The sequence below is a fragment of the Spodoptera frugiperda genome, chromosome 8 (assembly GCF_023101765.2).
Source record: "Spodoptera frugiperda isolate SF20-4 chromosome 8, AGI-APGP_CSIRO_Sfru_2.0, whole genome shotgun sequence".
Classification (NCBI taxonomy): domain Eukaryota; kingdom Metazoa; phylum Arthropoda; class Insecta; order Lepidoptera; family Noctuidae; genus Spodoptera; species Spodoptera frugiperda.
The window spans coordinates 4,084,975-4,157,063 of NC_064219.1; the positions used below are offsets into that span (position 1 = coordinate 4,084,975).

General features: G+C 35.4%; 2 protein-coding genes across 2 annotated transcripts; both read left to right on the forward strand.

Annotated features, from left to right (window-relative positions):
* The first annotated feature begins 9,552 nt into the window (after positions 1-9,552).
* Positions 9,553-11,420, forward strand: LOC126910935 (uncharacterized). The gene has a single exon (XM_050695382.1). It carries the CDS (start codon positions 9,951-9,953, stop codon positions 10,881-10,883), a length of 933 nt encoding a protein of 310 aa, XP_050551339.1. The 5' UTR covers positions 9,553-9,950; the 3' UTR covers positions 10,884-11,420.
* Positions 11,421-11,978: 558 nt separating this feature from the next.
* On the forward strand, positions 11,979-14,166 carry LOC126910934 (uncharacterized). Its single transcript, XM_050695375.1, has one exon. The coding sequence runs from the start codon at positions 12,032-12,034 to the stop codon at positions 13,985-13,987; it is 1,956 nt and encodes a 651-aa protein (XP_050551332.1). The 5' UTR covers positions 11,979-12,031; the 3' UTR covers positions 13,988-14,166.
* Positions 14,167-72,089: the final 57,923 nt, after the last annotated feature.

Below are 72,089 nucleotides of genomic sequence, written 5' to 3' on the forward strand. Positions count from 1 at the left end.
ACACACATGTAATTGATGGCATCGGTCGTATGTCGTACGTTCATGTTAATTTACTACCTACTTTAGCCAGAAACAGTCACTAAAATATGACTTTGTACTCTATAGGTCTAAATTTACGGATGGTTTTTGATTGGAGGTTGGTTTTGTAAGTTTTGTATGGGTTGGTATTAAATTTGTATCCGTTTTTGGACACTATTTAAGTGGGTTGGAAGACTGTTATAAATGTCACAATTTTAGTCTCGTCTTTTAATATAGACCTTGTTTGTATTAAGCTTAAGATCTATATTAGTTTCTTGGAAACATAACAGCCTGTAGTTAATAGGACTTCCTATAGGAGTTAAATATACTAAACACGAAAAACATCGTCATACCTATTTTATATACAAAAATCGTTCACACATAATTTGTTTTTCCTGCGAATTTGCGTATAAAAAAAAACTATTACAGCACAATAAATAAACAATCTATTATGTACACGAAAACTTGGAGCATTTACAAGAAAAAAATTATAGATAAATACTTGTATAAATACTCGTAAACATTTGTTATGTATGCAAGCACTAAGCGTTGAAAAACATTGAATATCAATTCATTTCGTACTAAATAGATGTGACAATATGAAAATTGTGGCCGACTGGTTGGCCAATAAGTGAGATCAAACATAAAAGTGGACGTGCGACTTCTAATAATTATGTTTGCTGAAATCGTTAGAGTTGAGCGGCCATTTTGTATAATTCATGGACAAAACTCAATGGAAAATCACAGATAAAATTAAATTACGTAGTTATTGTGGACGGGTGTTAGGCTGTGTATGTACTGTTTTTTATTTTATTGGCAGTTTTACTTATATTTATTGTGTATTTTTTATAGGTTAAAGGGTGTTTTGTCGGGTTTCAATGAATTTCAATATTAAAGGCAAGTTGCTTGCCGTATTTTGAAGATACATTGTAGACTTTTTACTATAGAATGAAACTCAGATGCAAATACAGTTTTTTACGTCTAAATATTTTATAATTGCGTAGAAAAGTATTATTTTTTTAAGCATTTAGCCTCTTGTATGCCGTTATTTAAGACACAATAGAAAATACATTGTCTCACGTCGATTCACGTTTCGGCACACGACGGGTTAATAGTTTTGACTGGATTTAATATGATATTCATCAAATTTCAATTAAAAGTCGTCCACTACTGAAAATAAAACAAGTGTCCAATGATACCTGGAACCGTCTAGTAAAATCCAGTAATAGGTACTATCTAATTATAATTAATACCAACAAACATACACGCAAATTAAACATATTCTTTTATTATAACTAAATCAAATAACTAGGTCGTCTATAAACATGTCTTTATTGTATAAATTAAGCCAATCAAAGTCTTAACACAACACGTGAGCATCTCCTGATAGTAATGCATATAATAAATATTTGTATCAACTAATATTATCATACTGTTACTGTATTGGTTTTAATTATCTGTGCCTACTCAAACTCAATTCTGGCAACATTATAAATTAATTTGTCTTCTGACTTACGTATTATTTTGCTTGTAAACATTGAATTCTCGTTTATTGGTGTAAATATTTAATATTTGATCCATATAATGTCTCATAATTTGTTATGTTTTTGTGTTTTTCTTTTTTAAAGAGTTTTCTAATGTTTGTCGTGTTTAAATATTGTTGTCGTTGGTTTGGTTTGGGTTGGCGGGAAGTTTTGACGTCATTTGTTGACTAAGTAGTATCTAATAATTCATTAAGGTGTAGGAAAATCAAATAAAAGAATTGATGCAAATAATTTCTCATATTTATAGCGATTGGATCTCGATTCACTTATTTTTTATACATATTTAGGGTACCCTAATGTTGTTTTAAATGCAGGGATATTTCATCCTATTATGATTAAACAAAAATACAAAAAAATTAACTATGAAAGACATGAGCAAAATCAACTCATAATAAATTGATTTCATTACGCAATAGTGATGATTTTCAATTTTTTTTCTAGTTATCACATAAGAGTCAATATTGCGTACACAACTACGCTAAATTTTCCAAATCACCCTGTAACCTCGTGAAAAAAGAAAAAAAGAAAAAAAACATCACACCGCAACCCTGTCAAACTTTTATTAACAATTTCATCACAATTTTTATTTATCAAACATCATCTATACGTGCCTGACACCTATTTACACAGACCACTGAAGTTATCTAGATGCGACAGATGGCTCAACTTATACAGCGTGTAACAAAATACCCATATACATCAAGAAGCACTGAAGAATACAGGTTGAATAGAATATCTACACAAAGTTTCAGCTTAAAATACGTTGACAAAAAAATTGGTACCAAATTCTAGGTGTCGCATGGTTCTTGATTTTAAATCAACATACAAACGTGTCACAACACTACAGGGATCACTCGCGAGTATTACGAAACATTTCTTCTGTCAATCTGATCGCCTAGTACTGGTACTACTTAATTTTGATGTTTGGTTTTTGGATTTTTTTGGAAAAATCCATAACTTCGTTCCATGAAAACATGAGTTTACAAAAACCCTTCCCGTATCGTTTGCTATATCTAGAAACCGTGCACTTGATATGTATACCCCCTTTTTGTTACACCGTGTATATGAGTAATTAAAAGAAATTTTCCACGAACATTTCAGCATCATACGACGGTGATAAGGCGGCTGTCAGGCTGTATTTACTTTGGTGACTGACGGTGCAATGAATTCTTTGTCTAATATAATCCCTGATAAGGCACAATTTCCTATGTTTGCTCAGAAAGAGTGGTAGAAGATTAAATAGATGACACCTCTGATTGTTCTAGGTGTTTGGTTCATTATTATTTATAGAATCTGTTTGTCTTAAAGGGTGTGTGCCGTGTGCTGTTTTTGGGATGCTTTTACAAATCGGTTGAGATAAAAATAATGGTTTCGTGTCGTGTGCATATAATTATGTAGTATATCTACTTGTTTGTTTTGAATTTCGTACTTCGCCAAAATATGTTGTTTTGTAATTTGACACTACAATTTTTTGTCAAAATACGTGTCTAATATTTTAAAACAAACTCTAAGACGGACATTATAATAAAAAATTACATCTATCCTATTACCATAATATTTTTCTTACATAAAAAGTATTGGCCACAGAGAGCTCTGCATAGAGACGAGTGGAAGGAGTAGTGGCACGACCATGGCTGAAAATAAATAAAAACATGAAAAGTAAAATTTACTAAAAGGCCCTGAACTTAAAAATGAATTGCTTTTATTTTAGAAAGCATTTGTTTTGCTACGGAACCCGACAAAGAATAATATCTAGTTCTAACCCGATCTGTATTTTACTTGTATTGCGTGATGTTTATACACTAAAGTATTATTTAGAATACTGATATCATTTAAGAATACTGCAATCTTAACACAAATTCAGCTGTTCCGTTGTCAAATAAACTCACTCTTTGAAAACGTGAGTTTTGTCACTAGTTGTTGACACGTGGAAATGATGTAATTACAATTTTCATTTATTGTCAAATCTTCGTCATATTCCTGCCATTAATTGACTATGAGTCTTCTCTACCTAAGTTAGTCACAATCTCCTGGCTTGCTGCTAATTTCAATAACCGATCTTAATCTAAAATTTTTAGATCGATCGATCGATTTTGGATTGAGATCAGTTATTGAAATCGGCAGTTAGTCGTGTGGGTTAGAAATCGCAGTTTAAAAGACTTTGCTGGTATATTAGAGAGCGCTGCTAGGTCTCTATCAAAACAAATAATATGTAATTAATCCCTAAATCAGCTCTAAGGATATTTATGGGAAGATTAGAAATGGAGACCAATACATTCCAGTTTTTAAACCAATTATCATTTTTTTTACAAACCTTTCGAATAATTAACCCACCATTACTTTATGTTCCAAAACCTTGAACTCAGAACTAAATACACCCACGTACAAGAGACAAAAATGGCAAAATCTTTGACATTTCCTCGTCCGAAGGTCAGTAATTCTTGCCAAATGACCACAAACGTTTCTCACATGCTTCCCACCCACTGAGAGGTTCAAATTCCGCATTAGTACACACGAAATACTAGTTTAAAGCCAACGAGGACAATATTTGATTAACACTAATTAGCTCGAACCGGCTTTACCTCATCCGCCGGCGACGCAAAGAAAGCGCTAAGCACCAAACAAAGATACAACAAACTTCACACACAACCTTATGACCCTTAAAATAAATGCCAAAATACGTTTTCAAAAACGCAAAGTTTAATTTTGTAAACGAAACCCAATTTGTGAAATGGAGAAAGTAACTTTCTACGAGTCCGTGTAGTCTGTCATAATTTTGAAATAATTTATTGCAAGACGTTTTATTTTTGATTGTTTTTTGGTGATGATTAAGTAATCGTTTTGATGATTTGCTGTCTAAATCTATTTAAATTATAATAAATTTAAGTGTGGGAGAGCCTTGCTTCGGCACGAATGGGTCGGCTCGACGGGAGTGATACCGACGCGACGTGAAACAATTCTTGCGTTCTGTTTTATTGTGTGAGTGAGGTTACCGGATGCCCAATTACCCCCTTCCCCAACAACCTTTAAATTCCTACCGGGTGGTAGGTGGTGGTAAAAAACCGGTAACGCACTTGTAACGCCTCTGGTGTTTCGGGTGTCCATGGGCGGCGGCGATTGCTTACCGTGAGGTGATACGTCTGCTCGTTTAAATAACTACCACACAATGTCGGTCTGTACCGCATACTTATAGTAGAGTACTTAACAATATTTAACATTCAATTTTGCAACAAGGATAAACTGTATCTGTTAAGACGATCGGTGAACAGGAAAAATGCGAGAAGATCTGGGTGTGGCTATGCAGTAGTAGCAGTTAATATTTGCACCTAGCTTTTAGATATTCTTATTTAACGCATTAATTATTGTAATTTTATTGATTTTGCGGTTACAGACACGCCCTAGTCAGTAAAAGTTGTTACCACCGTCGTCGTTTTTTGGTAGATAGAACCTACTCGTGTGTTATGGCTGAGTAATTTCTATTTGAATTTCTTCTTCATTATGGTAAAATATGTGCTGAGAGATATTAAAGGTAAAACTTTCGATGGCTTTAAGATAACTGAGTATTCAAGAAGTATTCATCACCTTTTGGAAATTGTATTTGGACCGTCGCTTCTCGCTAAACATTCAGAGAATACTATGCAACGCAGTTCTATAATTTATCGTTCATAAATAATTAGCTTTTCGTTAGTCTCACTAAAATTCGAGAACGGCTAGAAGTTCAGGAAAGAAAATAATGTTTGAGGCGGTACTAAAACCCGGGTCAGCTAGTTTTTAATAATTCTCTTATGTTCTCTGGATATGCTATAATATTATATACTCATACAAATATACATACATGCAAGATACGCGCGAAAAACAATACCCTTCCTACAGTTGGCTTAAAATATAATGCACTCAATCATACTAAATACACAAAATACATTGCAAATTCACTACAAACGACACCCGCCTCAACAATTAGTAAAACCATCAAACATTCAGCAACACGGAAGATTCCCACCGTCCACACACTGTAGCCATACATCTCGACCGATTTCACGGACAATCCCACACAAAAGGTACAAGTCAAACGGTGACAAAGCCCATTCATTTAAAACGGGACCCCTAACAACATTATACCGATGTAATACATATTTCATTATTAATTTCCACCTTTTATGGCCCTTAATTTTATTGCTGCGGCAACCCCGGACGTATTTTTTTTATAAGGCCACGGCACGATGCTACAATGCCAGCCCGTTTACAATAGGGGGCGTTGTATTGTTGTACAATACTTTTTTTGTTGATAGATAGTTTTATAATCATGTAGGTATGGTTAGGATAAGCAGTTTAGGAATATTTTTATTTGTTTCTTGCGCATTTAAAAGTTTTCTGTAGGTTACCTATAACTTAACCACGTAATGGTAGACTAGGTAAGAATAAGACCCCCTGCTATAAAACATAAAGAAAAACAAACGTTTAGAAAATCTACCAAGCCTCGTAGATCCATCCAAAATTACAAAGCATGCGCTACCTATCCATCTTCAAATTGAGAAGCCATTCTCTCAATTCAAAAAGTTACTTAAATACATCCAATTCTTTTGCCGACGCTACGAGACCTGATGTATCCACATCGTCCAATAGTTCCTGAACGCGATCAAGCTCGCCCCATTCATAAGGAGACACCGACGTTCGCTTCCGGTTGTCCTTTCATTGTGCAAGTCGGATCGCGCGCCGCCGGCCATGCCAACAAAAGGCCGAATTCAAAAATCGAATTCGCGATTCAAAAGCGCATCGTTGAGGTTTATTGGCTTATCGCTTGATTGATTGTGCGAACGCCGACGCAATTTTCGCAATTCTCGATAATGTATTTTGATTTGGGCGTGTCGAATTCGCGATTCCCTTTGTCGGTTATAGAACAGGAAGTTTTAAGGAACTTTATAAGTCCTGTACAAGTAACAGGTACATTTTGTATGGAATGTATGGGCCTAGTACACTTGTGTTTGCGTTACGCCTATTAGGGCTCCCATTCGAAGTAAAGAGGCAGGTATTGTGGACGCTTACTGTGCTGAAATGGTTAATATTTTGTAAATAAATGTTCAATGTTGATTCGCTACTGTTGCTTGTTCCTTTGCATAGTTATTGTCATACGGAAATTGTTGTAAGTACGATAATTGCTTACGAATGAATTGGTTGTAAAAGAATTGTATTTCTTTACAAATATGGCTGTGAAATCATATACAGAAAGATCTCATTTAGGCTGTTTTTCCACAAGAGATGTGCTATGCTACGTTGCTGTGGATGTATTTGTCTCCCACAAATCATATTGGTAGGTACACATAGCTTAGCACAGGTGGAAACAGACTTAGCTAAAATATTTTTTTTTATATGGAAAGTAGCGTGCTATAGATGGCAACTATCGATACATCGCATACTCGAGCTGCGTATCTTCCTTACACAGGTACTTTGCGGCGGCGCATCTTCATAGCACATCTTACTCACATAGTTACTGAAGAAAGCCATTATTCCGGAACTTTATTCCTTGTTTGACTATCTTTTATATTTGAATGAATCTCCTAGCTAAAAGAAGAACAACTAAACATAGTAACATACCACTTTAATCCCTCGACCAGACCTCAGAATATTTTATATTAAAACCAGATTCACATTAAGAAATCTCATCACATATAAATAGAAGTTATTATTTAGCAATTGCTTCAAGAGAAGAGAGTGACGTCACAGTATCGCGTCCTACAAATTATCCACATCTCATTAGTCACAACTTACTCAAACGGATACGTCTACCCTTGAACTGAAACATCCAAGAAACTATCTTAGTCAACGGGGTTTTCCATAAAAAATACAATATTTTATTATAACAACACACTATTAGCATAACTATCTAAAAGACAATACATTTTGTTCTCAAGTTTTCAACTCACGCGCAGAGTTCCTATTGGGCAACCAACACCACAGATCCGCGTACTGAGAACCACAAACTTAATGTTACAATCCTCTAACTATACAGATGCACTTATGTTCTAAGCAATAAGGTGCATTTTTGAACAGATATGTCAATGTATGGCTGTGTTTTTGCCGTTGTCGGTCAAAGTACCGTGTCGTATTTATGCCACCGTGGATAAACGGGCACACAGACAATACATTGAATATGCACAGCGATAAAATACACAATCAGATGAAATGTATTTTTTTTATCTCGCTGCTGTCCTATTTCTGTGAGCTTATAGCTGCCGTGATGAATAATAACTAATTAAAATAAAGGTTTTGTTTGATTGGTAAGAGTAGTTTTAATTTTGATATAAGTTTTTGATACAAATAATGTGTCTGTTATAATGTTTTCAATTGGGCAAGAAGTTAGGATTGAACCGAACTATCACTGTGGTAAAACTTGAGAGACATAATGTTTTTAAATTGATACATGTACCTATAATGTTATTTATTTATATTCATTTTTATTGTGAGGAGGAGATCTTCTAATGGCTTCTCCCGCCTTGGGCGAGGCGAGAGGGAGTGTCAGACTTCAACTGACTAAAACTCACACCGTTTCTACTCCTACTTTTCGAGTCGGAATCCCGGTAACCCACTAGGTAGTCCGCAGCTCATACCTATACTAAAGGGAACATCCTACTTCATAAACAATGTGAGATTTTGTCTATATCCACTTGATACTTTAACTGATTATTTTCAAAAATGAATTGCGTACTGGGTTCAGACTAACCCTACTAGTGGATAAGTCGATGAACAATCTATAAAAGTAGACAAGTCCGTCTAGACAAGTAATAAAGAAAGTTAAATTCATGAATTTAACATTGGTACACAAACCAACACAAATAACGAAAGTATTTCACCGGCAAACTGTCCATTCATCAAAAAGGCCATTAGATAACTATTATGAATGTTATTTTACGTATGACAACACTCAACAATAGTATTTACATTCGATGTCAGTTTGTTTTACATCCGAAATACACATTGAATAAACGCGTAACATATTTCTTCTAACATTCTCAGTTCTTTTATGCTTTGAACATAATGACACGCATTACAAGAGGGCCATAGTTCCGTGGACTAGCATTGTTCGTACAAAGAAAGGTGAATGAAGACCTGAATAATAATAACACATGTTGGCCGGTAGGAAAAAAGTTTTGAGATATGACAACACCGCCACGTGTTTAGAACACAATAGAATTTGAAAAGATTCCAAAATTTTCAAAACGTTCTATTTGACGTTTGTTGTTTTTTTTATCGTCTTTTAGTTACCTAATGTCATTAATAAACTGGCCGTGTATAAAAATTAAATGTAAAGACTATAAAAAGTTTGTACGCGCGTAATTCGCGTTATCATAGGCGATATATCAAAAGGGCGTTGTGTTTTTAAGCGCGCGTGACATGTGATAATTTACGTATAATATGTACGTATATGCTCAGTGGGCTCATAAATTCGCAAGCCTGTGATTTATATGGGGATTAGAGCGCGTTATCATTACATAACTGTGTGGTGGCTTAAAGTTACACATATTACAGGTATCTAAGTATAATAATCATTTGTTATATGATACACATTTAAGCCTTTGGTTTGGTAATGCTACAATTTGCACGTATAACCAGTCATATAAAGTACTAAACTGGGTTATAAATGTGTTCTACATGCGAATGAATAAATAAGATTTAAAACGACATACGAAAACTAAATTCATATTTTATTAAACACAAAATTGATAATAAAGTTAATTATCACTACAAAGTATAAAACAAAGTCGCTTTCTCTGTCCCTTTGTATGCTTAAATATTTAAAACTATGCAACGGATTTTGATGCGGTTTTTTTAATAGATAGAGTGATTCAAGAGGAAGGTCTTGTATAATACATGCATAAAATATCACTAATGCACCCATGCGAAGCTGGTAGCTCGCTAGTATGTAATAAAAAATGTTTAATAATGTCAACTGTTTTATAAAATCCATGCATCAAGAAGGCCTACATCAAAGTCGAGTCCGTCATCAAAGTTGAGTCCGCATCGCGCCGCGCTAACGAGTGGATGTGTACAATAATTTTTAATTTTTGTGTTATATTATGAATAAAACTATACACGTGACTTTAGCCACTAATTATGAATACTAATAAGAACTACAGTTGAGTGAAAGTGACGTGAATTTACCCGCTAGAATCGTACTATACGTGGGCCGAGGTAACCCCCCCGCTACACCTCGACGGAAAGAGACGGGCTGCGGTTAGATAATTCGTCTCGCTTGCACAACAACTCAACTTTCCTGGAACTACACCTTGCTGCACCTCGATAGAAAGAGACGGACTGCGACTAGATAATTCATCTCGCTTGCACAACAACTCAACTTACTTCGAGCTACTGGTACCTTTTATTGTAGTTATTATGGAATGCCAAAAGTGCAAAAAAAGCCTATCTAAAAAAGGATCCCATTTCATTTGTCAAGGACCTTGCCAAGGAACTTTCCACCGGAACTGTGTGAAGGGATTAGCCGCTGATATGAAAGCGGGTAAAAACAGAATTTACTGCAATAATTGTGAGGAGGAGGAGGGAAGTGATGATGATGAACCAGATGCAGAAGAGGATACTTGTGACCTTCAAAAAATGTTGAAAGACATACAAAAAAAGGTTGGCGCCATACCTGAACTAAAAGTACATCTAGATGTAATCAAGCACAGCATAAGTTTACTGTCTGATAAGTACGACTCCCTTATAAAGGAGCACGAACAAGCTAAGGATAAAATTGCTAAGCTTGAGAAGTCATCATTAAACACTACCAATAGATGTGTATACTTAGAGAAGTGCAACTTAGCTCTCGAACAAAAACTGAACGAATATGAGCAATCATCGCGCAAACTTAACATTGAAATCGTAGGAGTAGAATACCTACCTAATGAAAATGTGAAAGATATAGTAACTAAAATAGGTGATGAAATAGGAGTGAGTAGTCACAACATCGAGTGGGTGAAGCGTAGTCGACCAGCAAAACAAGGGGCAAAACCATCTCCTATAATCATAGGATTCAAGGCATCAGGAGTGGAATGCAGAAATAAATGGTTGGAGAAGCGCCGCCAGATGTTTGAAAAATCCATAACCAGTAACATGATTATTCCCGGCGGATCGGTAAACAACAGAATATATATTAATGAAGATCTCATACCCACAACAAGAGCCTTGTTATGGAACGCGAAAAAACAACTCCATGGTGTCTGCAAATATATTTGGGTAACAAACGGAAAAATCCTGGTGAAAAAAGCGGAAGGCGAAAAAACCATATGGTTAAGGTCTCAAAGTGATATAAGTGATTTAATGAAATGAATGTTGAAACTATGGACGTTCTAGATTGCAGGTACCTACTTTTTATTTATATTATTACCATATGTTTTACCTATGTCTACCTAAATTAAGTAAAATTCGCAGATTTCAATGATATTAATATAATAAACGAAAATATTGTAAACTATAACTCTGTTGATGATATTAATGTTTGGTTAAAACCATTAAAACCATTCGCAAACACAAAAACACTAAGTGTATTACATATAAATATACGTTCTATAGTTAAACACTTTAGTGAATTGTTAGTAACAATAGGCAATTGCCTCGATTTGTTAGATATAATAGTTTTAACAGAGTCTAATATAAATTACTCATTATTATCATTTTATAATATTAAAGGGTACAACCTAAACAGTTATGTTAGAACGGGTCGTAGCGGTGGTGGCGTGTTGGTGTATACGCGCGCTGAGTTGTGTGCATGTGTGTGTGACCTAGCAACACCCGCAAATTGTGCTCGGGCGGCGGAGTACGTTTCCATTACACTTGATTATAATAATGAACAGATACACCTTTTATCAATCTACAGGCCTCCTAAAATTAATAAACAAGATAAAATAAAACAGTTTCTAATTGAATTGCGAAGTATCCTAGAAACTTTACCACCAAATAAAAAAGTAATTATATGTGGCGATATTAATATTAACCTTTTAAATAGTTCTGACCAATATGTTAACTCGTATGAAAATTTACTTTCTGAATACGGTTTTACTAAATGTATAAATGACGTCACGCGTAAGGAAATTTTACTAGGTAAAATTGTGCAATCTTGTTTAGACCACATATACATAAGAGCGAATAATATATCTATTAACTCGGCAGTTATAAAATATAAAATCTCTGATCACTTTTTTGTGTCAGCCGTGGTGGAATGGAAACAAACTCCGACGCCGCGCGCGCGCGATTCTCGTGCACATGCGCCTAGCAAACGGGTACTTGACAATAAAATTGTAAAACAAAAATTGGAAAATGTCGATTTCGATAGTTTATTGTCAATTGAATGTCCATGTGAATTGTATAGTAAATTTTGTGGAATATTTACTGACATTTATAATGAAAGTTATAAAATTGTATGTACAAAAAACAGTGAGAGAAATAATAAACCATGGATAGATAACAATTTGAAAGCTATGATAGAGGAAAAAGATAGATTATTTAACGTATGGTGTAACGAACCAAAGAATATGCTAAAACGCCTTAATTATACTAGATATAGAAACAGATGCCAAAAAGCTATAAATAAAAGTAAAAATATATATGATACAAATAGTATAATAGATTGTAAAAATAATATTAAGAAGCTATGGGAAAAAATAAATAGTTTAATAGGAAATACAAAACCGTCCTTAGATAGTTTAATTATTTCTAATATGGACAGCTCAATATCTATTTCCGAAGTATGTAATAAATTTGCAATAACATTTACAGAAGAAATAGAAAAAATCAAGCATCAATGTAATGAAACATGGATAAACAGAAAGGAATATGTGGCACTCACGGACAGGTCTATGAGATGGCAACCGGTGACCGCTAGCGATATAAACAATGTCATTAAAACCATGAGTACTAACAAATCACCGGGAACTGATTTAGTTCGTATGTCCGATATAAAAATAATTTCGAAAAAGTTGTGTCCTATACTGGCCAAACTCGTAAACCTGTCAGTTGCTACAGGTACTTTCCCAAATAAATTAAAAGAAGCAATTGTACGTCCTATACACAAAAAAGGAAATTTTAAAGATGTTTCAAATTATCGACCGATAGCCATATTGTCAAGCGTAGATAAAATTATGGAAAAATGTGTGGTCAATCAACTAGGAAAATATTTACAACAGAATAATATTGTCAATAAGTGTCAACACGGGTTCTTAAAGGGTAAAAGTACAAGTACACTGTTATCTGAATTTACTGACGAAATTAATAATTATTTAGAGGATAAAAAAATTGTAATATCCATATTTTTTGACTATAAGAAAGCATTTGATACATTGCAAAAAGATACCCTTATTAACGCTATGAAGGAGTGCGGTGTGGGACAACCACTAAACCAGTGGTTTAGTGATTACCTCACAGGGCGCTCTTACCGGGTAAAGGTGGGTGATACTCTCAGTGACAGGGTGGCGGTACGGAGCGGAGTGCCTCAAGGATCAGGATGTGGTCCTATCTGCTACCTCATGCACGTGAACAGCTTATGCGGAGTGTTGCGTCATTGCTCGTCATACATGTACGCAGACGATCTATGTGTGCTCCGCGCCGGAACCGACATCAATGACATCTGTCCGTTAATCCAGCAAGACATAGACGCAGTAGTTAAATGGTCCCATGACAATGGGATTATTCTAAATGCTGATAAAACCAAACTTCTTGTCATCAGATCACCATATTCACACCTATCCATTTCTACTCCTAAATTGATAACACACGAATACTCATGTTTTCATAATCATTTAATAAATTGTAATTGTAAACCTGTTGAAGCTGTTAATTCTGTTACTTATCTTGGTGTCAAAATAGATGAAAGTTTTTCATGGTCCTGTCATGTAGATTACATTTGTAGTAAATTAAGAATATTACTTAGTAAGTTTTATCATTTAAGTTACAAAGTTCCTATTAAAATATTAAGATGTTTGTATCTATCCTTAGTAGAATCAATAATAAGTTATGCTCTTGATAGCTACGGGCTAACGTTTAAGACTTACATAAATAAATTAGAATCATTACAAATAAGATTTCTTAAACTATTAGTTACAAAAAAGACTAAAATAAGTTGCAAAGACGATTATAGAAAATTGTTTAAAATTTGTAAGATCTTACCGGTTCATTTAAAACATACATACCTTTTAGCTATAAACCAGCACGGCAGGAAGGAGCATGACTTATCTATTGTGACAAATAACCACAGTACACGGTCGGTGGCTGCCGGTAAATTTAATGTTCCAAGAGTCAATAATTACTTCGGCGATAGAACTCTAAAGAAACGGATACCTTACGTGCTTAATAGTTTACCAGCAGACATTCGACAGGAAAATAATAAAAGAATTTTTAAAAGTAAGTTAAAAAAATACCTGTTTAAAATACTTATATAGAATTATATAGAATATATATTATATAGAATAAACAGTAGATAATAACTTTGTATAACAATGCGGCGCAACACCTACAGTCAAACCGCTAAACCGGTTTTGTGGGAAATTGTCATAAATATAATGCTGTATTTCTTTTATATAAATAAATAAATAAAAATAAAAAAAAACATTTCTATACAACGATATTTGCGAGACTGCAAATGACACGCATTTATTATTGTAATCACTGTACATAAGAGCATGCAATTCACCCCACAAATATGTCAGCCAGTAACAAATCCTATAAAAACATAGATACAATAACACATTTCACATTCTCAGGCAGAATCACTCGATGTCTTTGCCATGTCATGGGTTGCCAGCATTAAGGGCTCTCGAAAATGGCGCGCAAACTGACGGCTCCTAGCTAAATTAACAAACAAAATTGTTGGAGATTATACCTTAACCGCTTTGTTGAGTGTTGCCACAATTTCAAGTAGGGCTTTTTTTGTGATAATTCTATTCATGTGATAATAACGTGTTTGGTGAATAATGTGGATTAAGTCCGAGTTTTATAAGTATAATAGTTATATTATTTTTCGCAATAAAAATAAGTTAGAAATGTTGTCAAAAATATTTTTAGAAGTGAATTCTAAATATGTTTGAACTAAAATATACATATAGTCACGCCTTTAATCTCCAATGGGGTAGGCAGAGGTTCACATTATGGTACGTAATTAAGCTATTCAATGTACACCCACTTTTTAAAATTTGTTCGACCAATGAGGCAGTCGTATAAGCAAGAAATGTTGTCAAAATATTATAAAATAAATTCTAAGAACGTTGAACTGAAATATACTCGAAATATTAATTGGTTGGAAACCACAGACTCACAGAGTACATACAATACGTACTTATTTGAATATTCTCAGAAAAAAATAAACATACACACGTAAAATTATGATGAAACAAGGATTGTTAAGGAAAATAGAATGTCACATTCGTTATTCCCCGAAGGTATAGGCAGAGGTGTATTTATTTGTACATTGTACAGGTATACACTGACTTTTTACCAGATATAATGATACTCTTACATTAATTAGGGAACCAGTCTATTCCCACAAATGAAGACAAGACAATTTCAGATACAAAATTTTACAGTAAATATTTTTATTTACTGACTGGGAATCCTAGAAATAAATAAGCAAGTACTGAATACAAACGTAAAATTATGGAAGGGAACAGGTTGACCAAAGATGGATAACATGTGTGAAGAATGGTACGAAAGAGAAAAGAATTCGGATAAGATGATGTCTGATAGGAGAAAAATGAAAAAGAAGATAAAATTATGTGGTGAAAATCCTGAACAATTTGGATGGAGATCAGAAAAAAGACGGGGTATTTTAAGGCAAGCCTTAGGCTAATAATAGGCTTAAAAAGTTTCCTCGATGTTTCGATATAAAAAATTTCCAGTATTCTTTCTGCTCTCAACCCAAATTGTTCAGGGTTTCCACACACATAATAGTAACTTCTTTTTCCATTTTCTCCTATCACACGTCATCTTATCCCAATTCCCTTTTCTTCATACGGTTATACGGTAAAAAGAAATTAATAAAAATAAACCCTTAAACACACAAGTAACTCAAGTACCTATTAAACTGAAATTAGTTACGCGACGAAATAATAATAAAACTTGGCTCGCAAAACTTGCCAGCAATATTTCTGCGAAGGAATTCAATTAATTAACGAACGAACGGACGGACGAACAAGAAACTTCCAGCGGCCTTCGGAAAATGTTAATCTTGCTTGGCAGTGTAAAATTCACAAAAACTTTAAGCCGGAGTAGAAGCCAGTAGTTTGAGTAGGAAACTTGTAATAGGTTTAAATTGTGAATATTTAAATTGTCTACAATGTAATTTTGAAATCACAATCGGTCCAATGGTTATTAATGTTTGCCCTCCTTTTGTTTTAATTGAACGGCTACAGACGTTTACTTTGTGCTGCGTGGGAGTATCTAATCGGGATATTAATTTTATTGGCTATATTGGTGCTGTTGGGAGTAACTTAATTTCGAGTTCTTTTGTTATTTGATACCGATTGAAACCAATATGGTTTTGGCTGAAAAAGGTTAGTACATTTTTAAAACGCGTTCAGTTGGTGATATGATCAAAATCATCGGAATTAAGAAGTATGATAGAAAAAGGAGAAAGTCTGTACGCATTAATGAACGATCTCGTACTGAAATGATGTCATTTTCATCAAATATGGTATGGCTTCAAATCTATCTATTATAGTCAAAGCTACTAGTGTCTAAAGGACCACGGACTCCAATCGTACGCATCGCACGCAACGGATTTTAGTTTGTGTTGTATAGAGACTCATACAACTGCGTCCACTGATCCGCATCGGAAAGACCACATCATCAGTAATGCCTACATGCGATGCGCACTGATGACATCATACGGAATGCGTGCGATGCGTACGATGCGGGCTTGTGGCCGCTTAACTTTATAAACCTAAAAATTCATATGACCAATTTGTAACTAGCCAAAGTTTTAGCAACAAAACCTATTTGTAAGCTCATCGTTGTTTTCCTAAACATTCTTCTCGAGTAGTAAGACAGAGTGGGGGAGGGGAGATAAATATTTACAGTATTTTCCGTGTGGCAACACCGGGGCGGCTGTAAACAATATTTTTAATCGACTCGGCAAACTGTGTCGCTTACACTTAGCGAAACTCGAAGCGAAAATAAAAACAAACTGAAACGACCGTGTAGCGAATAAGTCGATGGTGTTCTGGTGAACATTTTGTAGGTTAAACATTTATGGTACTTAAAATTAGCATACCAACTTTAGTTGGCGAAATAAACTATTTATAAAGCATCAAAAAATTCGTCCGCATCGACGTCAATAGGAACGAACGTGTAAGAAGGCACGTTTTATGGCAATGCTTATCCTCTGACTGCGCTCTGGTCACGAGACACGTTGAACAGGAGTTTGCAGATATATTGAATGTATCTACATAATACTATCTCTCTGGTTTTGTCTGTATATATAAATAGAAAAAGTTATCTATATCATACCATTCTCCAGCTAGATTTTTTTAGATTCTTCAATATTATTACATAGAATCGCTCAGTTACTAAAATGCTATGTGAAAGAAAGACAAATAAGCAAAGAAACAAATACAACTCGACACAAACAAATACTCGAAATTGCACCTAAGCTTCAGGTAACGATTGCATAACCTTACTTATTCCTAACAAGAAAAACTTATTCCAATTATGATCAAACCTAGGTTTTCAAAACACACTATCACTTATAATATAACCAGATACCTATCAAAACCATGCAACAATACAATAAAAAAACTCGTACCTCAGTCAGTTAATTAACAATTACAAGTAAAACTGACAACCTTAATTAAATACATCTCTATTGACTAAGTACCGAAGGACCAACTCTAGGTAGTCGGGTATCCAAGTAATATAACATTTCATTTAATAATTCCCAAAAGCATTGCCCGTACTCAGAAGTTTGCACAACGTTTTAATTAAAATAATTTAAAATATAATCGCTTTAGACCCGGAGTTTTGTAACAAGAGAAGTTGGGAGTTTCCGAAACGGAGTTACAAGACAAAATAATAAAATATTAATAAGCGCCCGTAGACTGTAGAAAAGTTTCATCGGTAGCAAATATTTGTGTTTTAAATAAGGCGCGCTTGCGATACGACGGGGTTACCGGCGCGGACTCGAACCCGCTACCCTTGTAGTTGGCACATTCAGTTTTGCTTACAGTACTTTTATGTTATGTATTATGTTTCGGTTCTTATCGTTACTTTGTTGCTTATGGGGGTAAGGAAATGGTTTTACGTAATACAAAGGTTGTTTATATTTAATTTTGTAACCTATACTGCATTATCTGGTTCAAGTTTAGGAGTGGAATAAAAAAGAAAAAACGAGATTAATACACATTCGATAAAGAAACTTCATGATTGTTTACTAAATTGTTGAAAGAAACAGAAAAGTCTACTACACTTATCTATACATATAATAAAATCGTAGAAAAGTGCTGTCTGTACATTGAAAATAAAAATAAAAAAAATAGCAGGGGTTATTGTTATGTCGATGTCGAACCCAAAAATGTAATTAACTTTTTTTTTGTCTGTTTGTCTGTTTGTCTGTTTGTCTGTTTGTCTGTTCGTCTGTGCGCGCTAATCTCAGAAACGGCTGATCCGAGTTGGATGCGGTTTTCACGAATATATTGTGGGATGCTTAAATTTACATTTAGTGTTTGTTTCATGTCAATCGGTTCATAAATAAAAAAGTTGTGTCAAATTAAAGAATCACGTCGAACATTCTATGCTTATACCATTAATCTCCGCAACTATTTGACGGATTTGGTTGAAATTTGGTACAGATATAGTTTAGAACCTTAGAAAGGACATAGGATAGTTTTTATTTGTTTTCTATCGTTTTTATTATTAGTATTTGTTGGGTATCGGCCGAGCGCTTCGGTACTGTTGTGGAAATAGTGTACTATAAGTCGTATGATTATTTGTCTGCAGTGGTCCTGCTGTTTCGTATATTCTAAATTGGTTTCGTTGTATTTGTCTATTAAAAAGTTTATTTGTTGGGTTTTCCTGGTTAAAATATTTAACGTAGGTTTAGTTTGATATCGATTATTAGTAGTTACTGTAGTTAGTTTGTTTAATAAAATTGTAAGTCTATAATTTATAAATTAATTAGATTTAAGTCGTTTCTTTTAAATTATTTAGTTTAAGCTTGGTTTGGCTTGGTATTATAGCATTGAGGATAGGTTGTAATATAATTTCTTTTTTAATTGTTATAAATTCGTAATTCGTAGCTTTCTTTAATTCTTTAGTTTTAAGTTAGTTTTCATCTTAAGTTCGGAAAGATTATAATATTTCTTTAGTTTAAGTCCGTTTTTAAACTATTTTTTCAATGCCCGAAGTGAGTATACATCTATTAAATTCAAACGCAGAGCTCATTATGTTGATTTTTGAGGAGTTCCCTAGAATATTTTCCACATCTCATTTTTGAAGAGATCCCGCGAAATCGGGAACTATGTGGTTAAAACCAAAAATTTGCCGGAAGTCACTATTCCACACGAACGAAGTCGCGGGCTATAATAAATCAGTGAAGGGTCAATTCTGTTCATTGAAAATATAGAAAAAATAAATAGCAGGGTGCTACTGGGTCGATACCAAACCCAAATATGTGATTATTATTTTTTTGTCTGTCTGTCTATATATGTTCAGGCATCACGTGAAAACTAACGGTTTGATTTCGATGAAACTTGGTATAATTAACTTATTATCCTGGACATAAAATAGGTTACTTATTATCCTGGAAAAATATGTAGAAAAAAATCTTTATTTTTCAGTTTTATTCTGCTCAACAGCAGTAGCTCAATAGAGGGATCTCCTTAATTATTATGGGCCTTGCCGTATTTGGGTCCAATAGATATTTATAAGATGTCATTTTCACAGTTACTCAAAATGGAGAAATAAAACTTCCACGCGAAGACCGACATCCGCGCGGACGGAGTCGCGGGCAGAAGCTAGTTCTTCATAAGGATTAAGAGGTTAGGTTAATTCGTACTGAAGGACCTATGATAATTTTAAGACAGTTACCAACAATATAATAACAAGCCAACGATACTAATCCATATAAACAAATTTGGCATCTCACACATTAATTATAATCCTATCAAGTACATCCCGTGAATACTCAAACATACTATTAAAAAACAAACACCCATTACAAAAAAAGTCAATCCACATTCATTTCAGAATACAACAAACAAAGTTTTGAAATTTGCTAAAACGCACATACATATAACGAACTGAATTCAATATTTTACACGCTACGTAACAAAAGCATTTAGCAAAATTGAATCGTTCAAAAACTCAAAAGTCAAATTTTGAACGAGCGAGCCAACTACAATAAAAACCTTACATTGAGAGCTATTAGAGCGAGTGCCTAGTTGTAATGTAATATTAAAATAGTTGGGATGGCCCGCGGCGGTAACGCTCGTGAAATAAATGATATAGAACTAAGTTAAAACGTTGTCTATAGCAGGGATTGTGAACTTTTGTGTATCTACGTGGCATTTTTCATAATTAAATTGATTAATGCCGTAATGAGCATCTCTGCCTACCCCTTCGCGGATAAAAGGCACGACGTTGTAAATTGATTAAATAAGTAATACCTATTAAAATGGAAATGACAAGAACACGAATACAAAATTCGTAAAGAATAATTATACCAATTTAGATCATGTACCAGCTTTGAAACAAAATATATTTTTTTAAACGTGTCATCCAATAATTTTGACTTTATAAGATTGTTGAAGATGGAATTTTTAACTGAATAGAATTGGTGTAATCAATGGTGTAAAATCAGATCAATTTGTCATTTTCATCAGGACAAATTTTGTGATCAGTAATGTATCCAAAGAATTGTTTTGCGTGCTCACAGTGGCATGCGTGCCAACGGTTCACCATCTCTGGTCTATACTCTCTACACAATGGACGATTGTGGAAATGGAATTTGATATGCAGCTGTTTCTGCGTATTGCTCGATTGTGAACCGAATTTTCACATTTTGTGGGCGCGGCTGATGTAATGTTTTCTTTTTTTTACCGGCACGACCATCCATATATAAATACACGGTGTTAAAAATAGGTAGAATAGTTGGATACCAATTGCCAGTCCTTGTAATGTGTCAGGATGATAATCAAAGAAAAACAAGTTATATAAAAGTACCTATTCACATTTATAAAAACAAAATATGCTACAAGATTATTTCAAAGTTTCAAACTTACTATCACACAAATTGATTCACAATAACCATCACATTCGTTGAACCGAATTATTATTTATTCATGCTTTATTAAAATAAAACTCGGTTCAACATTAGTTTCTATTTTAGACGATAAAACTAATAAAATAGTACATAATCAGGTACATATTTACCTATTACACGTGTATATATTCACGTGTAGATATGCAAAGGACTCGTAAGTAGATCTGGACAATCAATGAACTGAGTGATTGGCGGGCATCGCCGTGTGGCTTATCACAGATCTAGAGAACATTATAGATATGGCCGCTGTAAATTTTCACTACAATAATAGTTTATATAATAATTTGGATCAAAAGACCAGATGATTCTAATAAATCCAATCATAGAATTTTTCCAAAACAATATAAGGTAAGAAATATAACTGTAGAAAGAATGGTGCAATATCTGCAGATTTACATTTTCATAATTATGGGTTTGAGGGGCTCGGAAAAGTACAAGTTTTATAATTTGTTTAGTATTAGAATCGATATACCATTGTCACTCTCACTCACTCAAAATGTAAGTAGAAGACATGACATAATAAGACATAATACTCTTACACTGTACTTCAAATCCTATAATTGTGGACCAAAGGACCAATTTACAACAAACAGTTTTTCCGCAATCAAATCAAAGGACCAAAAAACACTACTAGGACCAAAAACGTGGTCCTTCGTGGCCCTTGTTTAAAATCTCTATATCCATGGTGGACGATGTATTGGAGGACGCGGGGTGTGTAATTGAATGTAAACAAGGCATTGTTGCTGCCCGTATCAATCAGCCATGGGTTCGAAAGCTCGATAGTTTTCTGTGGATCAAACATTAGGGAGACCTGGGAATTTTAAGTATTTTCTGACGTGTTTTCTTGTATTTTGGTATATTTTGTGTTAAAAAATGTTTTTCTAGAATATTTGGACGTACAATTATTAGAATATGACTCCGAAAAATAAAATACATAGGCTTATAAATAATACACAAGACTGAATAGTACATAATGTCAAAAACAAAATTAAACCTTTAATTTTCGTTCGAGTCATTTAATGGTTACCTAAACTATTCCTTAGAAACGCTTTTGTTCCGAAAACAATTGTAAATAAAGACTGGATTAAGTTATCATGAAATTTCTCTGAGTGCGGTGGTAGGACTTGAGAGGAGACACACATACATACATACAATGAACTTTACCAGATAGAACTTGTATAGAATTCAAAATTAACAATACCTAACACGATAATTAAGTCGTCACATCACAGACCATAGCGAAATGAGCAAATGATTTCAATAGTGGTGTGACACCCTCATTACGGGGGTTAGTTGAAATTAGTGTTGGGACAACCCTCAAGCGTACGCGTGCTGTACGCGTGTCGCAAACACAAGCGCGTGCGCACGCAACGTGTACTGATATTAAAAGGAATATGTTAATATATGATAGAGAGTGTTGCTTCAGATAGTGAGAGGAAAAGTGTAATTCATCATTTTTAAATCATTGTTTTTTTTTCATAAAAAACGCAAAGCTCTGTTCCTATTAAAAAACTAAGAACCATACGTTTAATCATTGTTGTTTTTTTGTTTTCGTAAAAAAACCGTTGAAGTCTGTGTTCTTATTAAAATACTAAGAACCATACGTTGAATAATACGTTGAAAGCATAATTATAGCAGTTATTGTAAAAGGTTAGAATTTATTGCGAGTTAAATTTTCTTTTCATTGCTCTGATAATTCATACTATATTACTCGTAAATCCAATGAAACTATAGTTTAAATAGCTAATAGCATAATGCACAACAGTAAAATCAGCTATTTATTCAGATATCTTATCTCTCCTCAAGCTGGAACCACAAAATGTAACAGACAATTTAAACTAATAAAACAGTTTAAGCTTTGTCACCACCCTATATACGACTCCTCAATCCGACTGCCCGCTCCAGAAACGTTCCACATTGTTATTCGTGTAACATTGAAGCACTTAATGTCAAACCAGCCTTTGTACACCCTCTATAGTCCATAGTGTAAAACTCGTGCCCAATCCGAAATAACATTAAACGTTTCTATACAAATCTGTTGGAATTGATTTTTTTTATGAGAAATTCGTCTTATAATTACATGGTGAAGTAATACAAAAAGTTAAACCTTTTAGTAACTAAAAAGGTTTAATGTTTTCGAAATTCTTGATAATAATGTAGTGTTTCAATTGGAATCGCTTTTTGTAATATTTTTTTTAACATAATCTATAATGTTGGACATTAGATTAACGTCAAAATCAAATCATTTATTCCAATTAAACCATATACTTAGGTACTTTTGAAACGTCAACAAAGAAAGAAATAAATAATAGTCTGTCAGTCTGTCCGTCAGTGAAGCTAGGTGCTCGTTCCAAAGTGTAGCTGGAATGGAGAAGAACGAACAAGAAACTCAATTCGTTTCTCTTTTAAAAACGTTCTACTGAATGATATTGAGGTTGGGATTGCCAAAAATACGTATTTTTAAATACTCTTTCTTTCCGTACCAATGCACTAAGAGGTTGACAATAAATATTTGATCAGCTGCTATTGCTGTGACGATTACAGGTCTTCCACGAGTTTCATTTCAAAATAGAGCTTGTCATATTTCTGGTATCCTTGAAAAAATCTTGAGAAAAGCGAATTACAAATTACTCAGAATTATTTTTATATGTAAATATGTAGAATGATGTATAATTAAAATTACTTATCATATTGAATACTTATGTATACTAACATACAGACCCACTTCTTTTGGTAATGTAATATAACATAAATAAATGTTCTATGATTTTGTTTGACACCATGTTCAATTGCTCATCATCATCTGCCCGTTTCCGTCCACTGCTGGATATACGTTGTCCTCTCTCTCTCTTAGTGTTTTCTTATGTAATTCACATACATATTATGTATAACCAGATGCATAATAAATGTTAAGACCTAAAATCTTGAACAAACTAAGAACCTTTTCCTAACTTTAAACTAAGATAGAAAACCACATAGTAACTAGTAGATCCCAGGGCCATTATAAATTAGAGATGTCCCGATATCTTGGGAACGTCACGCTCTTATAAAGTTGGGGTCTTGGAGCTGGGGTCCGGGGGTCTAATCCGGCGGCGTAGCGGGTGAGCACGACCCCGCTATCGCCGGCACGCAGCCGCATCTTGCTAGATATAAGCCTACTTATACATGTATTTGATTATGTATGAAAATCGAGGGTTTCGTAGCCGCGTAGTCTTTGGTCCTTTGCTACGCATTGTAATGTGCTACGCCGTAGACGTTGATTGAGGTCTGGTTGATTTTTTAAGTCTATATTTGATGCTGTATGATTCTTGATATTCTTTATGAATATCATATGACTTTGACTTTGAAATATTTATATAAAAATATTTAATACAATAGACTTCAATTTAGTATACTATACTAGTAAGACTTATTTATTACATAAGAGTAATATTATTAATAGTATCATAAATATTTACTACCCCTCAACGTCATATTTACGTCACAAAACAATTGCAGCCATATTTTTTCATTAAAATACATATTTACTTTTTTAAATAAATATGTGGAGCAGACGATAAACATATATAAAGATAGTATGAACCATCTGTACTAATAGGAAGCTGTATGTGGGACAATGGTTGCAATTTAAAGTGTCCATTAATAATATATTTGAATTTGTTATTTCCTGTATGCAATCCAAACGAATTAAGGTTTGTGAAACTGGGGCATTTAATTATTTTTAAAACACAGGTTGATGTTATTATTGAAATTTCGAAGGTAAAATTTATTTTTGGATGCAAATATACGCATATTTGCTGGTGACGTGTGGAACGTGAGTGCAACTGTACGACTAAGGACGAGTACTCAGTTTTTGTATTGGAGAATTTTCAGAATTAAAACAATAGTGTTTGAACTGTTTCTTTAATACAAACGTGTCTTGTAATAAACTAAAACACTTTTTGAAATCAGTATGATTTTGTTTTCTTGACTTGTTTTGTGATTCACATTTCGATTCTGAGACTAACTAGTAAAGGGTTTTGTCTTTGCTTACAAATTATTTTAGTACTGTGACTCGAAGGACCAAATCTAAGATTTTATGACAAAGAACTCACTTAGTTTCTCAACAATATTCTAATTTCAGTACCTACATGATAAAAAGAAAAATACTGTGAATATTTTATTTGTGTACTTTTCCTTGGAGGAAGATAATAAAAAAAATATAATTACAGTACAAGTATTTGCCGAGAACGAGTCGTAATTATGAGGAGGGGGAGTGCTTAGCTAACAGCGCCATCTGCCGGTAGAGGTAGCGTTTAATTTTGTTCGTTGTTTTATTAGTGAAATTAACCCGTTTTTAGTGGGCGTATGGTTATAATTAGGGGCGGGTTTTGACGGCCAAGACTTTTATTAAATTGTCACTAACGTTAACGATCTTACAGCTTACTATAATAATATAGTGTATCGTATATTATTAACATCACATCAACATCATATGTGCTATTCTGCGTGGGCAGAAAAAACATGAATAATTAGGAAGAAACCCGGGTGGGCGGTGCCTCTCAACACAAGCAACTATATTAAAGCTATGCTCTCTTCACACGCGCTGTCATCAGCTGTGAGTTGTCCAATGTTGAATAGAGACCTCTTTAAAAGACTTACAGTCTCAAACCCCGTGCTTGGCACACTACTTAGGGTACGTAGTTAGATCACCAAAAATTTAGAGGATCATACGATGACTAGTAGCAGTTTTAAACCATAACCTAATCCGAAAATACTCTCCAGTTTACTATTTAGGCTTTCAAAAAACAGATACGAATAGCTTCACAATAAATTCACAACTATGCAGTAGGTACATCAGAAACAATAATTATAATTAGGCGGCAACGCGGGTAGGCGGGCGGTTGCCGCCCAGCGTCATTAATTGCAGCCGCATCAAGGCTGTCCTCACCACACACACACAAACACAGCCTGTTTATTTACACACGTGGCTAGTGAAAATACTCTCGTTAGTAATAAAATGATAATTATTTTTAATTGAAGTATAATAATATTATGGTGACCTGATTACTGGCGTGATAGTGTCATTGATAAATTGAATGAATTGACATTCATACATACATGTATAATTTGTAATATAATGAACGTTTAGTAACAGTAGGAGTATGTACGAGTTAATTGTACTTTAGTCCTACAATAGTGGGACAAGTTGGTATAACTCTAGAATAGGTATTGGTTTAATTCTAGAATTGGTATAACTTAGAATTTATTGGTAACCGTGTTTATTGGGTAGCTCATCAGTTGAATGCCGTCGTCGTCGTCTTAAGAGCTCTAAACATGTTAAAAATTACAAATGAATGATGACATTCAACACAAACTGTTAAAATTGGCAGATGAATGATCATGCCAAATTATCTATCAACAAAGGTTACCATTTTAAAAGCTACATTTAACACAACAAAAACACATGTATAAATCTTTCGCTAAACACATGTAATTTAAAGCAATAAATTGAAATGACCAAGTGATTAACATTTAACACCCCTACTAGTTAAATCGACACATTAGGATCAAAATAATTTGTCAAAAGAACGCAACATGGGTACCTTTTGTTGCAATCCAGGGTTATCACAAATGAGGTTGTAAATTTTTACTTTTAACACGTAGGGGGGTGAAAAGGACCACGTATGGTGTCGCGTGTTGGCTTATACGACGTTTTGCTTTTGTGTTGATTGATGTTGAAGGCTATTTGTTGGGGTAGCTATGGTTTGGAAAATGTTTAGGATATGTGGATTAGTTTGGCACGTTCAGAGTAGACGGCTGAGAGTTCCTTCGCAAAGTAATCTGAAGTATCGATTGAAAATTTAATGATAAATATTGAATTATCATATAACCGTAGTTGAATCTGGAGATTTGGTTCTTAGATCCATACATATGATCAAAAGACCAAAAGTAAAGAAAAAGCCTAACTTATATGAAGAAAACGATTTACACACGTAAATATTGAGAAATACTCTACTAGTTTCAAGTCACAGTGAGAGCGTAAATTGGTATTTTGTGTATTGGTATTGGTATTAATGTAGTACGTCTCACGATAATTATTACAAATTATACAAGAAGTCTGAGATTGAGCTGTAGATAGATCAGAAACACAGCCTTAGTAAAAGTCAGTAAGAGTCTGACAAAACCCCTCGCCTCGCATTGGATGATATTCCTACCTAAAAAAAGCCTGCATTGTTCTGAAGTTACTATACTTTCCAGTCGATGTACAAAACAGACTAATTCCTCGAAAAAATCTATCGAGATACACACCCTAGTTCCCGCCCCCGCCTGTTAATCTTTATTAAAGGTATTATATGTGCATTCGATCGTCCACGGCCGGCCCCGCGGGATTCTGGCCAGATTGCTAGATTTATGTGTGATACGATACCGATTTATGATAGCAATTCATTCGCACGTTATCGCTTTTGTGTTTTGAAACGTTGAGGTGATTATTTGGATGGTGATTGGTAGCTTTTTTTAAATCTGTTTAAGGGTTTTGTCTCTAAGAGGCGACTTCGTCTAGTGTCGGTAAAATCATAATAAGTTCTAAAAAATATATACTTAGCTACTTTATGGTCCAAACAGCTTGATCTACGGACTTATGGTCTTAGCTTAACTTTTTACCTACTTACTAAGCTTAAATGGGTTTTTGGTTTAGTTTATGTGATTTCGTTTAAACGTGTTTGTTTCCAAGTTTCATTTGGACTCGTAAATCTGCCTCTTTATTCTAGGCTGAATGATAGAAAACTATCATTTTAAATGTCTGAACTTCTAGGTAGCTTATTACAATGTATCATTTGGTTTTGAGTTTTTAATATGGCTCTCATCTGTAATTTTCTCTATTTTATCCCAAGTTATTGTTAAAACCACATTATTATCTGCCTTATACACATACACCAACAATTTGTTAGTTACCATAAATATTCAGCTTTGATTTCACTACGAAAAACCACCCACAAATACCAACATCAAATGAAATTCTTTCCTATGTCTACTAAAATACGTCTCAATTTTCCTCACACAGTTTTCAGTTAGGGAAATCCCATGCATTGCAATGGTGAAAATCGTAACAATCAAAGGAGGGTTGTATTTATTTTTTATGGTTGAACAAATTCGAGATCTAGGGGAGAGTCGGCATCTTAATGAGATGCGGCGTAAACACAGCCCACTATTCCTTAGGGTACACGAGGGTACACACGCCCATTTTCATTATAATTTTCTATTTACACAACTATCTATTAATTATTTATATGTTTATTTTTTGAAAAAAATATTTTGAACGTTATGTTATAGTAAATTTTCAGTCTACAGTAATGAAGAACTCAATAGGACTTCATTTGCAATGACAGTGTAGAAATATAATTTATCAGTACACCTACTCCTTCCTCAGTTGTAGACACACTACTAAAGGACCGCTCCATTCCAGAAATTAAATTGTCATTTAAATTGGATCATTAAATCTTATATCGTATGTTATATTTCATAACGTCAATACAAAAGGGCTGTAAGCACGCGGTCAGCGAACTGGCAGCTCACTTACAGCGTTTTTATCTTGTTTATATAACAAAAAAACGCCGTGTCAGAGGAGCCGTGCCGTTTATGTGTGTGTACCTTAAGGAACTTCTACCATAAATACGTGGAATTGAAAATCCCTCTAATGTAGGGGATGCTCATAGTCCAGCAGTCGGTTGTCACTGGATTTTAATTATATGCGGTCTAAGCATCATGGCCTCCTACAGACAAAACTAAAGATACATAACCTTCAAATCTGGATGCCATTACAAAATATTTTTTGCAATTATCCTCATGTGGAAACGCTGCCATGTTGAAGCCACATGTTTCTTAACTTGTTTTAACTATTGCTTCAGTAAGCCAACAAAATTATAATACATGGATTTCTTAAGCTAACCAATGGTGGTTTTGTATCTCATTATATTTTTGCTTGTTAAAAATCTGATGAGGTGTTATTCTGGTAGTCAAAAACACCTTTTTTTAAGGGGGGAAAATCCAATGACTTCTTTGGTGAAGCGAGAGGGAGTGTCAGACTCTTACTGACTTCAACCACCCCGTTTGTACTCCTGCTCTTTGAGCCAGAGCCCCGGTAAACTCGCTAGGTAGTCCGCAGCTCCGGACCAGGTTGGCAGAGATAATGGAACGCCAATTACTACGATTCTTACACACCTCTTTCGCTTCATCAACAGTCATCAGTCTTTTCATGTCTGCTCGTCGGTTAAAGAATGCTAATTATAATAGACCAGAATAGGCACCCGCCTTTTCTATTTATCACCAGTACGTCATAACTCATAACAGTCTTTATATTTATTCGCGAGGTTACAGTTTACTTGCTAGCTAGCTGACTCGCGCCCGTGTTTGCCCGCAACTCACATCTATTCGTTATCGCGCGACTCGGCAAACATCGGCAAACATCGCCCGTTCCATTAGTCCAGTTCTTTATTCAAATTCTGTTTGCTCATTGGTCGGACGGCAGATAAAATCAACAGATAGGTACGGTAGGCTTGTTTGCTTATAAATTTTAATTGTGACCTAATGACATAGTTGTAGGGTAATTGTTTTATGATGAGTACCTATGTGGAGGTTTCATAGAAATCTCTACTGGTTTTTTTATGTGTATCGTGTGAGGTTAATGGTTTGGTGTGAATGTATGTGTGTTCAATGGGGTTTTGAAATGCACTGCGTATTGGATCGTAGTATAAAATGTATATCGCTTGTAATAGATTTTTGGATATGCTAAAAAGTTCAGTCAAGAAAGACAGGCGGTGTTAATTTACAAAATGAATGCTCATTGACAGTGGCATTTTTAAAAAAACATACAATTTGACTGCACTTTTGCGTGGTAGATGGGCTGCCTTGCGACGTGCAGTGGGTTCGATTCCCGCATGTAGCTCTTTTTGTGATCCACAAATTGTTGTTTCTGGTTTGGACGTCAAGTGTATGTGAACTTGTAATGTTTGTAAACGCACCTACGACACAGGAGAAAATCCTAGTGTAGGGCAAAGTTTAAAAACATTTACTTTGTCTGTACTGAATAAATCTTTATTTTCTTACCTGTAAACTACCAAATAACTCGATTGACTGTACAATCGTGCATATAGCTGGCTATAGCTACATTATGTACATCTATATACATAGCTATAACTAGCCGAGTACCAACGTAAATCTTCGCTTAAGCTAAAACTTTTTATTACACGTCTTCGCTCGTCTTCCGAGCCAAGTCTCATCTCGCGAAATTAAGTTTCAAATATTAAATTCGCTACTTTATGAAAAAGATACATCTTTTTTTTACTTGGACGTCTTTTAAGATACTTTTAAGGTAAATTGGACTTTATGACTGTGTATTTAGTGTCTGTTATATCATGATGATCTCTGTGATAGTGTTATAGTTTTCGCATACGAAGATGTGTGGGCTTAAGGCTGTAAAAACAGGAAAATCATTTTTCGAAGAGGAATAAGAAATTAAATTATGAGAGATCTTACACAATATTAGTAAAATAGATACTGCACTTTCATTCTTAATACGTATCCTACAACATCAATTATTGTAAGACATATTTCTCGGAAAATTTACACCTAAGCCTCAAGTCAAATGCCATTTAGAGCTTGTCTGCCAAGGCGGGTAAAAAACTAAATTAACGTACACTTTGTCATCCCCATACTTTGAACTTTATACTCTCGCGATAGATAAGTGCTAATGTGGCTTTTGGGTACAGGCTCAGACATGTTGTGGAATGTGGCATGGCATAGAACCCCTTATCCTGATCTTCAGCCCTTTATTCATATTCTCTGATAATTACTCTTACATATTACTTTTAATTCGTTTATTAAACTAATTTAGATGTGGATAAGCTTGACTTAATCCTATATATCCTGTTACAAACACAAAAAAAGAAAAACCTGCATTCAAAATCTAACACTCACTCATTCACAGCTTACAATTTTCCCTTCTAATCTTTGTGTAGCAAAATACTAATTAAAAATCGTAATCCACACCCTCAATTACAGTATTTAATTGTAACAGCACGTTTATGCAATAAAAACATAATGCCGTATACAACCCTTGTACTGGCTGGATCACTGCAATAGAAATCACGCCGAGTCCGCGAGGGAGCTTGGGGGAGACTAGGGGACGTTGTGTAGGGAAATGCAGAAAATTAAGTCTATTAGCTTTCTGTAGAGTTTATTTTTTAATGATCTTTAATTAGAGAATGATTTCTTGCAGCCTAGATAGGCAGCTAGATAACGTAGTTGTTAATAATATGATAGAAAAGCTTTATAAAAATGTGCTAAATTAATAGCAAGTCGTGTGATGGCAACAGAGTACAATAAGTACAATTGTCATCAATCCTTAATTAACTGGGACCGCGGTCTTTCTAGGATCTAGTAGTACCGCGGTCCCAGTTATCCGGATCCGTATCCTGTAACCGGATCTTTTTTTTAATGTTTCGTTTGACTTCACCAGTACAGTTGACGGAATTCACATATTAAAAATGTATCATCATCATATCATCCGAAAACTAGGACTGCGGTCTTAGTTAGTTGCTGTTCCAGTCGCTGGATTCCTCGAATTGGAACCCGTTGTTTAGGCAAGGAGATCACAGTAAACTTTTTGATGTAAAGGAGGCTAATCATTGGTGAGTAGGCTGTCACAAGCTGTTGTTGATGATGATGATGTATAAAAGCTTTTCGAAATGCGAATGTCTGTCTCAAAAATTATTAAAATGTTCGTTAACATTAGCATTTTGACCAAAACTAACCTTCTGATTTTCCTTTCATGTAGCAGAGAGGGACTGCAATAGAAATCAGGGCTGAGTCTCGGGATTATCTCTCATTAGCAGGAGGAGAGCGCGGCCGTGCGTGACAACCCTGGAGTGATGGTCTGTGGCTGCTGTCGTTGATTGTACCCCACGTAGTTTTGTTTTGAACGCGGCGGAATGTTATTCTGTAGGTACAGTTGTGATGAAAATATTTATTAAGAGAGTATTGGTAGTAATTTTATTGTGTAGGGAACTTATTTTTGTTTTTAATTTGTTGTGGATCACGTTGGTTAAGTCGTAAGTGCGAATGATATTTTTTTTATTTTTTAAATAAAACAGTAGGATTTTCTCCTGTGTTATTGTTGCGTTTACAAACACACAAGTTCACATACATATCACACCCAGACCCGAAACAACGATATGTGGATCACACAAAGAGTTCCTCCGTACGGGTATCGAATGCGCTACACGTTACGCGGCAGCCGGTTGCCCAGTCACCGCACCAACCGTGCAAATATACAAGGCAAGCAAACGTCACGACTTTTATTCCATAGGGGTTATAGAAAGAGGCATAGGTGTCATGTTAAATACTATACCCATTTTTAGTGCTTTTAACTGATTTTGTATAATATTCTAGACTAGCTCTAAATGTACAATAACACGACAATTCAATAACCCAATAAATCTCAATCGCACAGAATTACATAACAATAAAATTTATCATTTCAACACCCACGCTAAACTGTTCGGCAATAACATTTAACCCCAGTATAAGCCAGCTAAGTACCCCCTCACACTTGCGCACCCATTTGTCGCAAGTCGCAACAATACGCTACTAATCGCACGACAAAGGCTCGCGTTCAGATATAAATACAAATCGTGTTGTTTTCGGTCGGCACCCCGGTGCGACCCTCGCGATTGGCTGAGGGATTTCGCATGTGAGGATTGTGAGGACAGCTACGATTTTCGAAGGAATTTTATTGGAATCACTAAATTAATAGAGGTATTTTAAATACAAAAATACTACGAAGACGATAAATTTTGTTTATGAAATAAAATCTCTTAAAACAGTTGCTTATCTGCTCTACTGTTTTCGTCTGAATTCTATTTTGCTCGACATGATATCTTTTCCTAATAACTATCGTTTCTTTTCTTAAAGTATGCGATGTATCGATAGTAGGGAAGCCATCCATAGACACCACACACCACTCAATCAACCATCACACAAAACTCACATGTCCACAACTGGCATTCAATCTACATCCACACAAAATTCAGAACAACACACAAACAGTATTTATATTCAAGAAGTCAGCAGAAGAGGGAGGAGGAGAGCTATAAATCTAATAATTAGTAGGGGGCAATGAGCACCGTATTTTCCTGCGGGTCGCGGGACGCGATGCTCATTTTCACGCGGTTCAAACCCGAGAAGGAGAGACCTCCACACTAAACAATGAAGACAATTAATTTTTGTTAATTAAATAAAATATCTCAAAACAGTTGCTTAACTGCTATTTTTGTCCAAATTCTATTTATAATCATTCTGATCTACATGGTATCCTTTCCTAACTATAGTATCTTTTATTAAAGCACAGATTTACATATTCAAGAGCAGCATTCTGCGACACACGCGGCGACAGTAGCAGCACGACGGTCCCCGCGTCAAATGTCGTCGAGTTCCTCGTCAAATAATTACGTGAGTAAGCCGAAAAATGTAAAGACAACAAGTGTGTAAACTGACAGTAGTGTAAACTGACTATAATAGCACAATGTATATAATATTGTCTGTCAAGCTTTAGGGTGCTGTTCCAACAGATATGTGCTATGTAGCTATGCTTCAAGGATATAATAGCTAGTCGATGAAACTATGGGACCGTTTCCACTGATAGTTACCATATGCTACGTAAAGATGTGCTATACAACACAACTGAGTATTATTCGAGGAAGCGATATATCGATCGCAGCATGCATAGCACGCACGTAGGAAATCACATTTTTATCGAATAATCGCCCTTATAGTTATTTCATTTCGAAATAAACACAATTTTGAAAGCAAAGTGCACTATTTTTGTTTGCTCTGATGCAGATTTTTCGACAAAAAAATCACCCCATTGCCCATAGGCGATCATCCTAAAGATTATCCTCAATCCTGCTCCCTCCCAAAGAGTACAGGGAGTGCTGTGATTTTTATTATAAGGATTAATACAATACAACACAACTGAGTACAACATTGATTAAAAATGGATAGTTATTCTTATTATTATTTTATTGAATAAATCCATATTTTTAATCAATAAATCCATTTTATTTATATAGAGTTTTGTTGAATAAGTATTTAGTTTTGGTGAATAAATTGTTTTATTATTATTCTTGGAATAAAACAATTTATAGTGTGGTGTGTTGGTGTGTTTTATTGGTGTTGAGTTGTTGTATTGTTGGGGTTGATACCACGGGAGGGTTTGTTGTAGGTGCCATATGTGACAGATAGTGTTTATTTTTAATTTGATTAAGTTCTTTTTTTGATTGTTGATCTGATTATTTGGGGCTTGGCTTTGTGTAATGAATTTAATTCTTGTAATGTTGGAAAAGTATTAGATGTTTTTTAGGAGACTTATTTCAATCTGTTCGCTTTGTACTGCAGTCTGCAAAGGAGTTAGTTAAGTTATAGATTTAAATTTATTAGGTATTTAAGTGTGTATATATTTAAGTTATGCTTCGGCAAGAATGGCGTTGTGTGAATGAGGTTACTGGAGGCTCAATTAGCCTCTTCCCAAACCCCGATTTCCCAACAACCCCTAAATTCCTAGCCGGCCTAAAAAGGCTGGCAACGTACTTGTAACCTCTTGGGTTTAAAAATAATTATTAAAACTTAAATTTTACCAAATAAACATAAAATTACGTTTGAATGTCCGTCCATATAATTCTCGGAAACTAATCACAACAAATTAATTCACGAAACACACAACAAACAAACATCAGTACCTAAATTTTACATACTAAACGTTCACTAAACAAATATTGACGTCAAAACTCATGAATAAATAATAAATAACCTATTATAATGACGTCATCACTATGTAGGTACACTACGTACTACATATTACTTTATTATAATTAACCGAAGCGAATAAAATCAAAACAAACCCTGTACTATGGAATTTCACGCGCAACTAAATCAATTATTCGTGGGCACAACACTCGGTCCGGGGTTCGACTCCCGCGCATATAATGGTACGAAATGTTGGGGCGGGACAATGCATGTCGGCAGCTAAACGCCTGCGGTATTTCGGCTTATCGATGTTATACAGGGGGTTTGGTGGATTCGTTTTTAAATATTTTTTTACGTTTTAAATTTTTTATTAATTTTGTGCTTTCGTAATGAAATCAAATTCATACGTAAGCGATAAAATGATTTTATTAATCATTGTATAATAATGTTAATTAAATGTTAACATTTTAAGATTTATTTATTTTTATTTATTTATATATAAAAAAATATGTTGGAAAAAGTTATTTTATCCTACCTGAGGGTCGCCTGCAGATATATTTGTAAAACAATGCCTGTAATCCCTCCAAACGTCATTTGACTTTCAACAAATTTGCTCATAGTATGACAACTGATTGTAAATGAATAGAGAGGTAAAAAGAAGTTATTTTCAAATTCTTATACTCACCAGAGCTTTGTAGCTAACACCATAAGATTATTCGAAAACCTTTTACATATCCATATTTACTTAAAGTTAAAATGAACAAAACCTGGCAAAAACCATTAGGCAAGCACTAGCTTCAACAGAGAACAGGTATAAACAAAAAATAAGTAAAAGGAATTTACATTTCCGAAGTTTTACACTGCGGTGCAAGTGTGAAGTACTTTAATATTCCTAACGAAGAGTTATCGACGTATAATTAGCGCTCATACGCGCGTTAGTCGGGTTAGCGGGAATTAGCGCAGAGCCCGCTGTTGATCGCTTTTAAAAAGTTGTGTTTCAAAGATTTTTTCTTGAGTATGAAGATTGTAGGAGTTGGTATGTGCTTTGAGTGGATTTTGGTGACAATTTAGATTGTAGCATAAATAAAATCTTTCCATAAGTTACAATTGTATGCCCTAGCTCATTTTTAGGGGTAAAAATATAAAAATAGGAGCAAAAATAGAAACATAAAATATATAAATAGGAAGTGTCAGACTCTTAATGACTAAAAGTCGCCCCGTTTCCGACTCCTGCTTTTCGAGTCGGAGCCCCAGTAAACCCGCTATGTAGTCCGCAGCTCCGGATGCCCTAGATCACGCCTGATAACCAAATATTGGTAAAATAGGCAATTATTTATCACACTCAAAAATATATTTACCTACATTTATGCAAATTTTCTATAATTATATATTTTTAAAAATCCTATCTCCGCACTCTACAAACTATAAAAAAAAACTATTTCCAAAACTAAAACATCCCCCTGTGAATATTTAAGCCAGCGGCCGCTACACTGCTAATACTCGAAATTGAGTGACAGCCAGAGTTAATAAAAGCTGGGCATAATGTTAGCCATATGTCCGCACCCTTTCGAGCCACAACTGTTTAGTCTGATGCCTGATAGACGTTAAGTAAGATATTAGTGGAAAAATCTGGACGAAAAAAGAATTAATTATTACTATAATATACTTAATTGTTGATCAATGTTAATTTATTACACTCTACTCACTCACTCTGATAGACATTAAATAGTAAAATATTTATGTAAATATCCAGATTAATAAATTAATTAGGTAATCATAATTTTCAGATTTGTTTATATAATCAAACTAGTAAATGATAAATTCTAGAGTTATTTTTAAAATTATGTTGTTAAATGATAAAAATATTTTATTTCAAAATATAACAAGTGGACTTCAGTAGTAATCGAATATTGCAAAAACACAGTATCTTGAATTAATTTGGAATTCTACAACAGCAATAATTGATACATACCAACATACATATATTAAAAAAATAAACTCAAAAATACCTAAAAGAAAAAAAAACAAGAGTCTCAATTATCTCCACAAACGAACTAACCTACCAATTTAAATTAACAGACAATTTTTGGGCAAGTTTAAATTAATAAAATATTCAATTTGAGGGTTGTGCTCGCGGGTAGAACGGGGGAATCCTTTGGGACATAAGCCCCCACGCCACGGTACTGGTACACGCTACCCCTTTGGGACCACTTGTACCGGTTAACCGGGCTTTACTTGGTAACTTGTGATTATTATGGTGATAACAGTATTTTATTGCTATGTTATCTGAAATATTTCGGGTTAATAACTTGCCGCGAACGTAATTTTATATGTCATACCGTATGGTCCTTGTTACCTTGTGTCGATTTATTAAATATTTATACTGTTTTCGTCAGTGTGTATTTCCTAATTTTTTAGTTATGGAAAAAAAAATATTTGGTTTAAGTTTTCAAAAATTGTATCGTAATATTATGATGTAAGAAAGATCCAGATCAACACCAAGGTCAGTTATTTATTACCCGGGCTCCGGCTCAAAAACCAAGAGGAACGGAGTGGTTTTTAGTCAGTAAGAGTTTGACACTCCCTCTCACCTCACCCAAGGCGGGAAAACCATAGGATGATTCCCTCCTCCCTCAAAAGATTACTTAGTTTAACTATACTGTTTCGGCTACTATTTTTACAAAATATTCTTAAAATATTTAGATATAAGTAATTAAATGTAGAATATATGTGTTTTCCAATATTTATTTATCTGCATTAAAAATAAGTGTTCTGTTGTAAATAATATATTTTTTAATTTCTTCCATAAAATAACTGCAAAAAGAATAAATTGAAATTGCAATTTACAACAACGACTCAAGTCTGGCCCAACCCTACTGCGTGGTAAGTGCAAGGTACACGGCGTATTATTGCACAAGTGGTTTGACAGCAATAAAAATTCGCCATGTTTTTACACCAGGCGCTCCTTGAAGCTGTCAATTACTTCTCCCTCACAAGACAAGTATTGCACGCACTTGCCGGTATAGCGCGACCAGTGGATATTGAGCGCTTGTGATCGTTGGTTTTATATTGTAAGGTGTTGTGTTGTTTATGTTTTGGTTTGGGTTGGATGTTAAGTATTGTTTATTTATTTTTAAGTGCAAAAATCCGTTTTAAATATAGAACATTTTCACAAAATGTTTATTTTTTGAACAGGCATTTTACAGCGACTATGTAACACAGGGACTAAGTAATATTAAACAACTAAGTCTTAGTTAAATTACTCAATAAACCTTTTACTGGTGTCAGAAAGCTGTTGAGACACACCCTCCACGAAAGCCAGTCATCGGTAACCTACGTGGGTGTTAACGTGTTTAATTAATCTTTTACGCCATTTAACATTTCAAGAAAAAAACAAATTTTAACTAAAAATAGCGTTAAACAATATTAAAAATCATCAAAGACCATACTACACCTCAACATTCACAAAAATTCACCCACCAAACTAAAAAAAAAGCAACCAAAAACAGTACAAACATCAATACCGCGCGCCGCACTTGAAGTTGTCGTACAACAGTGGGGCGACAAGACTGCGAGTATTGGCCAAAGCCCGCCAGATGGCCTAGTGTTTACCCGCTACCCTGCCTGTTTGAGCACAACTTTGAATTTCAAACTATTAGCCGTACCCACACCTGTCGATGTTTGTCCTCAATAACTTGCAGATAAACTTTCAGTACCATGTATTTAAATATATGTCTTGATGAGTACGGTACCTTTCTTAATAGATGAGAATGGAGACTTCTTAATAGGTGCACTATTTTATTGTCAACAGTCGTGTCGATTGATTGAGTTTGAGGTTGGACAAAACACGCCTGGGATTTACGATTTTTCGATAATTCTCATAGTAGAACTAACCTCCGTATTCAGAGTAATTTAATGGTTACTTAACCCAGCCCTTAGCATTTGTTTTCGGAACCAAATTGTTACTAAGGAATCATTTAAGTATTCATTAAATGTATCTAAGTAACGGCGGTAAGATTCTGAAAGTGTACCAAATATATGACAATCATCAACTGACTACTACTATTTCATGTGACTCGTAAAAAAATTGGCGACAAGTGAATTTTACATACGAGTATTTGTATGATGTCGTTAAGCGAAGTCGATTTCTTAAACAAAATGTATTAGATAAATTCTTATAACAAAATTCATTAACTATGAACTATGCTTTATTGTACTAGTATAATGGCTGATGATTTTACTGCCCCATTTGAGTGTCATGTGGTCAAGTGGTGGCAAGCTCGACTGCTGAGTATGGGGTAGCGGATTTGATTGATTTCGAGTCAAAGCATTATTGGTATTTTGGTATTCAACAACATTCTCAATAATAGTATGAAGTTTGAAATTGAAGTTAGTGGTTTGGTATTCCATCACAGATAGAGCCCAGTAGGGCTGATGCCGAACCGGAGTTGCGGACTACCTAGCGGGTTACCGGGGCTCCCGCTCGAAAAGCAGGAGTAGGAACGGGGTGGTTTTTGGTCTCTAAAAGTATGATACTCTCTAGCCTCACCCAAGAGGGGAGAAGTCACTGGGTGATTTTACCCCCTCAAAAAAAGTGTTTATATTTTAAAAGCATAATGCGTTTGTTGAAAAGCTTATTAATTTTAAAAGCGTAATGTCATTATTATCTATAAAATAGTGGCTATATAAAACGCTATAGTTAGGCTTTTACGTTCTTTTGCCTTTAGAAAATTTAAGCATAGTTTAGTTATGTTAGTAATAAACCATGCTTTAAATATCGCTGGGTAACGCCAAATAACCTGAGTTAAACTTTGCACGACCCTTGTAATTGACTTTGTTATATGCGACCTGTTCTACTATATACTGTCCAAGTTATAAGCTTATTCATAGCAACATAACATTATTCTTTATTTGTCATAGAATCACCAGTTTAGCAAAATATACAATACACTAATGATACTGCTTATCCATTATTCCCTGGTCTTCTCTGACCGTAGTTTTTAATAGGTAGGTACTGCAGCTCAGTTAGGCCCGTCCAGTATATGGCAATATGCTCACCCCTATTACATGGGACTTATAACACAAATGGTGAAAAGTGGGTGTCCATGTACAATGGCATTACATGCCGTAATGTGCACCTCTGCCTACCCCGTACGACGTAAGGAACATACTTTGTTTTTACTTTTCAAGCATTTATTAATCGATGTTATATGGTAATGGTGTATTCTATCATGTTTCTATTGTTTTTTCTTTGTGGGCGAAAATCATCCTATGACTTCTCCCGCCTTGGGCGAGGCGAGAGGGAGTGTCAGACCCTTAATGACTAAAAACCACCCCGTTCCTTCGCCTGCTTTTCGAGCCGGAGCCCCAGTAAACCCGCTAGGAAGTCCGCAGCTCCGGGTATGTTTCTATTGACTTGGACCTCACCCAGCAGTATAGGACGCGCACGCGATGTCCAGCCGAGTTGATAAGTATCGGCTCGACTCAGTAATTGTCCGGCCGAACTGTTTGGACAGACTACTGCAGTGTCTTCATTCAATGCCTCATCAATATAGGAAAAATTGGTTGTAGAGGTCCTATGTAATAAGAATAAATAAGTATGCTATATGAACACTTTATACAAATCGATACGCCACCATGTAGAATTCAGTAAGAGACTGACACTCCCTCTCACCTCGCTCAAAGCGAGAGAAATCATTGGATGATTTTTTTTTATGCTTTGTAATTTTTACTTTTCTTTTACTTTTTAGATATAATGTAGTATAATGTAGTCTTTTACTTTTTAGATATAGTGTAGTATTTTCTAATTTTGTAGTAAATATTATGTAGTAGTATATTGAATGTCTAAGTAAATGCCATGTGGTCTCAAAAAAAAACGAGAAAGTTTTTTAAAAGAACTGTAAATGAACTGTAAATTCAAGAATTTTGACGTTGTTCTCTTCGCCTATGAAACATGCGGTTGTAATGTTGTTAACTTACAAACGACTAATGAGTCCTTTCATACAGTTTCTACAACGAAGAGGCTTATTTAAGAAAGTTTATTAAAATGTTACTATACAATAATTCTTGATTACAATCTAAACCGGGTTTAATCAATTACTTTATATACAGAATAAAATATATAATAACATCCACCAATATTCAGTACATAACAAGAACAAAGTTGGGAATTACATAAACAGTTATTGCAAGAGTACATATTTCAGAGCAAGGAGTAGATATGATGAAGAGTCTACCGTCTGAATCTCAATAATAGCAGTGGAGGGCCCTCCGACGGCCTCCCTGGAAAGCGATGGGCACAGAGTAGTGTGATGCAGAGACTACACTCGATAAAGACAGCTATAAGATAAGTATTTTAATTTTTCCGTATATATATTATCATTTTGGCTGACAATATATAAAAAATGAGCGAAATACGCCTAGTAGTAAAGCCAAAATGTGCATCTCTTTGAGCTATTTACAAATACGGCATTATCACAGTCACGCCACATGTTCGTAGCATTCCTAAACAACCTACAAGATTACAGGTCTTCTGTGGTCAAGAAATATGGAGCTGTTCACACAGATATTAACGTCGTAAACCGCATTATCCCTTGCCAAGCTTCGACCCATTTCTAATATAAAACAGTAACTCAGTAAATAAACAAGTATGAATGATAAATTATAGGGCTCAGTTTGTAAATCAAATCACACGAAATATTTACAGTAAATAGCGTGAACTGCTACGAAATTCGTAGCACTAGCTACGAATGTAGCAAATGACAATGCCAGATCCTGCCCCACTCAATTTCATAAATGTACAAGAAAAGTAAATTAATCAAAATTTATGCAATGAAAATAGGACCCTTGGTTACTTAATAATTATTCTGATAAGGTTGCGGATAAAAAGTAGGAAATAAAAAGAATTTAAAAAACCCAAGGCCTATTTTCTGTTCCTATGGCGACCATCTGCGTTTCTTAGTACGCTTGCACAAGGAAGTAAACGATTTATTCAATAAATAAAATAGCTAGTGATAGAGCAAAGTGGCGAACAATTGGGGAGGCCTATGTCCAGCAGTGGACTGCTATAGGCTGATGATGATGATGATGATGAATAACTTAAAAAAGATTTATTAATGTAACGTGTACGGATTTTAATATGAATTTGGTTTTAATACATAGGTACTGTTAGTTAAGCCATTTTTTTTATAATATATATTATAATGAATGCATATTCTAATTATTATTTCGTGTTTGAACGTTAGTGATTAAATGTAACGAAACGTCATTGGCGTGCGTGCGCCAGTTATGTCCAAAAAGTCATTATTTGACATTCGCTCTGTCTGTTCTGTTTACATTGTTGTTTCGTTATGACTATGAATTAAAAGTAGGATTACTAAAGGTGATATTGGTGATAACATTCCTGCCTTTCATAGCTAAACACCCTATGTTAGCATTGTAATAATATAAAGCACTTAATTTAATTATTTCTACCATTATAACTGCAATTAACCTGAACTGGTACTTAACCTAAAAGTGGTACTTTTTTCTTAGATTTACATAAAAACCGCAACGTCTAAAGGCTTTTAAACATGTTTTTAGTTATCACTAATAGAGCATCAATAGAATGCTACATTTGGCATGCCTGTACAATATAGTTTTTTAGTGGGGCAAAGCTCTATAGAGATTCTGGCATTGTCATTAGCTACAAACTTAAGTTTAGCACTGATCTTAAATTGGCGTGAATTTTATTATTGATTCATATATTTAACATAGCCTAACATCTATAATTCTTTAGAGGGATAAGCAGATGCATAGTGTATCTGTCTGCGTTATCAGTTACAGAGGGTGGTAAGTGACATATCTGTTGAAGAGCACATATTAAAGTTATTACAAATATTAAAGAAAAAACTCCTCAATTCTTTAGTTAGCACAGATATTGAATCAAAGCTGATGATCATAGTTATCAATGACCGAATAATCAATATGGTCGTATCGTCCAAAGTCTATTTTCAACAAAAATATTCTCTCGATCTCTCTGTTCCCCGCCCTACCCTGTACAGACAAGCACTAGCCGGGGGGTTTAATATTAAAAATAAAATAGAAAAGAGCGTTCTCAGTGTAGTGGCTCGGTATTGTGTGCTTTTTAATAAATGCCCAAATCACCGGGAGAGGGCGTTGTTTGCCGTTATTGCAACCATGCCGCTGTTCCAATGGTACCCCCAGTTTTTTAAAAGGCCTCAGCAGATTATCCTTCGAGTGTTCGTCGGCTCTTTTTCATTTATTTTCATGTTCTCCTTTATTTATGTGTAAGTATTTTGTGTATAGCTATGTTTTGTAAGATTCTGTTGTATTTGGATTGTGGTATGAGTTTACGTTTTACGTTTTTCGTTTCCGTGTTTGGTTTTTGTGGGAGATCGACATTTTACATCATTTTCGGTTCTGAAATTTCTACCATAGTACCAATCATCAGACACGATTCCAGAACAGCACCCTGGTGCTGCTCTACAGCTGGACAAAGGCTCTTCTCACACAGAGAAGGAATGAGCATCACCTTTGTGTTTTAAGGCAGCTAGGTCATTTTAAACTTATAACTTAAAACTATAAGCCCAGGTTTCCTCACTCTCCGTGCGTACGGCGCGTCGCGTTCCACGTGCGCCTCAAAGAGCCATCAGACCACCACAGATGGGGCCTAGTAAGGCTGATGCCTGATCCGGAGCTGCGGACTATCTAGCGATCTTACCGGGGCTCCGGCTCGAAAAGCAGGAGTAGGAACGGGTGGTTCTTAGTCAGTAAGAGTCTGACACTCCCTCTCGCCTCTCCCAAGGCGAAAGAAGTCATTGGATGATTTCCCCCCTTAAAAAAAGTTCTCCTCACTCAAAACACCAAATACCTTTACATATTTTAAAGTACTACCGCTTTGAGGGCACATTATAATCACAAAGTTCAGGCTTAGAACAAAGAAAGAGGAGTGGCGTATCAAAAACTGCATTACTGTAGACATTTGCCATCAAAGCATCACATACGTAGCACTTTGTTGGAGCCGCACGAGACAACGGCAGTAAAGCAAATAAGTTCAGAAGTACTACAACAATTAAAAGTATACTTAACCGACGAGCATGCTTGAAAAGACTGATGATTGTTGATGAAGCGAAAGAACTATGAAAGATTCGTAGCAATTAGTTTAAGCCGGCAAACGAGCAGACGGATCATCTGATGGTAAGCAATTGACGCCGTCCATTGACACCCAACGAATCAGAGGCGTTAGAAGTGCGTTTATTTTAGGGGTTAGGAGTTTAAGGGTTAAAGGGTAATTTGACCTATAACCTGACTCACAAGATGAAACACAAAGTAGTAGTACACGATTAGCGGCCATCGCGTGTGCTCCCTCGCTCCTTTGTTTTGACAACCTTTGGTCCAGTAATTAAATCTATTTTATATCTTTAAGCAATCGTATTACTCAAATAATCCCGAATTCTCTACACAAAGCAATCGTTGTTTCACGTCGGGTTTCTGTGATATCACGATTCGATGATTTTATATTATGTCGGCCGAGCCGGTCAATTCGTACCGAAGCATGGTTCTTTCACACTTAACTTCTAAAGATTGGACTAAAAATAGACTAAAGGTTGGAGAGGCATGTTAGGTATAAGTGACAAAACTCAAACCTGGTTCAAAACTAACCTTCTACATTTCCTACCCTGTAACCCTACAAGTGGCACACGGACGGTCGGGTGATCGTGATCAAAGGGCCTTCGGTGCAGCAACCGCGTTGTTTGTACGACCCAGCCTCCGATATATAATATACTGATCAATACATCTCCTAGGATTCACTATGTATAGGTATTAGGTATAAACAGTACATGAGAATCGAATTAGGGGTAATTGAAGATAAAGGTGGTTGTTTTCATGTGGCCAGAGGTGATAAGTGGTGTTGTTGTAAGTCTTGCTTGTTTGTAAAAAATCTTTGGTGCTTTTGGTTATGCATACATACATAACCTCACGCCTGACTCCCATAGGGGTAGGTAGAGACAATGGAACGCCAATTGCTACGATTCTTACACACCTCTTTCGATTCGTCAGTTAATGTTACTTTTAATTTAGCCCTACTTTAATATATCGCCGATCTGCGGTCATGTTCTTAGGTCTAAACATCAATTAGAGGTAAAAGTGAGTTCTTAATTCCAGAAATGTATACATAATAAAGAAAATTCGAATCAAATCCTTGGTTCTACCAAAGAATTGGATCTGAAACTACTAGTGCGGCTGTAAAAATTAATAAGTGAAACGTTTTGCAATAGCCTAATATATCAACTAAGGCCAATTAACACATAAATAGGAGACAACGTGTTACAACCATGCAACAATCTAGATAAGACCCTTCCAATCTAAAGCACCCATTCACCATCCATTTCGATCCTAATTATGTAAATAGCTCATTAACTTTAAAAGAACGGAGGATGTACCATCGTGCGTCTAATAAGCAATATCGGATGCAAAGTGTCTCAACGCAAGTGGGCCACTCACGCGCACTCACTTTGTGGGCGATTAGCGTCGTCTCATTAGTGGCCCGCTTTAGCACCTCCACTCACTTCGGGTCGTGAATGAGTGATAAAGCCAAGGATTCTGTACAGCCAATTTGCTATTATGTTTTACGTTGGTGTGTGAATTTTTTAATGTAATTGTTATGTAAAAGATTTTTTTTTTTTATATGTGGCTAAGGATTTTTCTTTTTTGTTTGCGGACTTATTCTGTTTTTGGTTAAATTTGGACTATCGTGTTGGATGTAGAAGACTATATATGATGCTAGCTTTTGCCAGCGGCTTCGTCCGCGTTCTCGAAAATACCCAAGTCAGCTCATACCCTGTCTGTATACCAAATATCATCAAAATCCATTTAGTCGCTTCAGCGTGATTGACGCACAAACATCCAAACAAACAAACTTTCACTTTTATAATATTAGTGTGATAGTGTTTTCCTCAAAATATTAGTCTAGTATTAGTAAATTTTACTATATATATCGCACTAAATTACCTAGCCACTTATATTTTACTAGCTACTTCCGCGCGGTTTCACCCGCTCTGCTTGGCTGCTATTGGTAATAGCGTGATGTTGTATAGCTTATAGCCTCTTTCGATAAATGCACTAAACAACATAAAACAAATTATTCAAATCGGACCAGTATTTCTGGAGATTAGCATGTTCAAACAAACAATCAAACAAACAAACTCTTCAGCTTTATAATATTATATAGTATATAGTATAGATAGTATAGATGGGCGTGATTACTAAAAACGTATAACTAGTGCTTGGTAAGAAGGTCTGTAATAGTTACTACAAGGTTATCGCTAAAACTGTAGCATAGCGACTGACTGCTATCGATTCTGTAGTCAACCTGTAGTGGAAACTTGCGAGCTCATTTATTTTATGTAGGTACCGTGTTAGATCACTAAAATGCTACAATCTAGGTATTAGGTTGGAAGGTTATTGTACCTGGTATTAGGGCTACTTATGATCCTGAATGTAATATACGTTGATCTTCAGCTAGCAAAAGGAATGATATTCAGAAAACAACTGGTAGTATTTGAGAGTATTTTTTTATGGAATAAGTCGATAAACGTGCAGACGAATCACCTCATGGCAAGCAATCGCCGCCGCCAATGAACTCCCGAAACACTAGAGACGTTACAATCGTTGCCGGACTTTTGAGAGTTAGGTATTTGAGGATTGTTGGGGAATCGGGGATTGGGGAACACACCACTACACACAATGCAAGCGTTGTGTCACGTCGGTGTTCTGTGAGGCCGTGGTATCACTCCGGTTGAGCCGGTCCATTCGAAGCATGGCTCTCCTACACTTAACTTCTAAGGATTGGACATAAAATGGACTAACGATTGCATATTAATAAGATTGCAAGAGGCATATTAGTATGTCCAGTGAGTACGGCAATGGACAAAATCCTATCCTAGAACCAATTCACCAAACCGAGGCTCTCACGCACCAAAAAACATGTACCATAACGAACGACAGGGGAAGCAATACCAATAGTGTGGTATTACACCGGACAGGTCGCGGTCCGGGGCCGGACAAACAGCGAGATTACACGAACCGGCCGACCGGACAAACACATAAACACAACACGGACCGGACCGAACCGGATCGTCATTGGAAATTCTCAAAAACCACGGCGGTGTCCCCCGGTCTGGTTCACCAATATTTGTTCTGGCCAGATATTGGCCATAGTTCGAAGGTATTCACGCTATTTTCTCATGTTGTCTTCTTGTCTGAATAATTGGTTTTGTTTTTTTTTTGTATAGGTACTTAATGTTGCATGTGGTTTAGATTTTTTCTCATGAAATCATCTTTGACTTTACTACGTTTGTCACACACTTTACACTTTAGACTTAAATAAGAAGCCTATAAGTCGCCACTGCTGACCAAAGGCCTCTTCTTACATGGACACGGTTTAAACATTAATCACGACACTTGCTCAATGCAGGTTGGCGACTTTATAATTAGAAATTATAAGCCCAGGTTTCCCCACGATGTTTTCCTTCCCCGTTTATCAATGGTGTCTAAATAATCTTAGATACTACGTATAACTCGGAAGTAGTCACATTGGTACTTGCCATTGGTGGGCTTCGAAAACGCACCCTTATGTATGAGAAGCGACCTCAGAGCTGCGGAGTACCTAGCGGGTTTACCGGGGCTCTAGCTCGAAAAGCAGGAGTAGGAACGGGGTGGTTTTTAGTCAGAGAAAGTCTGACACTCCCTCTCGCCTCGCCCAAGGCGGGAGAAGTCATTGGATGACATTCCCCCTTAAAAAAATGCCTCCAGACCACCACGACTACCGACGACCGATTTCCTCCACAGTATATCATATCTACATGTCAAAAACCCAAATTAGACCAGAAAGGACCACCATCAAAAAACGCCATGAGTAAGTGAGAAATTCCTTAGTTTCCATGCTAAGGTGAAATACCTTCGCATTCGTTCTCAGTATATATACTATATAGGGTGTGTAAATACGTGTTATGTATATACATGGTGTTCAAACAAGCGCATCACGTAGGTTCCACGAAGTGATGTCGCGTCGTTAGCGTGTGTATGTGAGACGGAGGACAGTTTTACTTGAAAAAAATATAGGTGTGATTATGTGTGTGTGTGTGTGTGTGCTGGATGTGGCAAAAGGTTCTTGGAGATAAGCAGGTAGGTAAGGCAGCTAAAAATTGGAGGTTCTCAGATTGACCTGTATGTATGTATATTGCGTTTGGGTGGACCGATTTTGATGCGTAATTTCAGCATTGTATTTTTCAGGTTTAGATCCAACATCATATTATTTTGCATGCTTTGGCAACCTATAATGAAGTCTACACTAAGCATGAGATTTAAAATATCATAAGAACATTGTAACTAGTGTAAGATTTGTTGGTTGTCCTAAATAAATAAACACAAAATTAATTGTCAAATTTTGAATCCTAAGTTTACCTAGATAACGAAGACCATTTCCAGCATCAGTAGTGCAGTGTAGTTGCAACATTGTGCGCCATATTAGATTAGCTCTAAACGAGGAGGACGCCGCGAGGACACGCTGCACAATATCTATTTACACAGCGTAAATGTCACTTAATTATGAAACAAGAATAAATTAGAGAAATGTACACTGTAATAAATTGAAATAATGTCGTTATTTCATTATTTATTGTTACGGAATTATGTGCCGTAATGTGCACCACTGCCCACCCCTTCGGAAATAAAAGCGTAACGCTTTATATTCTACAATCGTTACCATAATGTAAATTATCATTAATGTTTTCATCGTGATCGTAGGCCAAACTACCTAGCGGGTTACTGGAGCTCCGGCTCGAAAACCAGGAATAGGAACGGGGTGATTTTAGCCAGTACGAGTCTGACTCTCCCTCTCGTCTCGCCCAAGGTGGGAAAAGTCATTGGATGATTTGTCCCTATCAAAAAAGTCCAATCCAATTGGAATAAGTTCAGTAGCTATTTTCCCGATCGTTTGACCCATTTCTAAGCAAAACCAATACAATATATAAAATAACTTAAAAATGCAAACAAAATACAATAAATAATACAAACCACAAACGTGAAAATTTATTTAATCTTTTCCAACTCTTCTATCATCAAAAACAATTCTTCAATAGTAAGCAACAATTGGGTACCTATTTAAAGAAAGGTCCCTAGGTCCGGCATAGCATTAGATATTCCAAAACTAGTCAACATCAAAGGGTCTTTAGGGGCGCACCTAATCTCAGCATAGCCTGCTCTTCGCTCAGAATTGAGCCATTTAATATTCCCTCTGTCTTTGGCAACACAGTCTTAGGGGAGTATTCTCAAACCACAGTTAGTTCGCTAAATTTAGACCGGATCGAAGGTTTTTATCGAACACGTGTTTAAAAAAGTTGGTGCTTTGCGTATCAAAGGACCAAGTTTTTAAAGTTTGAGTAAGTGTAAATAAGAAAGTAGGTTTTAAAAGTTTGGTGAAGATTTAGAGTCGCGCAGTTTGATTGGTGATTTATTTTTAAGTTTAATGGAGGCGTGTCTGAAATCTTTAGCTTTAAAATAAACTATTACCAAGAACTTCTAACTTCATAGACATAGATATACTTTGAAAGATTTTATTAAGATGTGTATAAAACACAATGAAACAATGAATTTGTTTTTGTAAATAGGCTACGAAAGAGCACTTTTACACGTAAAGTAACAAGTGATTATAAAAAAAAAAACTAGATGAGGTTGGCACGAAACTGTAATCGTAATGTAATCAATAAAACACTTCTCTGGAACAACAAAACGCGTATCTACCACCCACTACTTAATAAAAAACAAATCTTATATCGAAATTAATCCATCATTAAGTCCCGCCCACAACCAAAAAAGACAAATTATATAGACATGTAAATAAGGACCAAAACTACATAAGAAAACCCGTTCGTAAAACGATTAAACTTTTTACATTTACAACTTTAATAATCGGCTCCTATCGCGGGCGGTCAGTCGGTTTCTTTGATCCGCCCCAACTAGGCCCGCCGCCCGACTTCACTTCACTTAAACGAAATTAAAATTACATGAACACAAACAGACTATTAACAGTTTTTCTTATATGTTCAGCAAACAATTATTATGATAGTAGGTACCTTTGAAGGAGTTTTTGTTAGTGGGATTTCCCGTTTTCACTTTTGTTGTAAGAATTCCTATCTTTGCTTCTTTTTATCGGGTCTTGTCCAAGAGACTTACTCTTGAATCCAATTCCGATCCATCGACATTGATTTTGTGAAATTTTGTACTTTTGAGTTGCAATACTTGCGCCCATTGCATCCGTATTGCATAGATATAAAATGAACTAAATGGTATTGAGTTTGGCTTTATATTGCGTACTCTTGCGACGATGGGGTTGTATAGTTTTGACATTGAATAGTTATTGAGATTATATTGGATTGATTCATTGTTTCACGCACACAGATTATTGTACTGCGTACCATCAATTGCAGGCTAATGGTTCTCTATCCCTGCTCTAGGAAGACACATAGGGCGGTACCATTAGATACCTTGCACCATAGGGGCTCCTGAGTTGTTCTACTAAGTTTTAGTGAGAATAATTCAACACTCCCTAAGCCTTTGCCCCAAATAGCTAGGCGCCTTTTGAAGGTTTCCCCCGTCAACAAAAAAAAGGTATATCGATACTATCTCGTTCATAAAACTTACTCATAACACATGAATGACTAAAAAAATATTTCCTTTTAATAAAATAGTATTTATTCGATAAGTACATGCTTCTATCAATTAAAGATAATTGATTAAATACATATCAAAATTCCTCGTAGTATAGCCAAAATAACCAGAATGTACTAGTTAGACTAAATAATTTCATTCAGCTTAAACTCGAAACACGTTAAAAGATTACTAAAAATAAACTTCGATAATGGTTACCTATAACATGATATAACACTCGATACGGTTTCAATTTAAAACGTTATTCAGTGTCACTGGTATCATTGTGCAACGTGCTTTAATCGGGCATCGAACCCGTGATAGCAACGAAGTTTACTACCAAGGCGTCTACTGCACTCGACTAGTATCTTATACTTGAGTTATCGATACCGTTTCGTGTTTATCTTGCACTCTTTCAACAAATATCGCGAATTAATCATGTTTTGACCTGTAACCAAGAATTGTATTGTGAATCTGATTGAAAACGAGTAACCTATTTGGAGTTTCTTGCTCGTTCTTTTCTCCATAGGAATCTACACTTTGGAACGAGCAAATAGCTTCACTAGAGGACTGACCGACAGACAGACGTTATTAATATTTTATTATATTTGCTTTGACGTTCAAAAGTGCCTTCCTGGTCTATTTGAAAAACATAATTTTGACTTTTTGACTTTAATCTTGACTGCCTCATTAGTCGAGCGTTATAGACCACTGTTGGACTGTGAGCCTTCTCTATTTAAAAGAATTTGCATGTTCATGGTTGACAGACGGGTTGAATATATAAGTTTTAAAAGATTAGGTTTATTTAGAGAGCGCTGCTGCCCGGTCTCTGTTAAATGTATAGTCCTCAATCGTCTCTTAGGAGTCCTCACAGATGATATCTTTTTTTGAGGTGGGAAAATTATCCAATGACTTCTCCCGCCTTAGGTAAGGCGAGAAGGAGTATTAGACTCTTACTGACTCTCCTTCTCACCTTACCCCGTTTCTTCTCCTGTTTTGAGCTGGAGCCCCGGTAACCTGTTATGTTGTCCGCAGCTCCGGGTTACAAACAATGTTCTAAGTTGCGACTCTCGTGAGAAGAGTACAAGTGGTTTCAAAATGTATTCTGCTGTTATAGAAATGACTGAGAAACTAATACCACCAACCAATAAGCATATTAGAAATCGCTAATCTTCAAATATTGACGAAATTTTTGACATGTCACTTCAATAACTGCTGCAGCAGAAGGAAAGTCAGATCATATATTTGGTTAAAAGTCGTTTATAAACAGTATAGGACAGAAATTTCCCAATGAACAAGAATATCGAAGAGGATAAATGTCCAAGTATTTCCTCTGTATTACTTTAAACCGAAAACAATTTTTATTAAAGGCGATACCGAGTAAATATTAAAAACGGTGTCTTAAAAAAGATGACTGCTTCCAATACATTTCGTAATCATACAAAAATACCATTTAAAATTAAACATACGTTTCGCATTTCGAAATTAACTCATGCCAAACCTTGTAATAAGGTGGGACGCGTGAAAACACAAAAACAACAGACGATTTTCAACCTTATCCTTAGAGCTATAATGCTGATTTTAATTTATGGTTTTATATAGGTAAGTCGGTATTGCTTTATACAGAAAAAGGCCATTTCGGTGTATGTCTGTACGTTGTTCGAAGCGTACACTTCGTTTGTTTGTTCAACTGAGATGGCGAGCGGAGACGAAAAAACGCCGAAACCGGCTCAGCGGACGATTTCGAAAATATTTCTTATAATACAACGAGTAGTGGTAGCAGAAACATTTAAATATATATTTATTTAAGTATTTTTTATAACATGTAGATATACATGCTTTTGTTTTTGAGGGAGGAAAAATCATCCAACTTCTCTCGCCTTAGGTGAGGCGGGGGGAGTGTCAGACTATTACTGACTAAAAACCACCCCATTCTTACTCCTATTCTTCGAGGTGGAGCCCCGGTATCCCGCTAGGTAGTCCGCAGCTCCACCGTTATTAGTCAGTAAGAGTCTGACACGTCCTCTCGCCTCACCCAAGGCAGTGCAGTTTAATAGGTTTACATTTATCGAAAAACGTTCTGTTCTATTCCTATCAAATACGAAGCCTGCTTTCTCACTAAGTAATCACGATCATATAACTAATAGAGCGACTCATAAAATAAATATATTATTTAAAACATCAAATCCTCCTTCACTGCTGTCTGTACATTTATTTTCTAAGATGGCGGCCGATGCATCGGTGCGGAACCGCCGACTGGTAACAGACATACCCATTCGACATTCGGCTATATACCTAAGAACATACATATAATATATTATGTATATCTAAAGAATTACTTGCTTATGTAAAATGATATACGCGAATTATAATGCGATTGTTATAAACATAAAGTATTTCAAAGTAAATGCTTTGGAATTACGACTCGCCTTGACTTCGTATGAGAGCATTTTCCGATATTTCCCATTGGATTTTAATTTTTTTTTTCTAATTTACTTGAATAGTTTTAAAACTGATGAGGATATAAATAATTATAAAATACAGCGTGAGTTACTGCTAATTTCAATAACCGATCTTAATCCAAAATCTTTGGATCGATCTTTATTTTTGACAGAAACTCTATAGAACTAATTTCAAAAATCGATCTTAATCTAAAGATTTTGGATTGAGATCAGTTTTTGAAATCGAATATCTATAGGGAAAGTATTGATTTCGTTGGATTTTATTTTATTTTATTTCGTTAGTTTTAGTTTAATTATAAAAGTATATAATTAATAAATAAATAACAAAAACTAGAATAGACGTAAAAAAAAATTAAATTAATATTCACCTCAGACATAGAAATCCCAATTATTCCCCTAAAACCGGCCGATGCGCCCGCGCCTCCCTTTCCCGAGATAACCGTGTTTGTACTGCGGTTCCGGGATGTCGCAGCTCTTATCTAATGAGGACTGATAAGGACTCACCACCTCTACTGCATCGTGATATCTTGTAGTCAGTTTCCTTATAATTTATATTGAGGTTTGGAGGTGAATAAAAACTCCTTACATTAACTTAGAAGGTAGACAAAATATTATACTATTGATGGAAAAATAGGTGTGTATGAGTTGGCTGATACTTGGGAACCATGTCTTAATACCTAAAAATATCATAGTTATATATATTATAAATGTGAAAGTTTGTTTGTTTGGATGTTTGTCCGTCAACGTCAATCACGTTGAAATTTCGGAACGGAACATATACAGTCAGGCTGACTTGGGTGATAGGTTACTCTTTGTCCCACAGGAACACGACCGCAGCCGCTGGTCATTCTCTAGAATATCGTCTTTAGATTCGTACCTTCTATTCGCTTAAGGGAGCTGTGCGATGAAATTGCGCACCTCGAGTATACAATGTATCGATAGTAGGGAAGCCATCCATAGCACGCATCTTTCCTTATAAAAAAAACCCATCTGAATCCGTTACCGGCAGTGCGTTACCTACGTGTACTAATATATATGGTTGTATCTAAACATAATCTAATACTTCATAATATAAAATTAAGCATCTCCAAAAAAAAGAAAATGTCTGGAAAGTAAGTACTCGTAATTAAGAAAACAAAAATTCCGAAATCTTGATAATCTAATCATGCAACTTCGAACAATTGAATTGAAAGGTCGAAGTTTGAATAAATATAGCGAGGGCACTCCATTAAACGGACATCGGATAAATTTAAAGAAAAAATTTCAACAAATTACCGATCTTCGAGGCACTCTTAAATAAAAGATTTTTTTTTAAATTCTACCTTAATTGTTGGCTGAAGCGCTTTATGCGAGAGTGAGCCATGATTTTAAATTACATATATTTTGATCAGAAAATGAATGACACAATATTTTTTATTTGTTATTGGTCAAGTATTCTGCAAAGTAAGAGATTTCACTTCAACAGCTATGTAAAGTAAAGCAGGCATATATCTAACAGAACGGAGTTTTGTATAGCAAAAAGTAGTTCAAATAGATTACCTACACTTACTTCCAGTATTTACAATCATTTCTAGTAATAGTAGCAAATCTTCATATCGTCATCATCAGCTGGAAGACGTCCACTGTTGAACAGAGGCCTCCCCTTAGTCCTCCACGTAGAACGACAAGCCGCCACCTGCGTCCACTGGCTCCTCGCGGTAAGTTAATCTTCATATTTCTAATAATATGTTAATCAAAGAAACAGACCTTCTTGAAATAAATAAGTAATATGTAGATGATAAAAATAGAAGTCCTCATTACTCTTACATTCAAATATGCTTACTCAAACACAGATGTAAAAATGGCTATTATGTTTTTAAAATACAGAATTTCTATTTATATAATTACTTACATTTTTACCCTTTGTGAAATATCGTGTGGGTTCCTTTGCTGTCGTGCTCTAAGAACGTAAGAACAGTTTGGTGGTATTAACGGGGAAAAGTACCAAGCATTGCAGGTCTAATTTCCACGTTATTTTAAAACTATTTTCGTTTTCTTAACAAGTCTGTGTTACGTAATATTTTCTCAGTATCGTTCATATACATATCCTTAAAAGGTTTACAATTCTTCTTCATTCTTTATCATTACTGAAGGTCGTGTCTGCAGAGGGAATCCTTCTCTAAGGTCCTTAACATCACCCTCCACGTGTTCCTGTCTTCAGCATATTTGAGATCGATATTGATTGGAAGGTCCGTGAGGTTTTTGATATGGTTGAAAGTTGTACACATGTATTTAGTAAATTTTTAAGTAGTAGGGTAGTATTTTGCCTAACTGAGGTAACTTTACAACCCAATCGAAATTCGAATAAGGAACTAGAACAAAGCGTTTATTACGAGTACTTTTTCTGTCTAAAAGTTTGCATGAAAATTACACAGTAGGGTCAAACAAACACGATTTTACGATATTTTTCTTCTAAATCATTCCATAAACTCTTAACCTTTACAGGATATTGTATGACAACCACTTCATTAGCTTTCGACAAACCATATAAGTGGCACCTAGAGTGTAGTTTATAAAATACTATAGTTTTCCTGACTCACTCTAAAATAGCACCATCCAAGTACCATTGTGATTAGTCTCTGGCGATTTCTTCCAGTCAATTGAACTTATGAAAAGTGCCCAACGACGCGACACGACGCGACGCCGAGTCGCAATCGTCGTCCGTCGGCGACCGTCGGATAATCATTGTTTGATCTCATTATTGCGACGAAATTGTCGCACGATTGTACTTCATGCTAATCAAGAGTAGCAATGTTTTTGTTAAACGTTGAATTTTATAGATTGTGTGTAATTTTTGTAGGTATTGTCTATTTAAATACATGATTATAATTTTATAACAAATCATTGTTTGAATAAATGCTAGGAACGATTACAGTGCCCTGTATTTAGGCAACGAATATCATAAGAATATTTTGTCAATAGATTTAGATTTCAGCCATGATCGTCCAACTACAGGGCAAAGGCCTCCCTACTCTCTGTTTAAAGCTTATTGCGGGCAATCCTTGTCATAGATGTCAAGTTCGTCAATAGTCATACGAAAATAGCATCAGAAAATATGAAACCTGAAAATTAAAGTATAGAAAAAGCACTTCGTTTGGCAATAAAAAATAGCTAATAACAGAGGCGAGTTAAGCTGGAACGGTCTTAAACAATAATGAGCCAACAAAGCGAGTTAGCTTAGCGACGTCTACGGGCGCGGCGAGCTTACATGGTGCTCGCATTAATCTGCAGATAATGGGTACAATATTTTGTAAATGGAGTAATTTTTTGTAAATAAAGAAAAACGGCCTCATTGGTTGAGTGGTCGCAAGTGCAACTGCTGGACAAAGGGTGTTGGGATCGATTCGCAGGTCGCGCAAAGTATTACTGGGCTTTTTTCGGTTTTTCGAAAATTTCTCAGTAGTAGCATGGAGTCTGGAATTGAACTTTACGATGCGGTAAAGTGTACCTCCGCTTGACTTCTCCCGTCTTGGGTGTCAAACTCTTACTGACTAAAACCACCCCGTTCCTTCTCCTGCTTTGAGCCGGAGCCCCAGTAACCTGTTACGTTGTCCGCAGCTCCGGAATAATAACTATGCTTGTCAACATTTGTGTGAGCAGTCACCCAGTCGACTTAACAGTAACAAAGATATTCCATATAAACCCAGCATAGGGTAGATGACTAATTTTTATTTTAATGTCCGTCTTGTAGATTATTTTAAAATATAAGACATGCATTTTTCATATTCTTTCTTTTCAATAAGCATAGTAGATACAAAATTAGCCTTAATCAAACCTTTTACCTATACAAAAACATATAAAACAAACCAACATACACACCTATCTACCTTAATATACTAGAAAACAATAGAGGTGTGAATACACCGGACTACGGAGATCAGGTCGGCAAATAAATAGGACAGTATTGCATCCCGCCGGCAGATGGCGACACCGTCACGTTTCAACGTAATAAAAATAAATACACGGTTTCATACGTGATACTAATACGTGGGATTCAAGTGTGGACGTGATATTTAGGGGATGGGGGAGTGGATGTTTTTGTATAGGGAAATATAGGTGGAAGGATGAGTGTGTTAGAGTAGAGATGGGTAGTTTTCATTGTTTGGTATTACAGTCTTGAGATGCATTTTGTAACATGTTTTGGTTGTATCTATGTCGTAAAATGTGATTGACAAGGGCTGGAAACAACACATTTTTTTATAAATAAATCTTTGTTCATAAAAACAATGGCCAATATAAGTACAAAATTGTCTTAACTAAGCCACAAGATCTTACAAAATTAATATGCCTGTACTAGGAACACTCCTGTGTCACAAGCATTTATGGAAGGCAAGTCAGAGGTGGATAACTTATCCACCATTTAGACTAATTAAAGCTTAGTCTGACTTAGTATAATATACTCCAGTACTCACACCAAACAGGTGTAACTTCCTATTTAAACTCTAAAATTATTTATAGCATACACAAGCTATCTTTGCTAGCATTAAGATATCTGAATTCTCAATACATATTATTGGCAAAGGCATTTTTGTTAGTATTGCAAAGTAGCGTTTAGCGTAGATCAAGTACAATGAACTCGCATTTTTAAACTCCTCACATCTTTAGCCCTCCAATATAAATTATAACCAAAACCAACTTTCTATACAAATAAAATAAACCTCCAAAACACAGGGCACACATGAAGGTTTTAATTCTATCAACAATCCCTTTATTCGAGGTTCGGCTTTCGCATAGACGAGAGGCAGCTGACTCGACCAGGGCACTGAGCCGGTAACGCACGCCTTGTATTGACTGAGCCCATTGCGCATGCCTACTCACCAACGGGTTTAGACCAGATTTAGGGGTTCTAGATGTGGCACGAGTAAGTTTGGTTTTGGAAAAAGGATATTTGTTTTGATAGTAGATAATAGAAACATTTAAGTAGTGAATGCAGTCTTCTGATGTAACTACATCATTACTGGTAAGATTGAAATTGGCTGTAATTGTGTTTTTGTATTTTCCAGGGACATTGAAGTCAAGGAACTAAATCATTCTCGGCAGCATGTTGGATGACTTTTACTCTGATTTAAATGGTATGCTTTACCACTTAAATAATAAAATACTGGTATGAGTAAGTAACAAAATGTACGTAGGTACACTACGTTTTCTTAAGTTATCCAATCTCTATAGAGAAATAGAAAGAAATGGTAACAACATAGCATATACCTAGAAGCTCTTCCAGAATCTTTATATCTTTGTCCGAAGCGTTCGGCACAATACGAGCCTAAACTAGGTTAAAATATAAATGTAAACTCCAAATAACAATATGAATTCCAAATACTGACTTTTGCACAGATACGTTTGGTAGCTAACTCATAAATAAAATGTGTAGATACGGAAAAACAAAGGCAAAAAAATTGGCATGAAAATAGTGAAATAGTCCTAGATACTACTGTATTTCAATGTGTTTTGATGTTTTAATTTGGAGTTAGTACCTAAGAGACAGCAAATGCGACTTGTGAGCAAAAGGTCTTGGGATTCGATTCCTGAGTCATATAAATGAGACTCATAACATAACTGATGAAGATTTGGTACGCTGTAAATGTGCATCTCTGTCATCCCCTTTGTAGAAGGCGTGATGTTATGTTAATCGAAGGGCTGAAAGTCTTACAAGACAAGGGGACGCCCTATGATCTTAATAAGAGGGGGAAAGGAGTTTTTAAGAAATGTTTCAATTTAACTGATTTTCAAACGAATATAGAAATATACTTATTCAAAACAGAAATCTAATTAGTTGAGTAGTTCAGAGTTCAATGAGCTTGTAGATAGCAGATAAACAAACAAAATCCATATTTCGATACAACAAAACTTACCAATTAATTTAAAACATTACATACCTATCGATCTTATTTACCATAGCCGCTGTTAACAACAGAACAGAATAAAATACAGCCATTTTCCACACAGATCATCAACTAAGTAATTATTTAACAAACATAAAACCGTTACAGCCAGCATTTTAAAACAACACTGGCACCAAAAAAAAAAAACGAAACAATACATAAATCAAAATGAAGAACAATCCATTAACTGGATCTACAATAAAAAAGAAAACAGCTCGCGTTCCGATTGGCTGGCGGGTTGGCGGGAGAATGTGATTGGTCGGCGCGCAGCCGCGGTGCGTTCCGAAACTTGATACTTTTTAATAATGGCTCTGTGGATAATGCGATCGGCTTTTATATTACATGGAGGTATTTTATTACCAAAATGCGGTCTTGAGTGGCCGCCTCGCTGTGGGAAAGGGGCCGACCACCAGTTCTTGTTGCGGCACGATTAGAATGGATAATGTAGAGATTTCGGCTTGCTTTTATTGTTTTGATTTGTTTTGCAAGCTTAGTATAATTTGGATATCGGATAATGTATTTAACAGTGGTTATTGTTTATTAGTATAAGACAATTATTGTGTTCATAAACCATGTCGTGGTGGCCCTGTAGTTTAAGAAGCCCGCTTTTCATGCATGAGAGTGTGAGTACGAAACCTAGCAACGGCAAGTACCAATGTGAATTTTTCTGAGTTATATTATGTACTTTCTAAAATTATTTAGACATCACTGACAACCGGTGAAGGAAAACATCGTGAGCAAGCGTGGTGATTAATGCTCAAACCTTCGCCGTTTGAGAAGACCTTTGGTCAGCAGTGGACACTTATAGGTTGATAATGTGATGTGTGTGTTTATAAAACAAACACAGGTACCTAAAGCTATTAGACAAGAAGTTCTGAACAGTAAACATAGACACCAAACTCAAGTCTAGAACGTGATAGGAGACCGTGTAAAACATTTTTATAGTTAAATCATCGTCGATAACAATGTACAAACATTACAAATCGGCCGCAATCAAGCTTTAATAGATAGAACAAAAAAATCATGAACACAATCTAGAGGGCCGAGACTAATCACAGTGCAAGCACTGTAAAGCGTTATCAAACAAGTTATTGCTCAAATACGCAAGATACACTCGAGCCTCTCTCATTGATGGCCCTGTGTAAACAAATATATCGACTATTCGATAAGGGGTACGATGCGAATCGATACTGACCCGATACCGCGACGATCGGCAAATAACGTATTTGATAAAAACTGAACGCACCTCTCGCGTCGTCTATCGTCTCTGGTTGCATTCTTATTTTGAATTTTCAATGACATTCCGGACAGCCAGGACGCTTTAACTTTGTAATGTGACATTTGTGTCCTTAGGTATTCCTTGTTGGGCTTATTATTGGCGCGAAATATAGGTAAGCTGTGTATAATGTGTGTATAGATAAGAAATATTCCAGTTAATACTGACAAAGCTTACTGTAGTTACTACAGATTTAGTATCTCTTTGCAAATTATGTCGTTGCTATGTACGGTATGTATTCTTCTATAATATTTGGGTAAAGTAAAACAACTGATAAGTTTAAGTAGCAATTCTCATTAATAAGATCATACATCCAAGTAAATAATCATGTTATTGTCAATAAGCAATCAATATGTAAACATATTTGCAAAATGACGCCACATTCCGCCGCCATGACACCAGAAAACGCGCGAAATGAAAATCTTAGTGAATGAGTGTTCTAAATACAAATTTGTACACACTAACAAATTCTTATCGATGTTTGTTCGTTTTTATCGATTTGAATGTGTAACCGTCGATCGAGCCTGTTGTTATGATTCGCGAAATTTTGTAAAATCGATACTAATCGGTTAAACAAATATTGATGTTCTAGCATTGAGTTGTTCCGAACCGAATTGATGATTAGTGATAACATGTTTTATCTACGACAGGAAATAATTTTGCGAATGTATTTTAGTTTGACGTTATTTTGAAAATTTTTATCTTCTGATGTAAGTAGGTATCTAATAACGTCACGGCTTATAATGTTCTGGTGATAAGCAGTGAATACATGTTAAGCAGACATATCCACCAATTATCACTTATCGGTATCAACTTACCTGCCTCGTTCATCGAGTGGTCGCGAGTGCGATTGTCGGACAAGGGGTCTCGGGTTCGATTTCCGGTTCGGGCAAAGTACTGCTAGGATTTTTTCGGATTTTCGAAATTTTCTCATTAGTAGCACCGAATTTGGAATTGTGCCCAGTGTATGGCAATAGGCTCACCCCCTATTAAGTACATGGAACTTATAAAACAAATGGGGAAAAGTGGGTGTAATTGTATAGTAGTATTAAGTGCTGTAATGTGCAGTGCCTCTGCCTACCCCTTTGGGAATAAAAGGCGTGATATTATGTAATAACAATTTATTCCTATTAGAGTAAGGTTGCAGAGTACCGGTGGATGCAGGTCACTCCTAATTATCCGATCTAAAAGTCATTCGGTGATGTCTTTGTCGATAAATGATAGTAAAATTACTAAGTAATTCAGTAAATTACCTAGTAATTCAGGCACAATCAATTCACGCTATTTTCAGAGTAAACAAAAATGATTTGTCAATATTATGATTGTATTTGGCTAGATAGGTATCTACATGCGATTTTATCACAATGAAACATAGCGATCAAAATACTAGAAAATATTCTTTACCGTTGTTATGATAAGTCATCTATAAGTAAAATAAAATTAGGCACGTACTTCTAGCTTATAGCAGCATTACGTGCCTTAATGTGTACCTCTACCTAGCCCTTCGTGGATAAATAGGGTGAGACGTTGACGTTGATTTCTAGTTAAATAGGTACTCAAAAAAGTTTATATTTGTAACGATCGATGATCACCATCTAAACATAGTCTAATCTTATCAATGTATTTAAACTAACAAACTAGGTGGGTTAGCTACTTTTATTCCAATAGAAGTTTTGTACCTACTTAGATTATATCTTAATCTTTTTTGGTTTGGGCGAAAATCTTCCAATGACTTCTCCCGTCTTGGGCAAGGCGAAAGGGAGTGTCAGACTCTTACTGACTAAAAAACTCATTCGTACTCCTGCTTTTCGTAGCCGGACCGGTAATATTTCTAAATCTAGACAATGAGGGGTTTGCCCCTCATTGTCTAGACAAATAAAATGTTATTCATAACCTGATGGTTACACAAGAAAGTTTGAGATACGCGGGTTGGAGACTTGGAAATCGCAGGTTAAGAAGATTAGATATATTTGAGCTTTTTAAATACACCCTCTGTGAGGCCGGCCTCTGAAAATCACATTAGTCGCTGCATTGAAAGTCGTCCATCTCCCTAGGACGCCCCGAACTTCATATTTTGGATATTTTAATGGTCGGTCTTGACTGTAGATCCAGGCTTTCAGAAGTTGCAGTGGCTGCATACCTGTGTAAAAGGCTAGATAAATAAAAACAAAATTCTAAACGTTAATCACAGATAAAGAGCATTAAAGAATTCAAGAATTGTGATAGGTACACTACCAAATACTCATTGTTTCATACACATAGGTATTAATAAGTCTTTATTAGCGAGCATCCATTAAAACGTTTACTCCGGGCGCCATGATGCAATAATTAGAGGCATCACAAAATGGCTGACAGGTCATTGCTCCCGCGCCGATCAAGTTTACACTGTGCACTGCCAACAATTACGTGGATTTTAAAGGATTATAATACATTGTTTGGTTATTTAGAAAGCTAATAATGTGATTAGGAATACTTAGTTGTAATCCTGAAGATATTGAGAATAAGTAATAAATATTATCAGTAATGATTACATTTTACGTGAATGAAAATAAACCTTTTATTTTTGTTGGGACAAAAGAGTAACAATAGTATTACCCAATCCTTTTTCTTGTTCAAAGGGTTGAATAGATGGCTTTTGTAGTTTTTTTTTTCTGTAAAGTTATGAGTCACACGGCATCATCTGAGGACCGAGAATCCTGCATTGTATTGCATATATACACCGGGTACAGTGGAATCTTCATATTACTGACGTTTTTGAGTACACAAAGACCTAGAAATTAAATCTACGTTACTTAGGACCACGTACTGAACAGTAGCACCAGTAATTGAAGGACCAAACACAAATAAATCTGTTTACAAAAAACGACGAATAAAAATAACAGTAGGGTCGTATAACACACATTATGCAACAGTTCTTTGTTCTATATCTATGTAGGTATGTGTAAATATAACCCTATAGGGCTATCCTATATCTGATGACCATGAACACGACTGGGCGTAGCTCTGAGTCAAGAAGTATGCGATGTGTTTTGTTATCTAGTTTCTATGAAGACTGCAAAATACAAAACAATGGTGGAAATGTTTTCTTGACAGTGAAAATCTATAAGTTTAAATGTATATTTGACTTTATTAACTAGCTTCTGTCTGTAGCTTGTGTTGTTGTGAGATAGAAAGTAGCCTACCTGTTATTCCAGAACATAATCTACCCCTGTTCTAAGTTTCAACTCGATTCTGTAGCTGTTTTGACATGATTGAGTATCAAACTTACACTCTAAATTAGAAAGTTTGAAAACTCACTAATTTGTAGCGCCTCTGCGATTGGTTACTACCATGTGATCCACCTGCTCGTTTACCGGCTTATATAAAAAAAGAAAACATTTTTTGAAAAAGTTATATTACATTTACCATTTCTAACTCAAGGATTGTTCAGTAGATTTTCCTATTCGTCGTTCAATGTGATTTGGTCACTTCACGGTTTCATATACATAATTGTTACAATATCAAACAACAAATTGGATGTCATGTCGAATCTATTTTAGTTCTAATAAATTGTTGACCGTCTTATTCTTTTAAAATGTGTGTCATATTTTTATTTAATTTTTTAATATCCATCATGTAATGGCCTATCGCCAACCACCATTTATTAAATAACTTGTAAGTAAGTAAGTTTCCAAAAGAAAAGGATTGATATCCAAAGTTTTGTAAAGCAATTCATCTTTCGGTGGACGTGGGACGTCGGTTCGATATCTGGACGCGTCATAAATCATGAGTGGCCACGTCTCTCTAGATTGGAACTTGAAATTCAGTTGGTATAGGGGAAATTTGATTTGTTATACGTTATGTATTGGAATTTTGGGATTTGTTGAATAAGTTTTGTTATTGGTTTTGGGTCAAAACTTAAGAAGATGAAATAAGAGGCAACTTTTACTAATACAAGACATAATTCAGTAAAATTAGACCGTATAGTGACAACGATAAGGTCTAGCTAAAATAAAATTTTGTTTCCTAAAGAAATAAAGAAAATCTTCAAATACACTGTGAAAATAGAATATAATTAGTTCTAATAAAGTTTTCTATTATTACATACTTTCAAAGAAACAATTTTCATCTCAAAATCAGTCCAGTCAAACGCAAGATAATCCCTGACATACATACACACAGGTCTTCTATTTTCATTATAAATATGTACCACCTAGATTCAAAACACTATTACATACTTACTTTTATAAATTCCTCCACCAAACTAGTTGTCATGCCAGACACTTGATATTAACAATGACGATCAGACACCACGATGGCAGCATGGCGTCCCAAAAATACCACCAACAGTTTGAAACACTCACCTACTTACTTTAATAAATTCCATTACCAAAATGGTGGCTGTGATGGGCAATGGTGCCCATATTACCCAGACTGGGCACTTTCTTGTGCCCGGACAGGTTACCAGCATCGACTGTGTGGCGTCCCATGATGGATGGTGTTTGCTCAGCAAATAATTTTCAATTTTACGAAGGCGTGTCTGTTTTGTGCCGACCGGACGGACCGGGTGGATTTCGCTTAGAACGACTTTGTAGTGAATTATTCTATCAGTAAGTTTCTTGAAGTTTTGACGGTTATTTGAATTTTGAATGAAAATATACGTAGACTTATCCAGGGTATAAGCAGCGTTCTCGAAAAACGCCACAACTTTTTATTGTTTTTAAAATTTTAATCGTTTTTGGTTTTGGATTATTCACGCAACATCAGCCATAACTAATAGATTACGACACAACTATCATTACATAAAACAAACATTGAATTTCTTAATCTTTTGAAAATGTAACCCCTTTTTTACCATCACTTACCCTACCCTCCTTCCATTTCTCTCTGTGCACAGCTTTCTGCAGCCAATCCTTATTATAGGTGTCAAGTTCGTCCCGCCATCTCCTTCTGGGCCTGCCGCGACGTCTGTTGACGTTGAGTGGGCTCCACTCAGTTGTGAACCCACCGCTCGTCCGACATGCGGCAGACGTGACCAGCCCAGTTTCATTTTAAACTTGCGGCTTTCTGACCAACGTCAGCGATTTGAGTTTTAGAGTGCAGCATGGAGTTTCTTATTGTGTCCGTTAAGCGGACTCCATAGAGGTCTGTGTCCAGCAGAGGACGAGAACAGGCTGATGATGATGATAGTGAATTGGACTCCAAAATAAGTATAAAATAACTAACAATTCTCAATAACCTAAAAGGTGCTTTCATAAAACAGCTGATTCTAAAAGACATCGAGTCACATTCTCTGGCCTCGGTAACGCATAGAACGCCATGTTTGTTCAAGTGCACCACACTATAATATTCTAATAGACCCAGCTTAGTAAGTGGACCGACAGACATACAGGAAATAGCGGAGTTTTTATTCATAGTGATGTAATTTCAAATATTTTTTTAAAGTGTGATATCTTCAAAAAGATATTTGATTTTATTGTAACTTTCGTGAGACATACTAAATTAATTATTATGTTATCGGCTTACTCAGCAGCAGCGCGACAATCACCGCGTCGTGTGTCGCGGAATGCTGTTAATGAATATGAGCCTCTAGCATGGCTTGAAACTAGTCGAGTTCCTCGTCAAACAGTTACGTGAGTAAGCCGATAACATAATAATTAATTAAGATATTTGATATCGTGTGATATCTGACTGCGGCATTCAGAGTCATTTTAACTTTGCTTAGACTATTCCTTACTAAAGAGTTTGTTTCAAACACAATTGCTAAGGACTGGGTTAAGTAATCATTAAATGACTCTGAGTATGGCGGTTAGTAGTGAAAGGTAACTAACATCTCTGCCTGCCACTATAGGCATATAAACGTAATGTTACGATGTCAAAGGCATTGAGAAGTGATCATTTTACATCACAAGTAGTGTTACGAAATGTCACGCTCGCATCCAAGTGTGTAGCCATGATGTAACTTTTAGTAAAGAAATACAAAGTTACTCGTGCGGTTGATAGAAGCGGCAAAAAATATAGTATGTGGTTGATTACATAGTAAGGCTTTGCGTAGGAGAAATGGAAGGAGGGTAGGGAGGCCTTTGTCTTGCGGTGGGACGAACATGGCTAAAATATAAATCTAAATATAAAATCTAGTTCATTACTTAAGTATACTAATCCATCCACAAAATGTCTATACATATGTTATGAATGACTATAACACTACTTGCTTTGGGCGAGGCGAGAGGGAGTGTCAGACTCTTACTGACTAAAAACCACTCCGTTCCTACTCTTGCTTTTTGAGCCGGAGCCCCGGTAACCCGTTAGGCTGTGTCTAGAGGTTTTTGACAAAGATTTTAGGTAACAAAAATGTGTCTGATATCCTATTACCAAGTCTTGTTTTATGAGATAGGGATCAATTGATCATCTTATAGGTAGCAATCAGCCACTCTTGGAATCTGCCTATAATTTTCTTTTATTTCTTATTCAAAAAAATATTATAATCCCTCTCCATTTATGAATTTCTTTCTCATATAAAAAAGCACACAGAGTTCTTTCTAGCTTAGCTAGAATCACCCAAGAATCAAACTTCGAACCTCAAAACTAGCGACCACTTCGCACAACAAAACTCAAGTACTCAGTACTACTTCAGATTTTTACAACTACAAACAAACAAATATTTTTTCGACCGCAAACATAAGTTTGTTTGATACAAGTGACAGATTCGTGTATGTGTGCAAACAAGTCAATGATACAAGATGTTTGTAACTACTGTCTGTCTGTCATTGATACGAAGATCGCGTCTCTATGTCTCATCAATTTATTTGGATATGCTACTGGTGATTGTAATTTATTTTAGTTTGTTAGGAAAGGTTAGTTTGGGAAATTATAGTGAGTAGAGTTTACTCTTGCATAGGATAGGTTTGGTTCATATTATACACTATACAGGGCCCTTAGTACGAGTTTGCTTTACGTTACATGAAACGAGACCGAGTTCTGCGCTCTGATTTGCTGGTTCATTCGCACAGAAAACAAACTCGTACTAAGGGTACTGGACACTTGAGGATATTGATTGTACGGCGTAGTGGCTGAGTAACCAGCTGCCACGCAACTTGTGGCGGTTTCAATTCCCGCACGCAATAACTCTGTGTGATCCACAAATTATTGTTTCGGGTCTGGGTGTCATATGTATGTGAACTTGTATGTTTGTAAACTAACCCACGACACAGGAGAAAATCCTACGTGCACAACGCTGTATATAATTTTTTTTTCATCTATACCTAATCTAGCAGGCATATAAAGTAGGCATCTACCAAGTAAGGCGGTGTTATCGTTCTCCTTCAAAGCTGATAACGACCCGAGCTTTCATGATTATCAGAGACAAATTAATGCGATGACGTCACTTGTGATATCAGATAAAAACCTCCTTGGAATATAAGGTGACTTGGATAGTATGGAATATTCCCATATTTTGGAAATTTATTACCCTGGCTGTAAAGCAAAATTCTAATTTTAAACTTGTGTCATAGCGTGACACTTATGTGTCTTAGAGAGTCGTGAAGGTTAGGTTGTAATCAACAATAACAGCTGGTGACAGCTATAATTAGACTAATGATTAATTCAATTAATAAAACAATTACCCAAATTTCTGAAAATTGACTAAGTATACAAAATTCCAGGTTGATTGACAAAAAAAATATTATAATCGACTGCAATGCAACGTGCAGCATGTTCGATTCCCGCACGGAGCAACTCTTTGTGTGATCCACAAATTGTTGTTTCAGGTCTGGGTGTCATGTGTATGTGAACTTTTTTGTTTATAAACGCACCCACGACACAGGAGAAAATCCTAGTGTAGGGCAAAAATAAAGCTATGTAAGTATCTATGTAATAAGTCGCTGCAATACGTTATAGCAATGGATTGTGATGACATCTACAGAAAAAAATTCAATCCTAATGTGGGGCAAAAACAAAGGTATGTACGAGTAATATCTATGTAATAAGTAGGCCCATATTGCAATACGTAATAGTGATGACAGCTGTAGAAAAAAAAAAAAACGATCATTCAAAAACCAAACTCACCAAGCGGTCTCTATAACCACAAACCTCTTACTCAGATTTTTAAAATAAAATAAACTTTATCATAATATATTTAAAACTGGTTTTTCAAGTCTTCTTGGAATTGTGAGCAAGCGTTTAGCAAAAAGCAGTCTTTGTGTATGAGCTAGACATTTCTAAGAATTGGTCTAGTGCTAAAAGTTAGTGCTCGAATATTTTCGAGTTCCCAGACCTGATGGTTAGAGGCGTGAGTTAGCATATTATGTAAAACTACGGAAAATCGGCTGAGGAAACGTTAGAATGATATTTAGTAATTTTTATGATGATATCTTTTTTTACAAACGCAAAAATCTTTAAACAGAGAGGAGTGGAAGGAAGGTAGGGAGGCCTTTGCCCTGCAGTGGGACGATCATGGCTGAAATAAATAAATTAAAAATTACTTATATCATAAGACCTTACTAATATTATAAATGCAAAAGTGTGTCTATTCTTCGTCGTGTCTGACCGAAGCGATTTTACTATATGATTTTTGCGCACGGAAGTAGTTAACTATTACTAGTAATATATATACCTATACCTTATATAGCCTCTTAAGAGGCTGGAGAGTGATATAGGGTACTCTGACTATGCAAACAAAACCGTGGGTAGCAACTAGTATATTACACATAATATTACGTATAACTCCTAATTCCTTTTTTGACACTATCAATTTCCAAGTAGCAAAATCCCAATACCACTTTCGCCTACCCAGTCAACCTACTAGTACAAAAGAAAATTCTTCACCGTCAAAGACATTTTCCATAAAAAAACAGGTTTACGTTCCCAAACTTTCGCTTTTAGATCTCATAATCGAATGATAACAAAGCAAACCGAATAGCGAATCGATTACTTAATCATGATCACGAATCGATAAATCAATAAATAAGTTATAACTCGATTCGTAAGACAAACACAGTTAGATGGACAATAGCGACTGTTTAACGCGACTAAAAGCGTTGACATATATCACATTATGACGTAGTTCAATAAAAAAAAATAACAAAAAAAAAACGAAACGAAAACGAGAAAAGAACTCAAGCGATTCACTATAAAACTTGACAAATGACAAAGTTACATATGCTACCGGTGAACTGATACTTTAGTTTAATGTAAAGCTTGTTGCTATTGACATAAAGTTGTTTTTCCTAATTAGTCATGTTTTTGTGATTGTAAAATTAAGTTGGTTTTTTATTACGATGACTTGGAAGGTTTTTTGAATGGTTATCAAAGCATTGGGAGGTGGGTAGCGCAGTAGCTTGAGCCGTAACAAGATGAATGGAATGACAGACAAAATCAAAAGGTGGATAAATAAAATACATCGCCCACACACTAAGGGGCGCGTGTCCATTCCGGATTACTTTTGGTTAGTTGTGTAATCATAGGAATATAATACTTGAATATATTTGGGTTTAAAGCAGCTATGAATATAACTCGATCAATTTTAAATAGGGTAAGTACGCCAGTTTGCGTCCATTTTACGTAATGTAAGATACTGAAAACGTGTAAGATCAAACAAATGTGTACTAACTACTATTAAAATGGTGGTAGTTTTCTAATTTTTGGAAATTTTTAGAAGGTTTTCCACAACATGGACGCATGGCAAATAAGCGAACTGACTCTATAAATCTGGAAAAGTTTAATAATAAAATATGACTGTAACTATAAGTTTCGAAACGTAACTAATGATAATATTTCTCCAATCTGTTTTACTAACATTTTAATTAATTGCAGTGATTCTTATTGACACTGAATTTAATTTTGTATTTGGATAAAAACACTATCACTTTTATTTTGCATATTTAAAATGTCTAAAATATTACTCTTTCGCATTTATAAACATCAAAAACCTAAATACTGTACATCTCTGCTTACTACCTTATGTTTTAAAAGCGAAATGTTAAGTTACGTATATAGTAGGTCGATTACAAAGTGATTGACCGCAAGACTTAATCGGAACGCTGCCATCTTGAAATTATTAGTCAATCCGAAATAATGTGTTACATAACATTAAAGTGGGTACGTAATATGTAATATAAGATTTTATATTACATACTGAATTCCTAGAATAGTATTGGCTGATCCACTATATTTTGAAAGATATTGAAAAATGTCTTTCTCTTGATTATATGCCATAATGTCACATTCCTAAATTTCCACAACCGAGGATAGAATTGGAAATAATCAAATTAGATTTATATAATTTTCTAATACTATATCCACATACATTGAAAACCATTTTTTAACGTTATTTAAAACAATATTATTTATCTATTATTATGAAAGTAGATTAAGTACTTCTGCGATGCCCAATAGGGCCTATAATTGGGACATATTACTGTATTAAAATTGTAGACCATACTGTACACTATGGATGCATTAAAGTGATTTGATTTGATTTGAAAGCCAACATTTATCCTTTAACTAAGTTATTTAACTGCAGAAAATAGAAAACTATTGTTTCCAAACCCTTCGCGTGCTAGCGTCGGTCACTAGTAACTGACATGGCGTCTAAAAGTGTTAAGAAACCAAAAAAAAAAACGGAACACAGACGCAATTGAACATCAAAGACAGAAACGACATTACTAATTATTATCCAAAAAAACCTGACTGACTTCCACTTTCCATTATTTCACTTAAATAAGAACCTCCTCTTTTTTGGGAAGTCGGTTAAAAAAACAGAATCAATATCTTTGTCGTACAACAATGGACACAAGCCATTCATTCTTTGTCCACTCACTGGGTCAGCAGAGCTGTGGTTACTTTTATGACGGCTGTATACCACCCGCAGCGTCCCATGTTCGATTCTTGCCGCTAAATAGTTATACAGCATGAATGAATCCACTAATTATGTATGAATTTGTGATTTGTGGGATATGAATGAGATATGAAAACAGATAAAAGTTGTTTTTTGAAAAAAGTGTTAATGTCGAGTGTAAGTGCAAATGTTTAGGTTTTTACTCTTAAATTGCTGAACCCATTTCGATGAAGTTTAGTAAAGAGATTTTTAGATGATATAATTTTACCATTGATTACCAAACGAGTAGAAAAAATCTTCTTTCTTATGAAGTTACACGTTGAATTCACAATCGCTATAATATCATTAAAAGTAAAAAAGATTATGTGTAAAACTGTAAGATTACTATTGAAATCTTCGCCAAAAATAATAAATGCAAAAGTGTATTTGTTTGTCTTTCTATCACGTAGCAAACAACAACAACTAATATCCATTGTATTAGCCGCATTCTACTTGACAAAATAGAACCCTATAGGCACATAATTATTAGGTTTATTATCAATCAACCTGCAATCAACCACAATGTACCCACAAAGTTACGCACACGACTCTATAATATTATTTCTCACACAGCTATAAGAAAACATATTTCTTTCAAGTAATTTTTGCCGATTTCTTAAACAAATTAACACTAGGTATCCACGTGTCGAGCCCTTTTGTGTACTTTTATGGTTTTATTGTAGCTTTTTGTCGTTCGTAAGATAACCCGTTGACGGTTAGACTCTTGCGCAAGCCGACAAAAGTGAAAATAACAGACAGTAAAAGTCGAAACGATAAGTACTGATTTTTGTTTTTTGAAATGTTTTTACAACACACCGGCGACACCTTTGTTTTGTGTTAAAGGGTTGAGTTAATAATAATTATGTGTTTTTTTTTGGTATATCTAGGTTATTTCGGTGACTACAAAGATTTTGTTCAGGAAATCGATGAGAGAATGCGTTTGAAAGTAATTTGTTCAATGTTCCATCAGCCTATAAGTGGCCACTGCTGACCAAAGGCCTCTTCTCGCACGGAGAACGTTTGAACATTGATCGCTACGCTTACTCAATGCGGGTTGGCGATTTCAGACTTATAATTATTTGTATTAGGAACTAATATTAATTTCATATTGCATATTTGTACACCAGTAATTGTCAAACATATTGATACTATGCACATTGCTCGTCTATTCAAGCTTTAATATTAATTCTACGATGTATTGTTCTCCACACGTGTTTTAGCAAATATAT

Coding starts and splice junctions, on each gene's coding strand:
- LOC126910935 (XM_050695382.1), top strand. CDS start 9,951: ATGGAATGCCAAAAGTGCAAAAAAAGCCTATCTAAAAAAGGATCCCAT.
- LOC126910934 (XM_050695375.1), top strand. CDS start 12,032: ATGATAGAGGAAAAAGATAGATTATTTAACGTATGGTGTAACGAACCA.